The 70,403-nt window shown below is 37.8% G+C and overlaps 2 protein-coding genes and 3 long non-coding RNA genes across 5 annotated transcripts; 2 read left to right on the top strand and 3 right to left on the bottom strand.

Annotated features, from left to right (window-relative positions):
- Window positions 1-6,605: 6,605 nt before the first annotated feature.
- On the top strand, window positions 6,606-11,409 carry LOC145766994 (uncharacterized). The gene is made up of 4 exons (XR_014288734.1): window positions 6,606-6,728; window positions 7,292-7,389; window positions 8,990-9,066; window positions 9,455-11,409. It is a non-coding gene; the product is annotated as an uncharacterized LOC145766994 (long non-coding RNA).
- Window positions 11,410-21,054: 9,645 nt separating this feature from the next.
- LOC145766007 (uncharacterized) lies at window positions 21,055-32,661 on the top strand. The gene is made up of 4 exons (XR_014288684.1): window positions 21,055-21,079; window positions 30,374-30,471; window positions 31,750-31,826; window positions 32,132-32,661. It is a non-coding gene; the product is annotated as an uncharacterized LOC145766007 (long non-coding RNA).
- An 860-nt stretch (window positions 32,662-33,521) lies between these two features.
- On the bottom strand, window positions 33,522-43,380 carry LOC145767544 (uncharacterized). Its single transcript, XM_082579385.1, has 7 exons — window positions 43,363-43,380; window positions 42,597-42,665; window positions 40,491-40,595; window positions 39,468-39,536; window positions 39,276-39,353; window positions 38,815-38,910; window positions 33,522-34,343 (listed from the first exon to the last, which is right to left on the bottom strand). Exons 2-7 carry the CDS (start codon window positions 42,646-42,648, stop codon window positions 33,589-33,591), a joined length of 1,155 nt encoding a protein of 384 aa, XP_082435511.1. The 5' UTR covers window positions 42,649-42,665; window positions 43,363-43,380; the 3' UTR covers window positions 33,522-33,588.
- A 36-nt stretch (window positions 43,381-43,416) lies between these two features.
- Window positions 43,417-49,784, bottom strand: LOC145767579 (uncharacterized). Its single transcript, XR_014288810.1, has 4 exons — window positions 49,738-49,784; window positions 49,317-49,394; window positions 47,798-47,887; window positions 43,417-43,476 (listed from the first exon to the last, which is right to left on the bottom strand). It is a non-coding gene; the product is annotated as an uncharacterized LOC145767579 (long non-coding RNA).
- Window positions 49,785-49,797: 13 nt separating this feature from the next.
- On the bottom strand, window positions 49,798-53,773 carry LOC145766570 (receptor-interacting serine/threonine-protein kinase 1-like). Its single transcript, XM_082578288.1, has 4 exons — window positions 53,672-53,773; window positions 51,743-51,915; window positions 49,862-50,588; window positions 49,798-49,818 (listed from the first exon to the last, which is right to left on the bottom strand). The coding sequence occupies exons 1-4, from the start codon at window positions 53,771-53,773 to the stop codon at window positions 49,798-49,800; spliced, it is 1,023 nt and encodes a 340-aa protein (XP_082434414.1).
- Window positions 53,774-70,403: the final 16,630 nt, after the last annotated feature.

The following is a 70,403-nucleotide window of genomic DNA, read 5'->3' as shown; positions in this document are numbered from 1 at the left end:
TATTGGGTTTTGTGGCCGTGCTAACTACTGATATATAGCCTACTACATAATTTTTCATTCAGGCACGTTTTAAACCTTTCAAGGTTTTGCCACCTATTTCCCGTTCGTTAACGTGCTGGTAGGTTTATATAGATTTTTGTAGTTACTGTAGTATCTTTTTCGTCCCGGACGCGTTAATGACGAAAAATAAAATGATTGATAATGATTGATGATATCAGCATGTTAAAGCATAGATGTCTTATAAGTACCTACCTAAAAAAACAGCTGAATAAATAATGATGGATAGTTATAGGAAATTTTAAAGGCAGCAAAGTAGAAGTGGCAGATCGCAATTGGTATTTCCATCTGGCAACACTTCATTTTGATTATTTTTGTAAGATCAGATCATCAGATGGTAGGCACTTTAACATGCAGATATCCAATCCAGCACGAACCAATCAGAAGCTACGCTGTTCTTGACGTCATCAAGGTTGCGTTTAGAAAGAACAAAGGAAAAACGCAAATTCTAGCTAAATTAAGTTATCGCTTTGCCATCGGTTGGCTTGGCGCAAAGGGTTAGGGCGGTGTTAGACTAGTCATTTCATTGACGTGGGTTTGATTCTCACCACTGCTATAGCTCTTTTTTCTTCTGTAATTACCGAACAAAGTTCAAAGTGATGATCAAGTCTCTGGCTGAATGCTGGAATGGTCATAATTGGACAGACGACGTAACATCTGATTGGTTTGTGGTGGATTGGATATCTGCATGTTAAAGTGCCTACCAGATCAGATAGGGCAGTGGTTCTTAACCTGGGCGCTACCGCCCCCTAGTGGGCGCTGTTAACTTTTAGAGGGGCGGAAATATTCAGGGGGCGCTACATTCAGAAGGTGTAACGATATTTTCCTCACTGCAAATTTGCTTTAGTAGTTCTGCTGGGGGTACGAGAATCCACCGAGGATGAGGAGCTATATACAATATAGGGATTGTGTTTAACAAGGGAAGTAGTGATTCTCTCTCAGAGCATTCTATGTTGGCCTATACAGCACAATGCACAACACCATCCGACAAGCGTGGACGTCGGATGGTGTTGTGCATTAGGGTGCGGTGAAAAATTAAAATTTTAGAATTTCAACAAAAAGTATGTCTTAAATGGTGGCCCTACACCTAAAAACATGTCTGATGGTGTTTTGGAGTTGTTGCACCCCTAACTGTCCGTGCAACTTTGGAAAGTTGTATGCGGGGGGGCCAAAATCATAAAAAAATAGCATAACTCATGATCCATGTGTCGTAGAAAGTTAATTTTTGGCTCTATGGAATCAGAAACACCATGTTTCTATTTGTTCCAAGAGAACTTTTAGCTCTAAGAGCAATAAAATTTAAGTTATGCTCAAATATCTAAATTTGAGACATATTGTGGGCAAAAATGTCACAAAATTGACAACAAGTTTGGACAAACCAATGACAAAATTTAAACAAGAAAAATTTTCATTTCTGTCATTTGTCAGTGCTTGACTGTTGAGCTTAGCCTACACTTCAAATTTCGATAATGGAGCACTGGCCTATAGTATATTGGTACTGTAGCCTACAAAACAATGATGCAAAATTGTGTATGATGCGCTCAAATAACTTTGGGACAAGAAATTCTGTAGTTTGGGCTAATTACCGGTACTTAAGCTAAGCTCTTTAAATGTTGTCACTTGACTAATCAACGTGTGGGACATTAATCATAAGCAATACATTACACAATCATAAGCAGTGCATCAGTAAACACAATACGATGTGTTGTCAAATTTATTTTTTAAGAGAGTTTGTCGACAGTAAATTGATGCTTAGTATGAAACTTTTTCTTAAGTTTTCTTGATTTGATTCGCTGGCGTATCATGCCATCTCATTTTTCAAAACTAGCTACTGCTCCAGAAGCTTCAGTAACAAGCTTGACATGTCTCTCTACTCTTTGGTTGTGACAGGGATGCTTTAAACTCAACGGTTTGTCATACAGCACGTTTAAATCAGCATCACTTAAGTCCTTGACAGCAGGTGGCTTTGTGATGCTTTCGAGTGCCAAATCAGTAAGTTCATGATATGACTTTGCCTTGACATTAAGTTTTGGTAAAACAAATTTTCGAATTGCTTGGTTGGAATTATCAACATCTTCAACAATCACATCTTTTTCTTCTCGATGCCATCCAGAAGTAGAGCCATCTCGTAATGCTCGTATTTTATTTACACCCAATCTTCGAATATCATCATCCTCTTCACACAACATTGCAAGCAAGATGTTTTCGTGGTGGCCAAAATAAGCATTTCTTTGAAGAGTTTTCAAGGCCTCATCTTTTACTTGCTGATTTTAAAATTTGATAACACGCCCGTCGTCGTCAATATTCTGAAGAAATTCTTGCTGTCATCGGAAATCTTGTTATTCAGTTTGATGTCAAACCAAGAAGAAAAATATACTTTCAAACAAAATTCAGCCAAAAAATTAAGGTTCTTGGTTCTTCTACATCCAAGAGTTAACCACCGAGAGTGCACGATAGGTCCTACTTTCATAAATCTCAAATCCTCATCCACTTCTCCTAAAATGATGCACCAACAAATTCTATAAGCGTAGAATTGGTCTGAACTTAGATCATCAGTAACGTCATTTGGTAAAGTCGGGAAAGTGGAATATGGAAGTGGCTGAAACTCTGCAATAAGCCATTCGGAAACTGAACCGCCAATTTCTTTTCCAATTGCACCTGAAAAGCTGTCAGGACTTTTTGTGCAACCATCTAGTAAGGAAAAAAATCGTAATGGCAGTTCATTGCAATGAAGTAAACAAATTACCCATTGCAATGGGAGTTGAAGGTGTCTCTCCAGGTTTACAATACAGCCATTGATATTGCCAGTGTTCACAGCAGTTCCATCAAAACCAATAATTTTCAGTTTATGCTCCAGATCAGTTCCTGACAAGACATTATACAAATTTTCAGCAAGTGTTTCTCCTTTACTATTGCTTGTTGTAAAGTGTGTCAAATAAACTAAGTCCTCTGACTCACCCACAACAACAACGTAGTGTTCTTCCAACTGTGTAGACATTGAAGTTTTTCCTGTTTGTTCTTTTACCAAGGTTAGAGTTAAATCCTTTCTGCCATCAAAATAAATCGCATCAACCAGCTGAAAAAAGTTCTCTTCGTTTACTCTGATTTCTGTTCTGAACTTTTCTCGTTCTCTTGGGCCTGAAATTCGATTTTTACGCGTAACTTAAATTTTATTGCTCTTAGAGTTAAAAGTTCTCTTGAAACAAATAGAAACATGGTGTTTCTGATTCCATAGAGCCAAAAATTAACTTTCTACGACGCATGGATCATGAGTTGTGCTATTTTTATGATTTTGGCCCCCTCGCATACAACTTTCCAAGGTTGCACGGACAGTTAGGGGTGCAACAACTTCAAAACACCATCAGACATGTTTTTAGGTGTAGGGCCACCATTTAAGACATACTTTTTGTTGAAATTCTAAAATTTTAATTTTTCACCGCACCCTATTGTGCATGGCCTTTGTTGTTGATAATGGGCATTGTTTCCCTTTCCTTGTAGTAAGTAAATGGCATTTTGTGGTCAGCTTTTGGCAGGGACAGCGGGCAGGCAGTGCAAGCAAACCATAAGGACTGGTCATAATAATAGTCAGTCACTAATGGTTATTAGTGTAACTCTTACTAACTACTAAAAAATCAGCAGAGATGTGCCTTAAGACTTTTAAGTTAAGAGCCTTAAGGCACATCTGTGCTGATTTTTTAGTATTAAAACTAACATCGGCTTAAACTAGTTTTTTCTTACTAACTAATTACTACTGGCTGTAGGCTAGCCTTATAGTCTTGGAAGAAAATGTCATTAGTAGGCTACAGCCCTTATATTATTGTGGGCGCCAGACTATGGAAATCTCTGAAAAGGGGCGATGGGGAAAAAAAGGTTAAGAACCACTGAGATAGGCTAATAATGGAATAAACCGGTGTTGGAAGTTTGCCACAGTTATATTTTTGAAAGCATGACTTCGTCCTTTCTTTAGCTCAGTTGATTAAACCCCTGACTTTATGAACAAAGAATTGTCAAGATCAATTTATGAGCATGGGTTTGACACTCGGGATGTGCGCTTGGGTAACACATTTTAAGAATAGCTCTTCATTCAGTGAATGGAATGATTCATAGACAAGATACAGTTTACTTTGTCAAACTTGGTAACCAAGCTTGTGTCCATACTTCAAGGCTCAAAGCCTTTACAAATATGAAAACTGCTTGCTTAATTAACTTTGCAAAGAAGCTTTGTCAGTCTAAGAATAAAAATCCATCATTTTTTTAAGAAAGTGGCTATTTTTCCACACTTGTTGCCATGGTTACAATCAGGTGTTGCCAGAGTTAGGATTAAAGGCAGAAGAAGTTAAGGTAAGGGTTAGGAATAAGATTATGGTTTCGATCTTTGCCCAGGACTAAAGAAAATTTCCAAAATACAAGTTTTTGCTTTCAACAGCTTTAAACTTTTCTCAAATTAGGGCAGAATTTCTTATCTGGCAACACTATTGAGGCTATTATTACACTATATAGTGTAAATATAGCCACAGCCTTTATTAATTTCATAGTGAAAAGATCTAGTTTTGGAAGAAATACTGTCGGGTGTTGTATCATGTGCAGTGTAGAAAGAATTGGAGATTGTCTGACTTGTTCATAGTAGGTTGTCTGGTACCGGTATGGCAGGGATTTTTCAGCTTAGGTTATAGTATATTGTTTGTTTATCTTTATCCTGCATTGCGGGAAAGCGGACTTGAGCGCTATGCATCGGTGTACGCCTTCCGACATACACCTGACCCACGCTGCAGCCGACGGCAATGTCTGTTTCCGGTGGTTTACTCTACTTATGACTTAAATTTGGTACTACCCATTACTCGAAATCATGGGTAGAGGCAATTATCGTAAAGTTTCTTGCCTAGAGAAACAACAGCAAGTGCGGGTGGCTGGAGTCGAACATGCAGGCTTTCGACTGTGAACCCAACGCGCTAACCACTCGGCCACTGGCGCCGACTTACGGGGATACGGGGTGGCCACGCCACCCCGTAACCGCTGTGGCGGGGTGGCCACGCCACCCCGTAACCGCTGTGGCGGGGTGGCAGCCACCTCGTTTAGGTTACATTACTTACTGCAAATAAATGTAATTTGAACGGACGTGTCAATCTTTTTTTGATCATTGGTTTTCGCTTCAAGTCAATGTAAAGCAAGGGGTAAACCAATACAGTATTGCGAAGAAAATGATTGTTTTTGTCACAAGCATGATACTAGCGAAACATCAAGCAAGCTACGTGAAGATTACGCAACACGTGGCTCCGAGTTTTTTCCTTGTTGTTGCAATCGTTTTATTTGTTACTTGTCATAAGTCATTGTTACATTTGTCAGGTTTACAATGGGATTTATTAATCAATAACATACGATCTTTCCATTGCCTCCCTTAAAAATTTTTTTTTTTAATTTTTAAACTGCTTATAATATCGCTATAAATTACGACAGCTATCAAATACTTGGAATTAAAATTATCTCGATGATTGAAAGCTCCACCCCCTAAAGGCCTAAATGAGTAAATAAATATCTATTTTCAAATTTCATTAAAAAAATGCAATTTTTGAAACTTTTTGAGTTTCCTTTAAAAAGTGCACTTAGTAAAGTAGCAGTTTTAACGTTCTGCAAATTTCCACGTTTACATGATTCTATTCGAGGAAAGCTACACCCCCTGCCAATTCCCAATAATAAAAGCAACCTTTTTCAATTAGCCTACTCAAGATTTTGCATTTTGAGTTATTTTCTGATTTCAATTGGAGTGAATTGTCATCTACTTCATGCTTTAATTTCTACTTTGTTATCTACTTCATGCAGTAATATGGCGTGACAAACTGTGAGGCGGGAATTTATTGGTCTGACATAGGAGTTGCTTGTTACATCATAGAAAAAATTACGAAAAGTCGTCCAGTAAAAGTCTGAGGCGGGAATTTATTGATCTGACATAGGAGTTGCTTGTTACATCATAGAAAAAATTACGAAAAGTCCAGTAAAAGTTTTCGCCGACATTCAGCTTAAAGGTGCCACCGAAAAAGCGTTCAAAATTGCAGCCCTCCATTGAGTCATTTTTTGTTGCGTCTAGTCAGGATTTCAGCCAGCATGAAAGTGACCAAACGCCTGAACGAAACGAAAGTGTGCCACTGCCAAAAGGCGTTAGCATGATCAAGGAGGTGGAAGAACCGAGCACGAGCAGGATAATCGCTGTTGAAGGGAGAAGCTATCAAAAATCGTGGGAAAGCGAATTCCCTTGGCTTAAGTTTTTAGGTTGCCATATTGTGCTATCCGCCACCCCGTGCAAAAATAAAAGTCGGCGCCTATGCACTCGGCCATTGCTGCCGACATAATTGTCAATCAATATTGAGTATTATATCAAGTGATGAAATTTCAAGAAATCTATGTCTCTTTAGAGGTTGTTTATGATTGAGAAAGGTTTGTTATTACCAGCAGGTCTAATGATCATTAACATCACTTTTGAAATTGAAGTGTTTTGTAGGCTTACTCGTAAATTTTAGAAGAAAAAAAAATCATTCATCTGTCTCATGTTTTTTAGGTAACTATTTTTCTTACTGTTTTATAGTAGGTAAATCAGAGAAGTAGGCCTGGTCTATTTTTGTTGAGTAAAATCGATTTTTGAACAAGATGACTAATGTTGAGGTATCTGTAGAATATTGGTGAGTACTTTTTTTTTCTATTTATCTGCATACGGTACTTTAAATCATTTCAATGTTCATTTTCAGATTATTTTTCAACTACTCTGTGAATCAGTATTGTTGTAGCTTTTCATTAGTATCAGTATATGTCACAGAGAACTTTCATAAAAATTAATGTGGCATTTTTTACTGATAACATGTTAGTTAGCCTAGGCTTTTAGTTGCAGTGTAGCAGATTTTTAATTATATTCATGTTGAAATTTTAAGAATATATTTAATTCTACAATCCGTAAAATCCCTTTAACATTCAGCTGAATTTGCCTCATTTTAGTAGTTTCATGAATCTTAAATGGTTGAATAGGCTAATTCAAAGTGTGCAGATTAAACATAAATACAATGCTTCTACAATCATTTATCAAAAGAAGCATTTTTTTGAAATGCATTGATTGACTTCACATGTCGAAGATCAACCAGGTCTTTCTTTTGACATTTTATAGAAGTGGATGTTTATTGGTCTGAGTAATTAGCATGCATTTTCACTTAATGCTTGAATCAGTTTATTGGCATATTGCTGTTTGTTTAAGTTCTGGATGAGGTTACTATGGGCGCTTCATTGAGCTGAAACAAGCGATTGAATCCTCATATCCTAACACTACTGTGACAGGATTTGTTGGGCGAGTAGGTAAGCCACAAATTAACTTCTGTGTATGATGTCTCTTCTAGGTTTCAAAAAGAACAACTCCTTTTGTCACAGGCAATACTTTGCAATGACTCCCCTGTATATGTACACTGATATTTTTCAATTAATGAAAAAGAAAAAAAGACCGAAGAAACATAAAATAGTGATACAGTAGAATTCGCCTATAACGGCACCTCTAGGGGATTGCAAAAACTGACGTTATAGCCGAATTGACGTTATGGACGAACTACCGCAAACTATTCCAAAACTGTCTTTTGATTAAAGAAAGAGGTGTACGTTATAATCCAGTCAGGTTTACTGTGTAGCCTACCACCAAACTGACAAAAGTCACGCAGAAAATACAGTAAACAAAGAAATTGTTTAAAAAAAATAATTTACAGCGAAAGGTAGCTACAGAAAATTTGCGCAATACAGCTCTTTTTACATGTGATAGTTTCTCACGCGGAAAAAAAGTGAATTAAAGTTCCTGCTGCGAACGACGTAGCAAAATAAAGGGAAGACATTTTGCAAGCAGCAGCGCTAACTGGATTAAAAGACTGACCGTTCGTGGTGAAGGTGATGGCTTAAAGTGACGTTATAAACGAACAAAAGACGTCTGGGGACCAATAAAGGGTGCTGTTACATGCGAATTGACGTTATAGGCGATGCTGTTGTAGCCAAACTACAATGTACGTAAAAGATAGGAATTCTGCCGGGACCGAGCGAAATGTGACGTAATAGGCGAATTGACGTTATAAACGAAGCCGTTATAGGCGATTTCTTCTGTACATATAATGTTCAAGTTTTGTGTTGATTGTGACATAATGTGGTAGCCACAGCTTCTCAGCTGCTGCTAGACTTGTTTGTTTATCTGCATGTAGGAACCAGAAAATTGAAAAATGATTTCAAAATTCACATGGAAAATATGTTATTTTATTGAATAATTTGACTACCTAAAGAAACTGTATTTTAACATTGCATACACAAAACCTAAAAGCATAGTTTGCATTGTATTTCTGGTACTGTATAAATTGATGGTTAATATTTTCTTATTTAATTGCTACTTTCATATTTGAAAATATCTCAAGATCTGCCAATGTTACTACAATGTCTCAAGCATTGGTTTTTGTTACTACTTCAGTTTTGTCCCATGTAATGTTTTTTTTTTTTGGATTTGTACCCAGTTGAAGTGAGGTTGTCTGTGCGGATTTCAGCCCTTTTGTTTTCTGCCACGTATTACTGCCTCTTGCAAATTACAAATACACATAGACAATAGACATAGTTCACTAAAAAATTGTTGTTGTCAGTTTTTTGTTTCATTATTTAAGACACACAGATCTTCTGTTCTATTTTGAACATGAAACATGGTGCAATTGCTGATATGGTCTGCAATTTGTTCGCCAATGTTTAATTTATAGTGTTCAGGAAGTTGTTCATTCCCGTTGGTGTGTGGTTAGGCAGAAAAATCCCATACTCGTTTGCAGAGGGTTGAAGATCAACCAGTTTTATCAAGATTTTTTAATGATAAATTTATAATATAGTTTTAATGTTTTTTGACTTTATTTATTATTACTGTATTTATAAACAACTCCACCCTGTTTAGGTTCATATGAAGTGTCCATCAACAAAAAGCTTGTGTTTTCCAAACGGTCAACTAATGGCTTTCCGAAAATCAAATATGTAAGAACACTTTCTGTCATACAGTAATCTTTGAGGTCCAAATTTTTTTTCCGGTTTTGGTCCGAACAGGTCCAAATTTTTTTTTGCTTTTTTTGCAAAACAACCACCCCACGGATGTATTTGGACCTTGTTGAGCAATAATACCTGTGTAGACATCAACATCATCCCAGGGATGACGTTGAACCGTATTACATAATTTTGTTTTGCATCCCAGGGATGTACTTGGACCGCAAAAGGGTAAAGCTCATGAAAACCTTCTATAAATCTATTCTTGTAACTGCGAGTAGTATTTCATTATCGTAGTTCGCAAGCTGAAAAGAGCTGAAAGTGTCGTGCTCTTTAATCTTTTAAGAATTATTTTCAGTTATCTCCTCACCTATGCTTTCAGATTGTTGCAGAAGTTAAAGCTGCCGAGGCTGGTCGGGAAGTAAAGACCGTTGACAAAACCGAGGATCTTTGCATTCTCTTGTAGAATTATTGTATCTTACGTTATCCACTGTCGATAAAAACCACTTGTACGGTTTACTGTATCCCACCTTAAACCTGAAATTCTTGCTGGCAACTGCCATGCTATGTCGGTTTGATAATAGCGTGTTAATTTTCTAACGATTACAGTCTCTACTGAATTACAAAACAGTTATTTGTTTCTAGTGAGATTAAAGTGTTGTACGTAATCGTGTTCACAACGCATTGCAAAATCGTTTCTTACCACAAGCACTTTAATATGAGAAGGATTTCGCGTGAGAAAATTGTGCCTCAAAGTTGTTTTACCACTACAGTTTTATTATTGGCTACTTAATTCATTCAGACTTGTTGACCAGTCTGAAAACTTTTTCATTTCTACTTGGCCCTGTTTTATTTGCCTTATTTCTACTTTCAGTTAACAATTTGGATGATTCTTGGGGCCCATGTTGTTAATTTTTTTCAATATTAGTTCAGAATTAAAGGTTGAAGAGATAACTTTCATTACTCGTGCTTTTAGTGTCTCACGGTAAATAATTAACTACTTGAAAGGACATTAGACATCTAAAGAAAGTATCTTGTATACGGAAAAATACAACCCAACTGGAAGAACAGTTATCATTGAGATGATCACGAAAACTTGTTGTGCATGCAGACGTTCAATGGATGCAAAATTGTTAAATATTTATCAGCGGCGTGCGCAGGATTTTCTTAATGAGGAGTGCCATTTTTAATCTTTTTGATATTATCTATTTGCTAACATTTGCCAACACAGGATTGCCATACCGCTCATCGGGGCATCCATCATTTTGTTAGGATAATTTGGGCCCGGTAGCAATGACATCTTTGGGCCCAAATCAAGATAAACGCAGATCAAGATAAGAATAAGCGCATTATATCCAAAGAATACGCAGTGGTACCTTTAAGTTTTGGGTACCTTGGAATGGTTGCGGGCCCTTAAAATCATGCTGGGTTCAAAAGTACCCCCAGGACTCCCCTGTCAACGCTACTGCCCACCTTACATTAACTATAACAATTTTCACAATTTTTGAATTTAAAGAGCTAAGCCACTGATTTTGCACTGAAAACGAATAACGGGGTAGCAAAACTTTTCGGCGTGATCTTATTGTTAGTGTTATCCAACGGCTAGAGCGCCACTCTAGCTAGCCATTGGATAACACTGTGGTTACGTCACAATTTGGATTTGAAATATATACATGAAATTATATCCACTGTTTGTTTTGCGCCATTTCACAGCAAAGCAAATTTACATTTTAACAAACGTTAGTTTGACATGCAAGATTGCAAGAGTTAAATTCTTCAATACTGTTTATTTCTTCATCTTGCAGCAAACCACTTTTTTCGAGTTTTTCGACCACCTGTGCATTGTTTGAAGTGGCGCTTTCAAGTTAAAAAAAAACAGTCTCTGTCCCTCGAAGGGAAATGTTGATAGTGCTGGAAGTTCCCAAACCAGTAACCAACTCGAGATTTGACCAACCAATATTGTGAATTTGGCTTGTGCTACGCGTTCTGTCATTCCCTTTAAACGCACAGTTCAATTTTTTACAACCAATCTGTATCGAGGGAAATCAGTTGTTTTTTTTATTGATTCTACATTTGCCGACGTTGAATTAATGTAAACAACAACTGATTTGTTTGCTGTACAGCGCTTGTCGCCTTTTTGTGTCAATTTAAAAATCGTTATCTTAAAGTGAAAATTTATGCGTTGTTTTAACGTTTTGTTGCATTTCGTTGAAGTCTATAACCTTTCTGTTGTTGTTTATGACGGCATGGCTAGAAAGCTGTCACTGCCGGGACATGCCTGACGCTAAACATGGAACTGTTTTGTTGCTTCAATAAATCATCAAAACTAAATAATCATTTCCGGTTGTTGTGGAATTTGTGAATAGAGTTCCTGTTTCAGTAAACTCGTCTATCAGCCTATTTGAAGTTATGAAGGAATCCAAACTTACCCAGGGCCAGAATGAAGATGTACAAAAAACAGCCCATGAGGTTTTAAATCCACAATGTAGGGTCTACATCGTCGTAGCGAAGGCGATATGGCTGTGTTTCGAGGAGTACTTGCTGAAATGCAGCTGATAATAGTAAATTGCCTGAGCTGCTCGGAACATTTAAAACGAAAGAATACGGTACAGCATTCTCCACAAGAACAAAGCTAAGACAATTTTGTTTTCATTGAAATTAAACTGGCCCGTGGATTGGGTATACAGTAGGGTGTTTCATTTTTTCACCATTTTTGAAATTCAAAATGCCTGGGGTCCCATCTGGTGGTATTTGGGGTAAAAAGTTTATACCCCAAATTTTTTTCAATCATGACGTCATATTGAGGTGGTCCACAAGGTTTGAAATTTTTGGGCCTCAAAATCTCGAAATTTGGCCGTATCTCCGGAACCGCTCATCATAGATCGACAAAATTAGTATCAAAATGCGCAGAAGGGTCGGTTTCCTATACCTGATGTAGAGAATATTAAGGTCTATCTGCTTCAGAAAAAAAGTTATTTCAAAAAATCTGATTTTCGGTCTATTTTCTCCTGATGAACAGAGATCAGGTGATCAAGGTAAGAAGTTTTTCTGTATTTTTCCATCTTTGAAGCTGCTATTGCGTAATAATAGTCCTTGCTCGTTTTGCAAGAGATGAAATGGTAATTTGAAGGTATTACTATTATAATATTAATGTAACCGTTGAAGAAGAGGTATGCTGCTGACCTGCTTTAGATTAAGTGTCATTATGGCATAAAGGTCAGGTATTAGTAAGTCGATGCAAAACTTCAAGGAATTGGAGAGAAATGTGCTTCCCCTTAATTCAGATATAGTCAGTCACTATTTTTACTTGAGGAAGAAAGTAGCCGAAACTAATCCTAAGTTTTTGAACAAAATACCCCATTTCAAAGATTTAAAAGATGAACTGCTGAAAGATGTAGTTGGCATATGGAACAAAGCTGGTCTTCCAGTGCTTAGCAAACAGAGAAACCTAGCACTTCTGGCATACAATCTGCCAAAGCATCGGCACTACTATGTTTGAAACAGAGAAAAATACATGAAGTAGTTAGATGTCTACACAGTAGCGAAAGCGACTCTGATGGTGACATGAATTGGGAAGATGATAAGGAATACAAGCCTCTGAAACCAGCTGTTTGAGGAAAAGTGTACAAGAAAGTACATTCTTTTTCCATAAATGATAGAAGTTGTGTACTTGCTGATCGTAGGATGACTTCGGTACGCCAGCAGTCAGATCTTATGAGGTCGGTTCTTGGAAAAGATCAAGTAGCTGCAATGCTGCACCACCTTCGACAGTATACCGCCAACAACAAAAAACGAGAGAAAAATCTCTGATGGAAAGTGAGAACCTTCTCAACTCAGCTTCTGCCATGCAGTTATGTTATGATTGGCGCGTTGTCGATAAAATAGATAGATACGTTTTCTTGGGTCAACTTGGTGATGATAATAATGGTATAAAACACGAAAGTGTGCTTGCTGTTAAATCTTTTCCCAAAAATGTGTCGGTCACTGCAGAACTGATTTTTGGCACCATCATCCAGTAGGCTTGCAGAGTTCACCTATCTCAAGTATATTCAGTCATGGCTGATACGACTGCTCTCAACACAGGAAAAAAGTCCGGAGTCAATACTCGACTGGTCAATTATTTTATTGGTGAAGTTGGTCATGATATTCATACCCTATGATATAATGCATGTTCCACATAAACGAAATATATATATCAGATCTTTCCCATGTCATTTCTTTTGTGGACGGCGCCAAGAAGGGTCCGGAGCAATGCAAGATGGGGCTTTGCTTAACCAGGTAGCAAGACTAGACAATCGCAGTACTGAAACCTTAACACCAACTATTATTACGCAATAACAGCTTTCAAGAGTGGAAAAATACAGAAAAACTTTTATCTTGATCACCTGATCTCTGTTCATCAGGAGAAAATAGACCGAAAATCAGATTTTTTAAAATAACTTTTTTTCTGAAGCAGATAGACCTTAATATTTTCTACATCAGGTATAGGAAACCGACCCTTCTGCGCATTTTGATACTAATTTTGTCGATCTATGATGAGCGGTTCCGGAGATACGGCCAAATTTCGAGATTTTGAGGCCCAAAAATTTCAAACCTCGTGGACCACCTCAATATGACGTCATAATTGAAAAAAAATTTGGGGTATAAACTTTTTTCCCCAAATACCACCAGATGGGACCCCAGGCATTTTGAATTTCAAAAATGGTGAAAAAATGAAACACCCTAGTATACAGGGCCGCTGAGAGAATAGCTTAAGCTCGATACTAATGAGAGTCCCGATCTATATAGCCTAATGAAGATCGCACAATTCTTTGTTATCACGCCTGGAGAGCGGAGAGGTCCAAACCTATTACATGATTTTGGGCCTAAGTCCAAAAGTACCCTTGTACTTCCCTGTTAGTGCTTTTGTGGACAAAGCTACTCTAACTAAAAAGCGGGTCGATGTGTGAGCAATGCATTTCCAGGAAAATTTATGAGTTGAAAATTGAAATTAAAAGGATAACTGTCACGTGACCTCACAGCATGACCATTGCGGTTGATGTCATATCCGGTTTTGAAGTCGTCAGATCAGGATGACAAAGCACAAATCATCGAAGCAACTAAGTTATTAGCCTACACCAGCTGCAATATCGTACCTTCAGTTCCTGAAAGGGCTGCTGGAATTTTTTTCTGTGGCATTTAATAATGTAGAAATAACATGTTTTGCTCGCTGGGTGGCAACCAACAACAATTCACATTGCACAATTCAAAATTTAGGCTTTTTCACCTTAGTCGTCCGCGTGCTGGCATTCCATAGGCTATATTGTAACTCGTTGGCCGTTGCCAACTTTTTTTCTATAAAGATTCGTCGATGGAGAAAAAGTAAAAGACTTCAAAAATCTCCGCAGGTGTTATTTTTGATGCAACTAAAACAAGCTTCCCTTAAGAATGCTGCAGTGCCACATAATCCTGGAAAGGAACACAATTTTCTCTTGTCAAACGATACAAGGACATGCTCTGCTGAGAGTGCAACCAGCTAGCAAAAAGTTGTTCAAAATTTTGTAAACGCATTTGGAAAGGAATAGGCTTAACCGTGGCTGCCATATTTTCCTGTACCTTGATGACAACATATTCAGTAAGTTGGTAAACGATGAATAATTGCATTATTATTCATCAACATGCTGTTCATTATTTACGAATATGGTGGTGATAAAGTAGATTAGCAGTTTAAGAATCATATAGCCTAGGTTAGGCTATAGGCCTACAGCAGCTTCGATAAAAAGTCGTCAGGTCAGTAAATAATAATTCTTGACATTTCAATGACAGCTTGAGCATCGATTGAGATATTACGCGCTACTTTCAAAAACATATAAAATTACTGGTATGCCAAAGTAGCCTATACAAAAATAACGAAGCAGAAATGAACAAACCAAGTATACTGTAGGTTATGGCGTATTGGCTGGCTGTGGCTAAAACATGGACTTCTAAATAGTAGCACCTGGACTGGACACGCAGTGGCCAACATGTGGCCAAACAATTGGTACAACAGTTGGCCAACAGTGGGCCAACAGGGTTAGTTACTTGGCTGTTGGCCCACTGTTGGCCAACTGTTGTACCAACTGTTTGGCCTCATGTTGGTCACTGCGTGTCCAGTGCAGGTGCTACTATTTAGAAGTCCATGGCTAAAATGACAAATACGAAATGTTTGCTGTAGGCTACTCACAAGTTACAGTTCAGATGTGTGTGAACCGTCGTTTTTAAATTCTAATCATTTTCACACAAATTAACATCAGCCAACGTTTAAAACATTGAAAGGAGATATGGGCCACTTCCGCAAATTTTCTCTTTAGAATGTGTCCCATTGACTAAAAGTATATCAAATAAAGAAAATTGAAGGAAGTCGGTTTTATGACGATAATGATGTGATGGTGAAGCAATTATAAATGCGTTGTTTTATGCTTTTCTGAAGACAGAACCTCCTTATTAATTAATTGAAGTGTCTAAATCTGTCAGTTTTAATGCAGAGAAACATAACTTTAATACGTAACCAATTTATCACTTCAACCTGATCAGCACAATGTTTAATAGAAATTTATGGAGAGCTGATAAGACTAAGAAGTTAGGCATATAAAACTAAGGGTTACGATAGAATATTGCCTGTAAAAAAAGTTTAAGTGATTAAGTGCAGTGTATTGATAGGCTAATACAGTAGCGCACCCAGAAAAAAATTTAGGAGGGGGCTAATTCAGAAATTTCAGCCGAGTGATTTGCGACAATAGTGACAGTAGGCCAATGCCCATCCCTTTGATTAATATTCAAAGGCACTCACGGCCCACTACCCACCGGTTGCCGATACATCAGTATTCGTTCTCTCAATCAGATTAGAAGTTGGCCTAGTGAACCCCATGCTATTAGAACCATCAACACTCTCATTCCTACGTCGACTCTCGCAATCTTCTATAGATCTCGACTTTTTTGTCATGTATGACAAAATAGAATTAGCTTTCCGTTTGCCAACACAAATAAGTACGAAAACAACAACTAGCACGAAAACAGTTTGAAACAAAACACTAATTGTGTAAACAATAAATTTGATGTGGACATTTTTCCTACTTACAAAACATTTAAAATTAGTTGGTATTTTCAATTAAAGTCCCAGACGCCTTCGTCTCTCTGCTCAAATGTCGTATACAGTTTTACACCACGAGAGTACGGGAGCATCTGAACGTTAGAGAGTTAAATAAAGGTGCCATCAAAGACCATAGGCCTACCATGGAGTGTTCTTTTTGCACAGATCAAAAATTCTCTGCTGACTCATTTAAAATTTTACGCAAAGGCAAATCCCAATTTGACACCAAAATCCAAAATTCAAAAAGCACTGTTAACGCTACAACCCAAATTCAAACAAACAATTACTTGCTGGAGGCCCGTCCATTCTCCTTAACATTTACTTGATGTATCATGTTCCCTGTGGTGCAAGTTTTTTTGTAGTTATGTAGTTGCCTTTTCCTCATGTAAATTTACCTTCAAGAAGTTGAACTTTATCGCATTTTTTAATTAGCCTACCTTATTTTCAGATTCCTGATGAGGGCTCAAAGTTTAGCCAAAATCGTTCGACTGTTAAAACTATTTGTAAATATGTAAAATATATTGTTATAGTTCTCTTCCCTGTTGTATTGTTGTGTCTTATTTATATCTAACCTGTAAGCAAAAGGTATAACTTAACCCTATCTGAATACGAGCTGTTTTCGTACGCGGAAAGCACGTCACGGGCTATCTTAGCCCCGTGCTAATTAATCGTTAATAACGGGAGCTATGAAAATCACAGAGCCAAAATACTTTACAAAATAATAGCCATGTGTATTGTGCATATAGAAATTAAATTTTTATCCAACAAATTTATTGGAATAAAGTGTTTGAGATGAAAAGGCGTCAGAAAGTCGGTTTTTATTCTACTTTCCCAAAAATAGCTTCAAAATTGAAATTTTCGAATTATAACACAAAGTAATGCTAAACTAACAAAACATTACTTTTTCTCATAATTATAAGGCACTTTTTGGCGTTTTTACATTTCAAAGTAATTGCACGAACATTTATATTGCCTTTACATTAAATTATATATATCTAGCATGGACGAAAATGTCTAGCCACCTGAGACGAAATGCTTATATTGTGAAGGGCAAAAATGTAGAAAAATGACCAGTGTAGGTTTAGAAAATTTGCAAAGAACAAAAACTAAAAGTCAAGAAATTTCACATTTCTAGCACATTTCCTTCTGTAAAATATTTTACTACTAGATTGGGGCGTCCTCATAAAGCCGGTGTCACTACAGATAGGGTTAAATGGTGAACATACAAAAACTTCATTTTTTGTGGCGGGTTTGGGGGGGGCTTGAGCCCCCTTAGCCCCATGCTGGGTGCGCTACTGGGCTAATATGTGTGGTTTTATATAGCGTTTCATCTACTGTTATGACACCACTTCCCAGCTAATGTAGAACGGGGTCTACAAAGCAAAAGACCGCAAAGCATAACGACTTGTCGCAAAGGAAGTGTCTGCCCTGTCGGAGGGCGGTGATTTTACCACCGCCCTCCGATTAATGAAACCACACAAGTCTCCAAGGCCCGATAAGACTTGCCCTGAGCTTGTACTCCATGCTGGCCCTGTCCAAATTCTGGCTACCTAGAGTCCTTTTTTCCTGCTTGCACCACCTCACAATCTCAAAATCTGGAGAAGAGCTTTAGTAGTGATCCCTAAGCCTCACAAGCCACCAGAGGACCCATTGAGCTATCGTCCGATATCTCTCTTTTCTGTTCCTTTCAAAATCTTCGAAGGCTGATCTATGCCCGCGTCAATCCAATCATCGACCCACTCTTCCCAAAGAGGCAAGTTGGGTTCTGGAGCGGAAAATCCACCGTAGATCAGATCACACTCTTGACCGAAGACACTGAGGATTGCTTTGAGAAAAAAAGAAGGCTAGCTCTGTATTTTTAGATTTTACAGCTGCCTACAACACCGTATGGCACCGCGGCCTTACTTGCAAGCTGCTTCCCCTGCTTCATGACCGACATATGGTCCATGTGGATGTGATTATGGAATTTGTTAGAAATCGAAGCTTCACCCTTACCACCGGCAACTAACGGCGAAGCAGGCTGAGACACCTGAAAAATGGCGTCCCACAGGGATCAGTCTTGGCTCCTCTTCTTTTTAACATCCATACTCACGACTTGCCAAGCACGGTCTCCGCAAAATACACATACGCGGACGGACGACACCCTGAGCCAGGAAATAAAAACCCTCTCAGCTTATTTCGAGAAATAGCGACTGAAACTCTGCGAAACCAAAACTGTGGCAGCAGCATTTCGTTTACATAATCGGGAAGCTGATCGTGAGTTGAATGCCCTAAACCACAAAAATCACTGTCCTTCTGCCACGAACCAAAATACCTCGGGGTGACAATAGACAGATCGCTTACGTACCGCCACTATTTGGTGTCACTGCGCAAGAAACTCTCATCGCACGCTGCACTGCTCAAGCGCTTGGGAGGCTCTAGCTGGGGAGGGAGGGCTGACACTTTGTATAGCAGACCTCGCCCTTGCCTACTCCTCAGCAGAGTACTGTGCACCTGTTTGGTGCCGCAATGCTCACTGCCACAACATCGACACTGCCATTAACAGCGCTCTGTGCACAATGACCGGGTGCCTGCGTCTCACACCATTGGACAAATTTTCCATTCTTGCTGGCATCCAACCCGCTGAGCTTCGTCGCGAAAAAGCCCAACCACCTGTTACGGACAATTTTCATATCAAGCGTCACATAGAACCGTAGCCTACTAAACCTGACGTCTTACGTCATGGACTGTTGCTAGAAAATAGCAACGATTACATCATCGTTAAATCTTGAATTGCACAACCGTTTGCAGCTGCAGCATAACATTACATCATCGTTAAATCTTTAATTACTTGAGCAGGTGTAAGCCAGGCTTGAACAGGTGTGGGTGGGCCAAGCTTGAACAGGTGTAAGCCAAACTTGAACAGCTGCTTGAATAGCTTATCATTGCTTATCATTATTACGTTACAGTAACTGCCTACGTGCGTTTGAAATATTGCAATCTATTCTCGTCATTTTTAAAATTGTTGCTTGAAGAGTGGTCGAATATTTAACTGTTTTGCTTAGTGCTTGCCAGCTGGACAAAATTTCCGCCTTTATCCAAGTAATTTGTTTTGTAGTGACAAGTTTAGTGGTGTATCGTGTTGCACCTCAGTTTCGACGGCCAGTGGGCTATTTTTTACAGAAACACAATTCTTGAATAGACGTTTCAGAAGAGTGTTTCTTTTCGGTCATTACATACAGACAAACGGATCCGGGAATCTTATGTTACAATTTTCCCACGAAGAGATTATGGTTTACCGCTGTGACCACCACCTTCTCCATTCCAAGATCTTTGCTCCCCCAAAAGAGCATCCTCGTTGACTGAAATTAAGACACCCAGTCGTGCCAGCCGCTCAACTCATTTCTGCGGTTACTTGGGCGGACCATAAATGGAAATCTCAATGGAAGTCAAACACCACCAGACTCCATTCGTTCATCCCCGATGCCACCCGAATAATATAACCCAAATAATCTTGCTAGTATATTATCACAAACATACCTCTTCCGGAATCCTGATATTAGCATATGAATGTGATGCTGATGACAAACAAAGGCAGAAAATCTTATGACAAAGCGACAAAAAACGATAGCCTACTCAGGAAAAAACTTTGAAGATACCCATCTGAAGCTCATGATGTTGTCAACTATTCTCCAACGCCTGTCGTATACGCCAATGTAGCCTACATGCCATATTATGCATTCCTATCGCCCCACCATTAAACTTTAAATCAAGCTTGTGATACACTTCCATTGATTCAGGCAAAGTGTAATTATGGTTTAGCACCTATCACTGCATATTGTACGGAAATCATATTGTTCTGCATGTTGTACGGCAGGGCCGTTGACAGGATTTCTCGGGCCCGGTAGGCTACCAATTTATTGTCGGGCTCCATTCATCGACAATGTTATGAATAGCCTATAAAGGTTGTGTACAAACTTTTATTGATGTCGTTTTAGCATGGTCATTTAACAAATCATGAGCAATCTTTGAAATTTTTTGAACCGCAAAACTTACTATCTCTATCAATAGCGGTTGCTTTTTTGAACTTTTATTTGTCACATGGTGCTAGAGTAGGCTATTACTTCGCGATTGCATTGATGTTTCACTGGTCATTCTAGGCTCACCAGAAGAGAATTTACAGCAAAGATAGTGTAGATAGTCAGAAAGTTTTCAATTTGATTTGGGAAAGGTGTTTGGGCCTCGGTCAAACATTTGCTGATTGCTGCAATCTGAAAAACGGTTTTGGTCTAGTTTTTAGTGCAGAAATAGGGATAGCAATCTTCTTGCCTGTGCCATTTCAGTTTTTGAGTTTGAACAAATATTAGCCTGTTTATTTTGAAATTCGTGTTTCGGGTAATATTCGTGGTTAGGGAAATCACTAGGCTAAACTAAATTCTTATTTTACTCTTTAGTGGCTGAAGTGGCTATTTTACCACCAGAAAACAGAAGTGAGCCTGGTACCCAGAAAGGGGCCCGGTACTTTACAATCTGACGGCTAAAATGGCTGTTTTAACCTCTGATGTTAATTTCTTTAGATCTGATTATATTAAGCTCTTGATAACGTTTGAAATCGCGGGGAATTTTTTCAATCTGGGCCCCTTAAATATTTCGGGCCCGGGTCCAAAAGTACCACCTAGACCCCCCTGTCAACGCCCCTGTGTACGGAAATCTCTTTCTAGCTACTTTGTGAAACAAAATCAGTTCTATTTTTTACGTTGTATTTACGTTATGCAGATCATGAATCTGACAGGTAATCTAACTAGAGTGCTAGGCAAATACTTTACTCCATCGAAGCAATAGTAGTAGTAACTTAGGTTTTACTCCCTCAAAAATGGCATCTAATGAAGTATCTTTGCAAATTGAATATTCACCAATGCGGTAAGTAAATATTATTATTTTACGATTATTCGTACATGTGTAACAAAAAATTGTTCTCATGTTACGACTTTTTTGTTACATAAGAAAAGTTTAATTTAAGAGTAGCCTACGGTAGGCCTACCTGAGAATTTGTGCATAACTGTTTTTCAGCTTTTACATTTTTGATCTTTTGATGAATGTCGAAATTTTTTCTCGGTTTTCACTGTTCTTAGTTTCTTTTAATAATGTCTATTTAGATACCGTAATGTCTTTTTAGACATTATTTTTAAAGAAATAAAAAAGAATCAAAAGTCATGCAAATTTCACTTTGTGTTGAGCTACAGCCCACTTGAGGGGTTACTGTTATTTTTTTATTCACTTCTTACACTTTGGTTTAAAAGTTTTCAGTGAAAACAGCTGTCGTAAGCTTGCTGTCGTAAAACAAGCTTGATATTTTGTGCAGCACTGTAGGCTATCTGCCTAATGAGAGTAACTCATGGGATTTACATATCAAGTTTCACCCCTGTCTTGAGTTGACGTTGAAAAGTTAAGTTTCCGGAGAAGTTAAATTGGCAAAGCCAACCTAAGTAACAATCTTTAAAATGTAAAGCTATTTAGACTAGGTTTCTCAACAGACTATTTCTTTTCAAACTTTAAAATCAAAGTTGTTACGGCCAATCTCTGTACAAATCAAACGTCATATAAAACCGTTCAAGTCTACTGAATATTACGTCATGGAAGTTGCTAGAAAATGTGCCAAAATTGCACCATCGTTCATAGACTTGTGTCAAACTTGTTTGGACTTGTTTGGGCCTGTTTAAACAGGAAATATTACATCAGCTTTAAACACCTGTTGGAATGACTTCATAATTGTCTTTCATTTATTGCGTCACAGTTACTTTCTACGTGAATTTGAGATATTGATATCTATTCTGGTCATTCGTAAAATGATTGTTTGAAAGTTGGCCGCACATTTAACTGTTGGCTTAGTGCTTGCTAGCTGGACAAAAGTTCCGTCTTTTATCCAAGTAATCTGTTGTGTAGTGACAGTTTAAGTGGTGTAGGCGTTGCACCCCCTCGTTTTCGGTAGCCTCGGGCTAATTTTACAGGAATACACTGTTTGAAAAGAAGTTCAAGTGTGTGTTTCTTCGGTCATTATATACAGACGAACGGATTAGGGAACTTTATGTTAAAATTTTCCCAAGAAGAGATTATGGTTTACCGCTGTGACCATAAAAAATAAAAGACGATTCTCTGTCTAGTGTTTGGCACAGAAGCACTTAGAAGCAAAGAAATAATAAAAGAAGATCTTATTGGTTGGTAGTCTAAAGAAGCAAAGAAAATTAAAGACATTTCTTCTCGGTAGGCAACTGAAGAACTTTAAGCTAAAAAGTAAAGACATTTCTTCTCAGTTTGGTACAGAAGAAAAATAACTTTGACATTTATTGGCAAGAAAGAAGATTAAAGGCAATCCATCTGTGCTTGAAGATTCAAGTGAAAGAATCCAAGCAAGTTTTGTGGACGTTTGGACTTCACATACTCGTACAGCTACGGTATCGTGCATTTAAATTCTTTTTTGTATTTTTACGGTCTTTGCAGTTAAGTTTTTTATAACTACTGTAATTTTGTGTGTTTGTGTAACTTAATTTTTTAATTGTTAAATTTAGCCCTAACATTTAATATGTCTACACTCGGTGGTGACAGGGACTCGACCGCCGTCGACTCGACTGAGTTTAAGCCTGATGATGTTCTTTGCGATCGGGCAGGCCATTCTGGGGAGGGACCCATTAACGATGAGGCTAAGTCAGTTCGAGAGGCCCGGCATCTTAGACGGGATATTTTGACTCAAATTGGGAAACTTTCTGTGGCCCTAGGTTCTTTGAGTGATAAGCAGGAACTGTTAATTTTTAGATCTAACTTATCTACTTTAGAAGAGGAATTAAGGCATTTCCATGCTCTTTTGAGTAAAATTGTTAACTCTGCAATCTTGGCAGAACTTCGTGATAGGGTAGATCCCGAATTTAACTCGTTAAAAAATAACTTCGAACAAAAAGAAAGTGATTTCTCAGATAGGTTAGATGCTGACATACATCCTGAGGATAGCGCCTCAAATGTAAGCACTAGGATGTCTGAGAGCTCGTCACGGATAGTTGCACAAATTAACCTACAGCTAAGACGAGAGGAGCTCCAGATCCAAGCCGAGGCCGAAGCAAGAGCTGCTGAGGCCATAGCGAGAGCTGCTGAGGCCGCCGCGAGAGCTGAGACCATACGAGTTGAGGCCGAAGCGAGAGCTGCTGAGGCCGCCGCGAGAGCTGAGGCCGTACGAGCTGAGGCTGCCGCGAGAGCCGAAGCGAGAGCTGCTGAGTTCGCACTCAAAGACGCACAGTTGAGGGCTGAACAACGTAAGGAGGTAGCTTTAGCTGAATATCGTTCTGAGTTGGGCTCCCGGCGTAGCTCTAGGAAGGGCTCTTCTAGGCATTCCAGAAGTGAACATCAATCGCAGTTTAATTTACCTAACCTTTTCCAGACGCCTGTTCAATCTGTAAGTGGACCTGTACAATCCACATGTTTTCCAGCTGTTTCAGGAGGTCTCGGGGCCGCGGCTAAGGGTCTTCCGAAGGCTGTAGAGCCAAGGTCTGCAAATTACAACCGAACTCCTCCCCCAGAGCGTACAGGTCACGGGGCCGCCATTAGCAGTAATGCTTTGCCCCCTTCAAAGTTTTCTGCGCCGCTAGTTGCTGATCGCCCAGCTACACGTAATTTAGGTGGTTGTGAGAGGCGTATCGTGTCTCCTGATTTTAACGTGTTTGAGGATCGTGATCAGGCTGTGCATGTGACTGAGCCCACTCAGCCCCTTAAGGGATATAGCTTGTCTTCTCCCGCTAAATCGAGTTCTCAACAGCAGGATTGCTTTTTTGAATACCAAAATAGTAGGACGTTCTTCGATAAGGCGGCCTTGATTGGTTACGATGGTAATAATATGCCATTTGTCTTCTTTAAAAATCGTGTTATGGCCTTGATGGCAGCTTCGCCCTTTAAGGGAACTCGTTTGACTTTGTTGCAAGCAGCTTGTGTTAGAACAGCTGCACAAACGATTGCTAATTTGGTTTCTGACACCCCTGGCTTGTCAGAGGAAGACAGGATAGAAATGTCGTTAGCTCGCTTGTCCCAGCGTTTTGGGGTTCGTGGAGGTCTTTTTGCAGAACCAGAAATTAGAAAGTATCGCTATGGTAGCAAATTGACTTCGATCTCTTCCAGTGATTTGAAAGAGTTTAAAGATGAATTGTCGCAGTGTTTGCTTTACGCGAAAGCTTATGGTCAGCGTGATAACTTAGAAGGACGTTTTGTTTTGGATTTGGCTAAACGACTCCCGTTTGACGCTAAGCAGCGTTATCTTGACTTTTTAGGTGATCAGTATGGTAGCACTGAGGAACCTACTTTTCAGAGTTTGTTTGATTTTGTAGTACGGGAGGAAACGCGCAAGTCGACTGATTTTAGCATTATGCTAATGGGCGATTCTGGTGAGTCGCAGCATTTTAAAAAGTTTGGCAAAGGAAAATTGCCTTCATGTCCGGTTAGGCAGACGTCGGTAAAACCCCATGATAATGTGATTTCAGGGAGTTCGCAGTACTCGACTGCTGTTGGCGCACCGCGCGGCGGTGTGGCCAGACATAGTGACATACCGGCGTGTTTTTGTTGTTCGTCACGTGGTCAAGTTGAATATCATTTTTTGTCTAATTGTAAAGAATTTTTGCGCTTGACACCTAAAGATCGGAGAGATGTCATTGTGAAAGCTGGCAAATGCTTGAATTGTTTGCGCCAGCATATGGTTAGAGACTGTAATCATGCAAATAACTGTCGTAAGTGTGGACCTACCAACGATAGGAAACACTATTTTCTTCTGCATGATTTTTATGTGACGTCACGTGATTCTCTGGATTTGGTCGGTAAAGATGAGGCTGGTGCCAGAGTTCCTGTGCGTAATGTTAAGATTGGAAATGTTAAAGCAGCCTTTAACCGCGTTACTGCTGCTCGTGTTTTGAATCCAATGATTGATTGATTGATTGATTGAATTTTTATCCTCGGACTAGGAAAGCTTCTTGCAGAGCTTAATCCTGGCAGTTTCACATACTTGTAGAGGCTTTGAATCACTGACGCAGGCCCGGTCACCGAGATTGACAGAGTGAAGTTTCCGATCGTTGAAGTCTTTTTGCCGGGGAACTATTCCATCCATTAGATGACTGGCAAATCGAAGTTGGTGTATTGTCAGCATGATCCTGGTTCGCAGTTGACCTTTGTTTCGAGTGACTTGGTGTGCGAACTTGGTCTTAAACCGTATGATAAAGCGTCGTTTAAAATGGATACTCTGGCTGGTCAGAAACCTACTTGTGCTGACCTTGTTAAACTCAACATCCAGTCGTTAGAGACTGATGAACTGTTTTGTGATATAACCTCGGTGGTTAACCCAGCTTGGGCTGACGATGTTAAAACTTTACCCCATAAACAAGATTTAAGTGGTTTCCGTCATTTTCATGACGTGAATATGTTTCATTTGAATGATTGTAGTACTGTAGATGTACTGATTGGCAACGACAACGCTTATTTGATGTGTGCAAAAGAAGAGCGTGTTGGTGACAATCGTAGTGAACCACATGCTTTGCTCACTCCTCTCGGTTGGTTGGCTTGTGGTGGTAAGTCACCCTTAGTTGAAAGCGTTGCTAAAGTGTGCAGAGTGCAGACGTCTTCAGAGTCGGATGTCATCTCTGGCTTTCAGCGTAAAATTGAGTCTCGCGATATGGAAATAGCAGACCTGAATAAAGTCATTCAGGATTTGACTTTGCAAAATGAAACCTGTGAATTGTCTCGCAATGATATTTTGGCTAGAGAACTTGTCGAACCGAATATTGAGTTGAAAGATGGTCGATTTGAGATACCTGTTCCGTTGAAGGAAGATATTGATCTACCTAACAATTTTGTGTTGGCGTCAGATAGAGCTGCTGCTTTAAGAAAGAAAGCTTTAAAACAACCTGAACTTCGTGATTTCCTTACTGACACCATGAAAGATCTTAAATCTAATGGCTATATTGAGCGTGCGGGTGAAGCAGGAAATGTCAAGGGATTTGAATGGTATTTACCATACTTTGTGACGTCACAATTAAAAAAGCGCATTGTTTACGATGGCAAGTCTGAATTTCGAGGAACTTGTGTTAATGATGTAATGTTTTCGGGTCCTGACTTGTTAAACCCTCTGGTAGATGTCTTGGCTAGATTTCGACTTGGTAGATTTGGTCTCATGGCTGATGTGACTAAATGCTTCTTTCAAATAATGTTACCTGAGTCGCAAAGGGATTTGTTTCGTATATTGTGGTTTGAAGATGATGACCTTGAAAATGGTAGGATGGTACCATTTCGTTTTTGTGTACACCCTTGGGGAATAAAGAGTAGCCCGTATATCGCTTGCTTGGCTATAAAGAAAATGATCGAGCAGAATCCCAGCAGTGCTGGTGAATTGACTCTCTGCAATATTGCAAATAATATGTACATGGATGATTTTATATTTTCGGCTGATAGCTTAGAGGAAGCTCAGCAAATCACTCATGAATCAATTGCTTTGTTTGATAGCCGTGGGTTTAAACTTGTTAAGTGGAGTGCTAACAAGGAGGCTATGATTGTCTTGTCAAATTTGGATAATGAGATGCTTTCACCTTTGATTCGTGACATTGACTTTCAGACTGAAAATATGACGTTGCCATCAGCGAAGACATTGGGTTGTGTGTGGCAAACCGAGTCTGACGAGATGCGTATCGCATGTTCCTTAAAGCCCTTAGCTAAACACACGCGCCGAAGTATGCTCAGTCAGCTTGGACAAAATTTTGATCCGCTAGGCTTTGGAGCGCCATTTTTTCTAAAAGCACGCCTTATACTTCAGCAATTGGCGATAGACAAGTTTGATTGGGACACCGAGGTCCCTGATAGCTTTGTTAAAGAGTGGGAGTCGTGGCTTCGCTCTTTGGACCTGCTTAAGGATTTTTCGTTACCGAGATGGTATTTTGCAAACTCTGGTGTGTGCAGTCCGGATGATATTGTTTCATATCAATTGCATGGGTTTAGTGATGCTTCGAATCAAGCTTTCTCTTCTGTTGTTTACTTACGTAGACTGGTTAACGGAGTTCCGAGTGTGTCTTTCGTTCTGGGTAAATCTACCATTGTTGTAAAAAATCAGTTTTCTTGGCCGATAGCTAGGAAAGAGCTTGTTGCCGCTTTGAATACAGCAAGACTCGTGAAGCAGGCCTACGAGGCATTGAAGATGCCCGACTGCAGTAAGTATTTTTGGTGTGATTCTCGGACTGTGTTGCAGTGGGTTAAGAACCCTGATTTACGTTTGAATAAGTTTATTACGCGTCGAGTTGAGCATATTTTATTGTTGTCTGGAGCCCAGGATTGGCGTTTTTGCCCTACCGATATGAACCCAGCTGATGTTGGCACAAGGCCAAATCTTATTACAAAGAAAGAGTTTCGAGAGTTGTGGTTAAATGGTTCTAGTCTTCTCTATCAGTGTGAAGAAATTCCATCTGTAGAAAACCCCACTCCAGTACCTGTCCATAGCCTATATCTTCGTGACGAAGAGGGGTCGCTTGACGTTGCACAGGGTGGCCTTCACAGATTGATCGAGGCCGCACCTTCTTTGTATGTTATGAAAAAGAGAATTGCTTATTTGGTTGCTTTTGTTGAATTTTTGTGCTGTAAAACGAGAAAGCGTAGCTTTATGAAGCCAAAACTGGACGCCTCTTATCTTAATAGAGCCTTAGACTTAACTGTGAAGTTTGTTCAGAAGAGCGTGTATGGCGATGTGTTACATCTAATGACCAAACGATCGCCGGATGCACTTGAGGAAGTGATAAAGCGGGGTAGTGTTGGCGCTTCGCAACGTGAGAAGGAACGCTTGAAGGAATTGCGTTCACTTAAAAAGTACAGACCTTGTGTAGATGATGCTGGTGTAATCCGCATTGAAGGGCGCTTAAGTAATTCTCCCGAGATTTCTCTAGAAGCAAAGCATCCGATTGTTTTGCCTTCGAAACACCCCTTCACTAGGCTTGTTGTACTGTCGCATCATAATCGAAATGCGCACTGTGGAGTACAGCACACTTTGTTGTCTACGCGACAGAAGTTTTGGATCGCTAATGGTAATGCTTCCGTGAAGAGGTATCTTAATGATTGTGGTGTATGTGCGATTGAGAAAGCTCGGCCTATAAGGCAGCTCATGTCTGATTTACCTTTGTCTCGCACAACTGCCCATAGGAAACCCTTTTTTGATTGCGGCTTAGACTATCTTGGACCATTGACCTTTGTTGAAGGTAGGAGTCACAAAAAAGCTTGGGGACTCTTATTCACATGTATGGCATCTCGCGCTATTCATGTTGAGCTGGTCACGTCATTGTCGCTGAGTGATTTTTTACTTGCCTTTACAAGGTTTACAGATTTACGTGGGCAGGTTAATGCTATCTATTCCGATAATGGAAGTACCTTTCAGGCAGCATCTAAGAAGTTACCCGAGTTGATAGAATCAGCTGAATTTCACAACGCCCTGAGACAGAGAGAGATAAACTGGGAATTTATACCTCCGTATGCTCCGGCGCAAGGTGGCGCCTGGGAGGCAATGGTAAAACAATTTAAAATCGCATTTTTTCACATTTTGGACTCTTCAATTCGTAAGCCCAATTTTATTAAACTGCTTACGTACACAGGCAGTGCCGTTCGGATCGTGAACGAACGCCCTTTGGTACCTTTGAGTGACGACCCTAGGGATTTTACTGTCATCACTCCTGCCTCACTTTTGACCCCATACTTAGACCCATACTGTGCTGTTGGGCAACCACATGATCGTGACCAATTAAGAAGGGATTATCGGTTCAATTTGTCACTTTCTCAGCAGTTTTGGAATAAATGGATCGATTTTTACTTGCCAGGTCTTCAGGGCCGGAAAAAATGGCTAAAAATGGCCGAGAATTTGGAGCCTGGTCAACTTGTAGTGGTAGGTTCTCTCCAAGACATTGGTAAACGTGGGAAGTATCAACTTGGGAGGGTGCATGAGGTAGTTCCACAAATTAGGAAAGGGAAGCCTGTGGTTCGTAGAGCCAAAGTTGCCGTCTGCAACTATGATGAGAGTACGGGGAAAGTGAAAGTAGACTACGTGTTGAGGGATATTTCGTGCCTCGCCCCCGTAAAGAACACCTAAGTGTTAGGGTTTGAGCCTGGTTTTGTCTGCGGTGGCCGATACTTGTCTGAGCCCGGAACAGTCGGTTATTATCGCAACTATTGTATATAGCGTCATTTAGCGTGTACCTATGGTACCAATTTCATGTATCGTCGTGTTTATTCTTATTGCTGTTCATTCTTTGCATGCCCTTTGTATTTGCGTATTAACTTAAACGTGAGTGATTCAAAAAATTTGTGTATCGTGTGTTTTATTCATTGGCTCACGATTGTCCTTCAATTCTTTTTTAGTTATGCCATGTTAGACTGTCATAACTAGGGGCCGCTATGTTACGGCCAATCTCTGTACAAATCAAACGTCATATAAAACCGTTCAAGTCTACTGAATATTACGTCATGGAAGTTGCTAGAAAATGTGCCAAAATTGCACCATCGTTCATAGACTTGTGTCAAACTTGTTTGGACTTGTTTGGGCCTGTTTAAACAGGAAATATTACATCAGCTTTAAACACCTGTTGGAATGACTTCATAATTGTCTTTCATTTATTGCGTCACAGTTACTTTCTACGTGAATTTGAGATATTGATATCTATTCTGGTCATTCGTAAAATGATTGTTTGAAAGTTGGCCGCACATTTAACTGTTGGCTTAGTGCTTGCTAGCTGGACAAAAGTTCCGTCTTTTATCCAAGTAATCTGTTGTGTAGTGACAGTTTAAGTGGTGTAGGCGTTGCACCCCCTCGTTTTCGGTAGCCTCGGGCTAATTTTACAGGAATACACTGTTTGAAAAGAAGTTCAAGTGTGTGTTTTTTCGGTCATTATATACAGACGAACGGATTAGGGAACTTTATGTTAAAATTTTCCCAAGAAGAGATTATGGTTTACCGCTGTGACCAAAAGTGTAAAAAATTTGATTAGGTTTGTCTTTCTTCAACGGTATGTTAAAAATGTTTAAACCTCGATTTTTGTCGTTTTTTGCTTTTAAATAATGAAGTATAACTTGTGTATCTACTGTGTATAGTCTGCCAAATATCACTCAATAGAAAGAAGTTCGTTTCTTATGTTAGTTAATGAGTGAAACATAATATTACTCCTCTTGTAGAGGTGGATGACAGTCATATGAACGATTCATGGAAATAAAAAATGCCGTGGAATTCCAATGTCCTAATGTCAATGTGATGGGATATGGCGGAAGAGCACGTAAGCAACCTGAGTTGTAAAAACATCTAGGGAGTATATGCAGGTTAGGCCCCAGAAATTCCCTTCCTGAAATCATGGAAATTTTAGCTTTTTTTCAACCAATTCCAAAATTTGTTAGTTTTCAATCCTAGAAAATTTAATCAAGAATATTGTAATGCTGATTAGAGATAGGTTATTTGAAACAGAAATAGATCGTTTTGACTTGAAAGTTTCACAAGAAAATTTTTGTTTAAAGTTAAAATTTTGTTCTGCTAACTTATTATTATGCTTCTGGAGCTGAAATAAAATTTTAGAACATTATTACCGTAGTGCAAAAAGTTTATTGAATTTTAATGTACTTGTTGTTAGCCTAAGCTATGTTCTTTTACGCTTTGCCCACGATTTAAATAGAAATATATTTGAAAAAATTCGTTTCAACACAATTCCTTTGTCACAATTCCTTGTTCCTTCGAATTAAAATTCTCAGAGAAAGAGTTCTGTTATATTTCGAATTAGCTATGTAGCCTACTGTAGCTATAGCCTACATTTTGTTAAAACCAAATTTTGTATTGTTTTGAAAAAACATATCGTTTTCAACAGCCACAATATTTTTTGTCGTATCCAGGCTTACGTCCAGTAATTAAATATTTAGATTAAGTGGACGGAAGGCAAAAAGCCAACTTTGTGTCCACTATCAGGCATGCCTGTGTCTTGCCAAAAACGCAGTCACGTGCTCTTGAGCGGTGTCGAATAGGCGACCTTTCGAAAGCCGAGCCAGCGCCTTTACCACTCGGCTATGCAGCCAAAAAAAGTCATAATAAATTTTTGATACAAAAACAAAAGTAGGCTACTGTAGGCTACATAAAAAATGACATTATGCAATTGATTTCTTATTTTGTTAGCAAAATACTCAAAAGCTGCGATAATAATTTTCAGACTTCCGTATTATTGCGTCAAATATTATGCCTTTCTTTCATGTGTGATGCGTAGATATTTCTTTTTGCTATTTCCAAAACTCTACAGACTAACCTGTATAGAGTAAAAGACTATAGGGTGATAATCTCAAGAGTTTGACCTCAATATTGAAACCCAACTTGGTTTAATAAAGATAACTAAGTAAAGTTTATATTTCTGGTTATCGAAAGCATAATGATTTGTGGCCTTCATTAGATGAATCTTATGCCACGGATGAATATATAGGCTATCCTTCTACTCGTAAAGCCACATTTCTTCAGCATGTGAATAATACGATAAGAAAAACTATTTGCTAAAAGAACTCGATGTATTGAACATTTTCAGGTTCATTTGAAGTCTCCATCAACCACAAACTTGTGTTCTCAAAGATATCCCGTGATGAATTTCCTTCATGTCATTACGTAAGTTGGCTTACAGGTTACAGCTCAGTTTAGGCTACAGGATACAGATCAGTAGAGAGAAAACGAGTTTTTGTGAAATAAATTTCGTATCAATGTGTACTAGGAATCGAAAATTTTCCAACTCACTGGTCTTTTAAGATGTAGACTAGCAAGTAAGTCCAACTTGTCAAAAAACCATTCATTCATGTCATGTGTTAACTGTTAATCAAAGCTGTTTTATGTCATATAGACTACTTTTGCATAGAGTTGAGATACTTCTACTGCATTCCACTACCTAGATATCAATTGCAATGCTTTTTTTTCAGATCGTCAGAGAATTGAAGACATCACAGCACGTTGTTGAAGATTGTTCTGCTGCGAAAAAGCGTATTCCTTGCTGTGAAATTTTATAAAATTAGAAAATAACTACCATAATTGATCATTAATGGCAGTTTGAAACTTGTTTAAATCATCTTTAAACAGAATTCATTATTTAAAAACTTATTATTTTTTTCAAAACAAAGATCACTGTTGTCCGTGCTTCTTTTGATAAAAACACATTTTACAATAAAATGTCGGACTAACTAAAACACCCTTCGAAATGATGGCTTATTATTTTGGTTGAAGCCCAAGTTAAAATGGCTATTAGGCCTACTCTGCTTGCTCTATGCATATTTGTCTATAGTGGCACCATTTTTAGTTCTCAAAGAATGGAACAACAGCTAACCAGGCTGCATTCACTTGAAATTCTGTTTTAAGGCACGGCTCCCTCTGATAAAAAGCTATAGCTTTTTTCCAATGCACTTGATAGTAATTTATTTTTTTAGAGGTTTTTGAAATGACTTTTGTAGTCTGCGTTTTTTCTACCGACTGAATTTGCTTGTGAACAAATGCTTCCACGTGTTTGTTCAAACAACCTTTGCACGTCGCTCACAATTGCATATTTTGATTTTTACTTAATAAATTCATCTGCAGTTGTGTGTATCTACTTCATCTTTTTAGTAATTATTATACTGTGCATTGCCATGATAGCCTACAGTGTTGCACTCGTAGCTTAAATACAGGGTTGAACGTTGTTTTGGTTATTGCGTGATAACATGTTAAAAATGATGGTTTGACACTTAAAGCCATTGGTGCAGGGTCATACTTGATGCGTGAACATGATATTGTGCATCTTTCTCAATAATGTTTAAATTTAAAGTGTTTACTGCCCGGTTGTGTAGCCTACATTTTGCATTTTTTACTGTGATATTGCAAATGTTGTTAAACCACTTTAGTAAAATTTGTTGCTTCGTGAAAAGCTTTCTTTGTCAACGAATTTTATTGCAAACAAAAATTTTATTGTTCATCGTTTTGTATCAAGTCGGAGTCGGCCTTTTTTTAACATTTCCAACTCTGGACACGCCAAAATCCCTCCAACTCCACAGACCTGGTATAGAAAGAGTCTACTAATAAGCTGAAGATTTGGCCGCAAGGGGACTTCATTTTATATGTGGTTTCAAATTGTTTCAATACAAGAAAAGTTTACTTTGAAAACCTATTTGTCTTTATTTAGGCCCAAAACCACGCTTTAAATGTGATGACTTTCAGACTGTTGAAAATTGCGTCCTCTCAAAACGCCAACCCTCGGATTCATAGTGAAAGTTCCCTTTATTTAGTTTGGTCCAGATTGAGGTGCTGACGATTGCTCTTTCACAACGACTCGTGTAATTTTACTTTTAATACAAATAATATTTACAAGACAACACAAAATTAAAAATATAAATTATAGTCTATGAGCAAATTAAGAACAGCTGGCCTCAAGAAGACTTCGGGTTTGCTCCATAATTGTGAAGGCGACATGAATGTTCATTAGACGTTCATCTTCAGCCATGTCCTCTGCTGAATTCAGCATTTCCAGTTCGTTTTGATAGTCTTTGATGGCTTTGTCAAATTGACCTGCCAACCAATGAGCGGACGCTCTTGCTTCGTAGCAAGAAGCCAACACAAACCGTCTTGTTGCTTCTTCCCCAAAAGCGGTTTTCATCTTAACGATTGCTTCTCCAGCCAGCTCTGCTGCCAAAGCGTATTTGTCTACGTAACTGCTGCATCGGGCGGTGTAGAGCAAACTCCAAGATATGACTTCAGTTTTGAAGAGAGGATCATCGCATTTAACTCTCTTGATTCGTCGATTGCATGTTTCCACAAAAGGAAGAGCATATTTTTCAATATCTCCCTTCAAAGATTCAGAACTCAATGCACTTGCAGTATCACAGCACGCTTCAGCGCAAGCCTTTATTAAACGAAGCTTTAAGTAAGATGTCGTTCCCTCAATGAGCTGCAGAGTCCAACGGAGAATTGAGAATGTTGTTTCTGCATTTTTTGGACTACAAGCTTTCACTATTTCAAGAATCTCTTCGACAGCTACCTCGCAATCTCCATCAAATTCACAGGTGGACATTTTGCTCAGTTCTGTTATCTCCCGAGCAGCGCTGGCATCTGAGCCGGATCCCAAACGGACTTTAATGGATTTTAGTTTTGTAGCCAGCTGCTTTTCATCTAAAATTTAAAAAAAAATTAATAAAGTCGTTAACAAGTACCTACAAAACGAAAGGGTCATGAAAACCATTTGTTTTGTGCTTCTGTTGAGCAGTGTTGCACGTTGACGCTGAGGCTAGTGCCGTCAATTTATGTTTTAGTTGACAGAAGTGATAGCGCCGTCAACTATTTGCCGATTTTAAGCGTCACGCGCTATGCGTCATTTTTTGTTTTCGTGAAAAATCTCGTTTCACAATTAGAGTTTCACAATGTATTCTGGCCAGCGCGACTCATCCGAATCATCCGCTTTCGCGTTGGTTGGAATAGCTACTAGTGCAGTCGTGGGAGCTTTTTTGTGGGAAAATTTTTTTATCAAGCTGATACTTTTCTCAGACCTTTCCCATACTATATGCAAATGGCTCAGAAAAAAATCCCCATCAATCGGATGATGGGAAACCCCCTTTTGGGCCCTTTTTCCAGATGACGTCACAATCCCTTTATGAAAATTTCAAGTTTTTCAAAATAGGACATATTATACATCATTTTTTAGCTTTTTTCAAGGGGAATAACTTTTTCTATTAACAAGAACCCTGAAAATGTACAGAAAAAGAGTTATTACCGATTAAGCAAAAGGATAAATCTATGAATTCCAGGCAAATTTGAAATTATTCGTCACTGTTGAACTTACTCTTCTACATTCGTTAACAAGAATTAAACAAAGTAAGCGAAACAAAAATTGAAGCTATCATCAAAAACGACAAGGATGTTGCTTTCCTCCTCGTCTTGTCCCGTTTCATCTTCATTGTAAGAGCACTCCTCTTCGGTACCAACATCGACGTTATGCAAAAGTGAAAAAAACCCAAAGATGTCGAACACTTTCTGCATACTTTTCCTTCCGTCAATCCTCCACCGACTTAATTGAGCGCATAAGAGCTTGCTCGATCGCAAGATCTTTCCAAATTCCGGTGAAGCTTTTTATTGTCCTCTTTACTGTGTGCTGCTCGGTTAGGAGTTGATCGTAGGCCTACAACCATAGATGAAAAGATAATTCTGCAATTATCAGCAATATCTGGAGTCATGGTGTTGAATGTAATAGTATAGTAGCCTAAGTATGCTTCAAATACAAAGATAGTTTCACATCTTTTTTGTATCTAAGTATAATTAGTATGAACGACATACTCCAGAGACTAGACGAAAAACTTAAGAATGAAGGGTTTTTAGTGTGAGTCACTCGGCAAGTAGTCATGAAGCAATGACGCAACTAAACAAGGCTCAGTTTCTATGAAGTAGGCTAACCAGCATGAAGAGTTGGGTGCTTCAAGAAAAAAGAGGGATTACGAAGAATGTAAAATTTTCTGGCCTGGTTAACAACGAAAAACCCATTCTTGGTACCAGATGTAAACCTATCTTCTCTTTCAAACGGTCTAGTGTCCATCGCTGGAAAAGATGACGTCAATTGTGAACAAGCGGAGCAAATTGGTCAAAATATCCAAAAAGGCTTAGATGGGGTAGCAATTACTATCGCATCAATCAATTGATCAAACCATTAGAATCCTTAATGGAAGTAAACAAAACAAAAAATAGTGCAAGTGGTATTGGTTCGAAAGTCATGTTCAATAGGATGTTTGCTGTTGCTGAAAGCGAGGAAAGCCTTGAGCAATTTTTCGAATTCGAGTTGACTTCAGAGCGAATGTCGATGTTCAAGGAAGGCATGATGAGAAAGCCTGACAAACCCTCTCTTCGAAAAATTCTTTTGCCTGGTTCTTCGTCGCATGCCTTAGACTCTTAGAGGAAATCAACAAGCAACTTCTATTATCGACGGTGGTGCATTAGGCCTACTACATAAAGTTCGCTGGAAAAAAGGGAAGTTTTCGGAAGTTTGAAATTCGTATGTGAAATATATCCAAAACCATTATACCCATGCTGTTGTTGTGTTTGATGTCTATCATGACGAAAGTACTAAAAGTCACGAGCACTTGCGCCGAAATTCCGTTCCACAGATCACGTTTGTGAAAATTGATCCGAGCAATTCACTTCTTTTTACTCAAGATCGCTACCTCAGCTGCATCGAAACCAAGGCTGAATTCATCAAGTTTGTTTTTACCCTTCTGAGACAATCCAAAGTTGAAGTTCACAACTGCTCTGATGATTTTACAATAACATCTACATTGAAAATAACTGATCTACACAATGAATATTGAAAAACGAAATGCACAAGAATGAAACTGCAAAGCAGAGGAGAAAAGCACATCGCATGGCGGTTAATTACGCGAGGCAAAATGCTCTAATGATGCTGACGGTTCCATTGTAGCGAAATCCCTTGATTATGCTTCTCTTCGAAAAGGTCCAGTAAATGTCATTGCTGATGATACTGATGTAGTTACTATGTTACTGCATCATTGGAAGACTGACACACATGATGATATTTACTTCGACCAAGGAGCGCTTCAACAATGCCTGGAGAATCAAAGAAGCCAACCCAAGTATTAAAGATATTAAAGAAGATCTTCTTTTCCTCCATGCATGGTCAGGATGCGACACAACGTCATCGATATTTGGAAAAGGAAAAGAAGTTTGCGAAAATCAGAAACGCTGAAAGAGAATTCTGCAATTATCAGCAATGTCTGGAGTTCCCAAAACGAGGTCGGAGAAGCCTCTATAACTGCATTCAAGATCTGGTATTGTGGCAATGAAGATTCAACGCTTACTAAACTCAGGTATGTATTTTTACATAGGGATTATATAATAATGTTTACACTTTTAAGATATTGTCCAATTCTAGATACCCTGTATGTAATATTTATCTTTGTTTACTTTTAAACATGACAATTACATGTATATGGCATGCGAAGGGATAATTGCACCGGAAAAGCTACCACCGAGCCAAAGAGCAGCCTACTTCCATGGGTTACGTCTTCAGAATTTAAATTCAATTTTTGTGAATGGGGATGGAGAAACAATAGCAACAACGAACTTGTCCCAATAATGACGGATATGCCAATAGCACCGGAAGCATTGACCAAGTAATTAGATGCAGATGTAAGAAATCAACGAAAAATCCATGTGGAACGAAAACTTGCACCTGTCGCAATTATGGAATGGCATGTGTTTCTTCTTTCTTCGTGTGGTGAATGTCATGGTGTTGAATTTAATAGTATAGTAGCCTAAGTATGCTTGAAATACAAAGATAGTTTCACGTCTTTTTCGTATCTAAGTGATAATTTGTATGAACGACATATTGCAGAGACTAGACGAAAAACTTAAGAATGAAGACTTTTTTTCACTTCTGCATAACGTCGATGTTGGTACCGAAGAAAAGGAATTCTCGTACAATGAAGATATGAAACGGGACAAGACGAGGAGGAAAGCAACATCCTTGTCGTTTTTGATGATAGCTTCAATTTACGTTTCGCTTACTTTGTTTAATTTTTGTTATAGAATATAGAAGAATAAGTTCAACAGTTACGAATAATTTCAAATTTGCCTGAAATTCACAGATTTATCCTTTTGTCACAGCACGCTTGGAACAGTGATACCTATACGAGTAAACGTTTTCAAGGCTTGTTTTTAAAATACAACACACCAATACCATCCAGAGCTGCTGTGGAACGCATGTTTTTGCTTGGAAAGGACATTATGCGTCCCAAACGCAGCAGATTGTCGGACAAACATTTTGAAATGCTTGTGTTTCTACAAGGCAATAACTAATAGGCTGAGCAGCCAATTACAATACCGTCTCAAAACATAAAACCTGCTCTTTATTTATAGCTATTGTTGGCCTAAACTTGGTTGAAATACTTCTGTTTTGTGAGACCTTATGGCTAAAATAGCGCTAGAAACTCGCACTGACGCTGACGCCGTCAACTTTTTTGAGAGCTGACGCAGTACTTTACGCCGTGAAGTTTTTAGGCAATTCGCGCTGACGCTGACGACGTCAATTTATTTCATTGACGCGTACAACACTGCTGTTGAGTTTGTTACATCAAAGTTTGAAAGACTCTTTCTTTCTATCACGTTTTCTCCGTTTTATTCCTTTATAATATTGTCTAACAAAAACTAACAGCAACGCGAGTTGTTTGTAACGCTTTCCATAAAAGAAATGTTTTGGTGACGATGTCGTTTGTACAGTAACTTAGCCTACTTCACCAGTTTACTATTTCATTCTTACGTGTCTACTTTAGAGGAAGATCTAATCACTAAAAAGTCAGTATCGAACAACATGTTTTTCAAAAGACTCGACTATATACGTGTAAAGTTACAAAAAAAGAAATAATTAATTAACTCATTGGATTATTATTCTGAAAATGTCAACCATTTTGTGACCTTTTCCTCTTCCGACGGCTAAGACTGTTAGGTCATTATTACCTAAAACGTTGACCAAGACGTAATTTGTGGAAACGTAATGTATTTTTCTCAATTAGCATCTTTAAATTAGGATAACAAACATGTTAGTTTATTAGGAAAATAGTTGATATATATCAGGCTATATTACCTTTTAAAGATCCACAAAATTCTTTGCTGATCTCCAAAGGTGATGAAGGTGTATCTGGGGAGAAACTAGGAGAACTATATCGCTTCTTGACTTGTTCTAATAAAAACAAAAGTTGATTCTTACCTAAAGATCCTTTTTACCTATTTACTCATTCATTGATACTCATTATCCCAGCAATGGCAGTTGGTCTCAATGACTCAAATGTCATAATTGCAACTTGCACTAGAGAGGGTGTCTTTGTTTTTCAAGCCTAGCTATATTTGGCCCCTAATCACTCTCAATAAGTTATTGGTTTTCCTAGCAGCTAAGATTTAAAGTACAAGAAGCCAAGGCTGCCAGCTATCTATCACAAAGATCCAATGAATCACGTTTCTGTAATTTTTGCTTCAAACTGAAAACAGCTCAATCGTATCAGGTCTACAGTCCAGTAAACTTTATTGTTTAAAAGACTTAAAACCAACCATGTTTTTGGAAAACTTCAGAAGATGGCCTTGAACCTTTTGCCGATGTGCATGTAGAAGATTCTCCTGAAACAGATCCTAAAAAAATTGTTTTTTTTTAGAAAAAGACACTCCTGAAACCCTCATGAAAACACAAGCTCCGCCTTGTTAAATCGTACAAACAGGGGTGATTGAGTAAACCTTCCAAATCACCTGTTGGCAAACTGGTCGCTCTTTTGCCAGGTTTCTTTCGAATACTTTCGTGAATGTTCTCTGCTTTTGCTGAAATTGCAAAAAAAAAGTTGTTTTTATTTTTTGAAGCGAGAGTCTATGCAGCTGTAAGTAGTAGTAGTAAACTGTAGTCCATAATGAAGTAGATGAAAAAAAAGTGGAAAAACAAAACTTTGTTTGCCTGTTTTTATGGTCGTAAGGATCTCTCAAGCGTAAGCAATGTAAAAGTAGAATATATATTTTGAAATTTATAAAAACTTAGACTTAAAGCTCCTACTCAAGCTTTCACATTTAACCCTATCTTAATACGAGCTGTTTTCTTAAAGCACGTCACGAAAGCACGTCACGGGCTATCTTGGCCCGTGCTAATTAATCGCTAATAACGGGAGCTATGAAAATCACAGAATCACAGAGCCAAAATATTTTACAAGATAATAGCCATGTGTAATTGTGTAATGTGGGTATAAAATTAAATTTTTACCTAACAAATTTATTGAAATATACTACTAGAGTGGGAAGTCCTCATAAAGACCCGTCTCGCTACAGATAGGGTTAATAAAGTGCTTCAAAAACTCAAACGACAACCTTTTTACAAACAATTTCCTTGTTGCTACAGTCAGTCGTTTCTTTAGGCAACGAGTGATGGCGTTTGGAACGTTTTTCTGAATTAAGGAATGACCAGCGCTGTGTGCAGGGCCGTATAGAAAATAATTTGGGCCCGGTACCAATCAGATCTTCCTGTCCTAAATCAAGACACTTCAAAGGAAAAATGCTATGTATCCAAAAAATATGCGATGGCTTCTTAAAGCTCCCGAGACACTAAAATCATCCCGGGCTGGGGTTCAAAAGTATCCCCTGGACCGCACTGTCAACGCCAGGGACTGTGTATCCAAGCTGCATATTAGCAGATCGTAACATTTTGTATCACATGTACACTGATGAACTGTAGCTGATCAGCGTGATTGGAGATAGCGTAAATTATTATCTTTTAGTTCTTAGACTCACCTTTGATCTTAGACAAGACGCCAGGGAGACAGCTGAGTGGGGAGTTTGGAGATTTGTCGTAATTCAAATCTTCAATAGTTTCATAAATGTGGTCACTTGCGTTAGCTGCAATACATTATGTATAGGTTTACTTTTAGTCTTCCGTGCAAATCTTCAATTGATAGCCTAAGTAGTCTAAGTGGCAACTTAAAGAGAAAATATATGTCTGAACGAAAACCGCTTTTAAATAACCAAGTTTTGAGAGTCTCATGCAAACCTGTACACAAAATAGCTGCGCAAAAGTATCCCAAAAAAAAAGTAAGCACAACACTACAGTACATGTATTTACACCATTGACTTAAACAGTTACTAATTAACATTTGATGAACTTTTTTGTTTTTTAATTTTATTTTGTCCATAACGACTTTAGATCATAATTATACTAGCGACTGTGATCACTATACGTAGATCAGTGTACTAGGTTAGCCTCTAGTAAAATTTATTACTTTCCAGTTGAAATGGCCTGTGTCTGTGGATCGCCATTGTCTCATACAGGAACTGATCTTGAAGATGCTTTTAGTGAGGCCATTGGGAATAACGCAACAATAGTTTGAAGTTATTATTTTTAAATGAAGTATTTTTTTGTAAGCTCATTTCCTGAATGGAATTATCCAGTCAGAAAAAGTTGTGACGTTGAAATGTGTACAGAAAAATTGACGTCTCTTTTCCATGTGTGGACCAGGGCCGGCGCGTCCATTAGACAAACTAAACGGTTGCCTAGGGCGCAGCCTTCAAAGGGCGCACAGCTGTCTTGTTTTACACTTTTGTAACTCTATTAAGCCTTTTTTTTTAACAAAAGCGGTTTTGTGCTTTGAATATTACCGCGCGATTTGTAGGCTTTTAGCCTATTCTAAGCTACTTTACGAGATAATAAACAAGTTAACTCTGATGCTTTGAAACTGCAAGTTTGATTAGCTCAACTGGAAATACGGACTTGCATTATTTGCAAAGACGTCGCAAGAGCCTTGGAATTGTAAACGTTTTTCAACATGTTAGGTAAAGAGTTGAACAATGGTACAAAACTTGATGATTGAGAGTAAAAGGCAGCTCATTGCTTGAAGCGGTTTTTCGTGTGACTCTCATGAGGAGCTATCTTCAGAATAAAATAAACCTATTTGATCGAGGTAAACTATTTATTCGTTTATGCCTTTAAAGCTCTGTGAGATAATAAAAAGTGAGATAATATACCATTCAATTTTGAACTGCTACTACCTACTGTAAAGTGACTTAACCAATAGTAACTTGAGTTAAAAAAACAGAAAAAAACTCATAACTTTTGTTGTTTAATAAAATTAGTTTGCGTTCTTCTGGTGACTATATACTAGGTTACCTCGTGATGTTAAAGATGATAACTAGCTTTTGTATTTCCGACGTTTCGTCAGTCAGCACGACTGACTTTATCAAGGTGGCTAAAACAGGTTAACACAACCTGTTCAGCAACGATGGCACAACACAAAAACATACTAATAAAATGAGTAAAGTAAAGCAGCAAGAATCAGAATTAAAACACCTTGTTGAATCAGAATCTTGCAAGAATCAGAAAAAAACATTTTGTTGTTTACTTATTACACTAAAATATTGAGCTAGGGGGTGCAGAACATAAAGCTTGCTTAGGGTGCAAAATAGCTTCACGCGGCCCTGTGTGGTTATAGGCTATTGCACTTGCAGTGATTGTCATTTATGCAAACATTTCAATGATCATTAAGGTGATTCGAATGGGCTTGAAACAATTTAATATGGAGGTTGATTGTTGAAAAACATTTGTTATAAAATCTATAGATGGAATATCTGCATCTGTTCTTTTTACGTAAACTTATACTAGCCTACAATAAAATACCGGTTGGGTGAAATTCATAAATAACTTATGCTTTGCTTGTATTTGGAAACGGTTATCAAAATTTTTTTTTTGTCTTGTGAGTAGCCTATATTTATAGCATCAACATGAAAATTAGTTAATGATGACGAAGAATTGACATACTGTAGTAGGTTATAAAAGAATTTATTGAAAGCTACATTACACTATCTAAGCATGTTGTCAATTTTTAAACAAAACCTGTGAGTGCATACCAAGAGGTAGACTGAGAACCAGCTTTCGACAACGCGGTTGGGCAGTTGGCATTGAGGCGGCCGTGGAATCTGAATAAAAAAAGATAATTAATTAATTTAGTGGTGAGTTACGCTGTGAAACGTAATAGCCTACCATGCCTTACTAGGTTGTTTGTTTAAGGTTAAAAAATCTCTTTGGTCAAATTGTTTTTAACTAGTCCAAGGCATCAAGGCTGCTTTTTATAGTAGCCGAAGTCTTGCACAAAATATCATATATGCAATAAAACGATAAACTAAATGAACTATCTGGAATTGAAACCTGTGTTAAGAAATTTTAAATCATTAAAACAAGCTTCTGACCTCCTCCAAAAGCTTGACAATATTATTACGCTACAGTTCCCACTTTGTAAATCTGACGATCAACGTTTTTCTTTATCAACCAACACTACATATGAAATGAAACAAAAAACATTACAACAGGAGGCCTTCGTGGCTCGTGACTGTTAATAAGGGAAGGCCCTAATAATTCAAGATGATGTTTATATTCCCTTGCGGACGAACGGAACTGGTTAATCAATCAAGAATTTGACACGAATTAGTTTTAGATATAAAGTTGATGCAAAATGGATTAAAGTAACTTACAACATAAATCACATGCAAAAATTTTTCGCCAAGCCAAATCTTTGGTTCAAAATAACATTTCCAAAATCATACAGAATGATTTTTTTAGCCAGTTTTAATCACCAGCTTACACCAATAAAATAGCCTCTTATCAAGACAAACAAACCTGAGCTTTCATGCAATGTAGAAAGATTATGATTTTCATCATTCACATCACGATTGCCATCAAAAATTGAGAGTTTTTTTGCTTTTTCGTTTGTTAGTTTGTCAACATGAGTGCCTGAAAGATAAAAGATGTTGTAATCAACTGGAATAACAGTACAAATCATAGCTTTTTGTTTTATTGATTGTTGCTCTCAAACTTTAATGATCTTTTAAAAACTTTTTTTGTATCATAGTGGTTGTTCATTATGTCCCAGATTGATCCTAGCAAGTTTATAAAAGAAAGAATCAACTAATGCCTCAGTTTATGGCTGATGTGCAACCTTAATTAATAGCCTATCCGGTCGGTTTTTGCAATGCGCTGGTCTGCGTAGAAATGAAAAAGATAAAGATTGAACGTAGCCACTAAAGTGAATCATTGCACTGATGGCATTTTTTTTTTTTGATGGCATTTAAAATCTCTAGTTTTTGCGGTCCACACGTTTTCTATTCGGAAGCAACATTTGTCTTGTCGCCTTAGGCTGCACATTGCTACTTCAATTCAATGTCTCTAATCTCTTGAAAATGCATGCCCATTTCAGACAGAAAGGTAGACAGTCTACAAAAGGGGCACGTAAACACTTGCAGAAATTAATATGCAGCAAAAAATAAAAACTGCAAGTCTAATTGTTTTTTTATGCTTTGATGAAACGTTTTGTTGCATGAAATAATTTATTGTCAAGTAATTAATTGTCTTCGTGCGCTAATCAGTTCCAACGCGATGCTGTAAATGTTGTTTCTATTTTTTGTGAAGTCTTAATCATGGTGGTTTCATGCTCGTGTTTTGCTCTTCGAGCTATCAATCAAGATCGTACCACATTGCATAGGCTACAATAGACTGCAAATATCTAATAGTGGCAAATGCAATGGCTTTTGAGAGAGAGCATTCCTAAGCCTTTTTTTATACAAGAAAAACGCTCATTTACTAATACCCAGAGATGTACAGTACGTATTCGCCGCAAATTCTACGCCGCAGACTTGCGGCGTAGAATTTTTGTTTACGCTAACGCTTACGGCCACATTTTTTTGGATAGTTTGCGCTTGAGGCTACGCCGTAAAGTTTTCGCGGTTTTTTAGCGCATAGCGTCAACGCATACTTTTTAATGTATTTTTTTCGCTACAACACGCCAATAGTCTACCTTCCAGCGCTGCAGTTGAATGTTTTCAATGGGCAAAGAGATATTGGAACCAAAACACAGCAAAATGTCAGAGGAACACTTTCAGATGCTTGTGTTTCTTCGTGGAAATTCAAAATAAAACTTGTTTGTTTCGAGTGGTTTATACCGTGTGAATGTTTGGCACCTAGCAAACAAAATGAGTTTACGCTAGTGTACGCTGACGCTGACGCCACCAACTTTTTTTACAAGTTACGTTGACGCATACGGCGTATGGATTTTCGAACGTTTGCGTTTACGCTGACGGCGTCAATATTTTTTGTATGCGCGTACATCACTGCTAAAACCAAACAACACAGGCTTGGATCTGCCTTTGAGATGCACAAATTATCAAATTAAAAACAGCTACTCTACACTACAGTACTTCGGATTAATTTTACGTTGAAGACGAATATGATACAAAACGGGATAGAACAATTTAGCGACTTTTCAGCTGAAGAAATCTTAATTGGTTTCGATGTTTATTGATTTCTCCAGTAGATGCCAATCCTCGTTTTTTACATGGTGGAATTGGAGCAACCAGGCTACGGCGGCAATCAATATAATTAATCTCAACCGAACTTAATTAGTTGAAGAACAGGGTTAAGAAGATATTTGAGGAGAGGTGCCGCGTAAACACCAACTTTCCTATACGCTACTGCTTACAAAAACGTGCCCAATTTTGTTTCTAAGCACAATTTGATCGATCGAAATCTTATAATCTGTATAAACCAATTTTTTTATTGCAGGTGTAAATTGATCTATTCCCGATGAGGACACAATATTGTGTAGAAAACGTTCGAAAGTTTATTTTGATTATGTTGTATATTTTCTTTGTGTGATAAAAATAAAATATGTTACCCATTGAAGTTGCTTTGTTTTGTAGCCTATGTCTATGATACAACAAAGCGAACTCTCTGCCAAAGCTTTACAATTTGATCGCATGTTTACAAGTGGTTTGGTTTGACGCGTTGTCAAAGCCACAAAGTTAGGATCTTGTAGCTCGGTGCTTTCTGAAATAAGCAATAGGTCCACAACCTCCGAATTAGCCTATAGTCACATGAGGTCCTAGTGTCAAATGAAACAAATGTGTAAATTGAAGTTAATTCAAATCAAAAATAAAGAGCCCAAAATTAAAGACAGTATAGTTTTCGAAACGTTTGTTTGCTGAACAGAAGTTAATTCAGTTCGCAAATTCAGCATTTAATACTGAGGAGTGACGTGCTGAAAATTTGCTTTTATAACAAACAAAAAAATGCTTTGGCATATGCCGTAGGTAATACTGAATGTTCTTTACATTTTCCATTCTTGTGAATAGCATTTTCTTAATTAGTCATTGAAAAAGTAACCTTACAGCTGGTTTTGAATACACGTTCTATCAATATTCAACAAAGGTTTTATTACTGGGTCTACATCTCGGTCGTGGCAATGGTGTTTTAATGTGACATAGAGTTGAATAAGTTATATGTGGAAATATAAAGCACACTTTGGTGATCGTTAAACAACAAAAAAATTAAGCGTAGAAAAATGGAACAGATCAAATGCAAACTAAGTCAAAAACCATGTTCTAAATTGCTACACAAAAGCAAAATACATCGAAAAAAATCGTAACCGAGAGTACAAATGTCTCTGTGAACGTCGCGCATTGCCTTGGTCTTTAAATTTTCACTGACATTTAGTTAAACAATTATTCATATTGTGTAGTCTTAGGCTACCGCACCACGTAGATCATTTTTAGATTTTCAAGTGACAAATGAAGATGTGAAACGTGTTTATCCTTCAGTGTTTTAAATAGAAAATGACTAACACAAGTAAGCATACGTTACGATAGCGTAACTAAAATTAAGCGATCGAATGTCACTAAATCCTTTCTTCATGCATGTTTTCAAATTCATGTAAGCTTTGTAGCCTATAGTATGCATGATGTTTGAAACATGCTTTAATCCTTGCTCCTGGAAAATTAATCTGGCAACGAATTTGCTTTCTATGTAAATACATAACAAGTTGCGCTGGTAAATTGTCTACACATATTACGCAAAGCACATTTAGTAGGCTAATTTATAAACATTAGCTTACATTTAAAAATAAATAATTTTTGAAGCACGAGAAACAATGAGTAAATTAGCCTGCTTTCGATAACGTTATTATTATATTAAGGTGTCAAAATCGTCATGTGCTCTTTCATTATGTCAGAATCGGGGGCCTTTCCCTCAAGTTTAGTTTCTAAAGACGATGACTTCCTTTTGAAGCACGGTTTGAGTTACCACATTTGCTTTTGATCACGATTCAACGCTTTAAATATTTTTTTACGGATGACGTAAGTTATTTTGAATATTGGCCTTATATTTGGCCGTAGTTTATGTTGAGACGCAATGTATTTTGTGTTGTGTCGAATTAGTCCAACCAGCGCTTCCCAGCGTCAATATGAAGCAGACCAAGATTCCAAGTTTTTTGTTTATCAAAGCGAATTTCTGTTTTTGAAGTTTTCTGATATACCTTTGTTCCAGCTCTATTGTAAGTAGACTATAACTGAAGTGATTTCTTCTTCCTATGTGTGTGACCTAGAGCTAGACCCAGTGGTTTTCAAACATGTTTGCTCTATCTCCTTCTTATCACTTGCCCTGAAGCCTGAACAATCCTGTCTCACACGAAAGAAGAAGAAGACTTGAAAAGATTACTTTTGCCTCTTCTTTAGGAATGAATAGGCTATTCCAGAAATCAATATAAGATTACATGTTTTTCGGTTCAATATGATGCATGAGCTTAGTGATCTTAACAAAAGTTTGAAAAGACGTAATTTTAGTACCGGTAAGGTAATGCTTTGATAGCGAACATAGCAATGAATATACTTGGTTAGTGGTTTAATATTTTTGTCACCAATTACACCTTTAAGCTTGTTGCTCCAATCAAGTTTAAAATCGCTCCCAGGAGGTGATATTGCCCACTTTGATAACCACTAGACAAGACCATTGCGAAACACAGAAATACAAAAGGTGAAAAATGTTTAAACTTGGAGTCAGACAACAAGGCTATTTTCCTGAAAAATCGTTTTTAACTCAATTTCAGCTTAAATTTTACACCAACCAGGGAAGCCAAAAGCTTTAATACCAGCTCTTATCAAAGTAGACTATGCTGACCCTGGTCTCCCACTCCAAAGCCTTGACTTCAATGCTACAGAGTTATATATCGTAGAGTAGATTATATACTATAACGGAAGTTTAGTTTCAACTGACTAGCTTGTCTTACCTGTTAAGCCTTCCGTGAAGGAGACACTTCTTGGTAATGGATTGGGTTTTATAAGCTTAGGTTCACGCAATTTCACATTTGGGTGCATTACTGTACAAAAAAGTTCATGTTATCGCTAAAAATGAAGCATAAAAGAATGAAGCTTTGCTTGCTGAGGGTTTTATGAATGAAGCAAACGATCGATTAATAATAACGGTGACAAGTAATTGAACTTAAAATAATAAGCTATTTTTACGTGTTTTTTTTTGTGGGGTGTGATTAGGTGCCCCATGGCCACCTAAAGATACGGCCTGATTTGTCACATTTTGCAGAAATTTCCAGGTTTTTCTAACTTTGGGCGATCGTTTAAATAAATTTTTCTAAAAATTAGATTTTTACGCTTTCTTTATTCTTTTCCCCAGATGACACAATAAGTTTTAACATCCTCACATGTTGAAAAATAAAGAAAATTTGATTTTGTAAATTTTAGTCAGACTGTTAATTTTCAATAACAGTCTGGTTGAGCGTTTTTCAACTTACTTTTTCTCATTTGCTATTGCTTCCCCAAGGCAACAAAAAAGTTTTTTGTCATTAGGAAACCTCAAAAAGTAAAAACATCTCAAAAAATGTCAGTCAAGCACTAGCAGTAGCTGTAATCAAAATCTGCAAAATGTGACAAATCAGGCCGCATCTCCAGGTGGCCATGGGTGCCCCCTTTAATCCGCTGATGCGAAAGGCCCTCTTAGCGATAAACGCGACAGTGATCCAAGATGTTCTGACTTGAAAAGTAAATGAACCAAAAGTACCCACTTATAAAGTTCTGATGCAAAGAAAAAATGTTCAGTTCTCTGATGCGTTTGCAGATTTTAATGCTGATTTGTGAGTTTATTCTTTTACTTTTTGGATAATACCGAGCTCAAAGTTTGAACCATGGTGAACTACGGCTTAAACCTTGAACAAAAATTTTTTAGTTTATTTTGTTACTTCCAGTGTCTGATAGAATGTATTGCACAGAATGCTCAAATATCAAACCACAAGCAAAGCAAGACAAAAAATGACTGACCACTTAAACCATAACTTGTATTCGTTGTGGCCCATGTAAAAGATATTTCTCTGACACGATTGTGGAAACAAACGTATGCTGTGCATGTACAACAGCATAGCCCTACAGGCATGCAACCGACTATTTGTCCGCCCCGATGGCTCAGTTGGTTAGTGCTTGACTTCATAAACGAAGAAACGTCAAGATCAAGCGGCGGCGCTTGTTCGACTCTCGGGGTGTGCGCTTGAGCAACGCATTCTAAGGACTGCTCTCCATTCAGCGGCACCTAATAAATGAGATAATTCCCCGTCAATGACACTTCAACAATCATAAACTTCACTCTGCCAATCTCGGTAACCGGCCCTACGTCAAAAGCCTCTACAAGTATGCGAAACTACCAGGAATAACCTATCAAGGCTTTGTCAGTCCGAGGATAAAGATTTAAAACCAAACCAACCAACCAATGCATGCATAAATTAATAATTATAATTTGCAAACCTTTGATCGATGTTCCTCTTCTCAGAGCTGGTCTAGGCTTGTTTGACGTAAGAGATTTATCATTTGACTCTCGCAAGTCTATCACAAATGCAAAGAAAAGTAAAAACCATGACACAACTCAGTTTGTTGTATGCCATTTATTTCTTACACAATTAAACACGTTTCTAAGATTTAAGAAAGAGCGTTTGATTAACTGTAAATATAGTGCAAAATTAAAGAACACTATTTCAATCTATCACGTTTGCTTAGACTGCATGTAAATTGTCTGTACTTGTTAGCGAATCGTCGATGCAATCTCACACAAACTATCTACACTTTGTCATGACTTGTGACTGTGTAACTGCAGCTTCCACGATACAAGAAACATAAGCGTTTAATTTTTACCATAAACGCAACCGGATGAATTTTTTTTAAAGCTTACCGTTTGTTTTCCAAATTTGCTCAAGCGGAATTTTCGTCACGTGATCTTTGGATGGAAAATTTATTTCGATGTTTTGAGTAGCTGTGGCGACTTCTTGTTCAAGAGTCACTTCGTCGCAGCTTGCCAAACGTGAACAGAAAAGGTCTCTTAATTCTGTCATTTCCGGCCGATCAGAAGGATTATGCTTCCAACACATTTTCATTTGATTTTCAAGTAATTGAATGATTGCCAAACCATCATTCTTCTGAGACAGCCTGAGGTCTTCTTTTAATTGATCTATGGCCTGCAGTTCCGGTCTGCAACCATTCTCCAGAACTTTTAAAAAAAGCATCATTGGCATATTTGGCATCATCGGCACATGTCGCGCTAAAATCATATGCATAGTCATACCGAAGCTGTAGGTGTCCCGCTTGTGGTACAATTTTCCTGTGACTTGCTTCCACGTCTCCGGTGCCGCATATATTTCGGCATACAAGCTTCTTTTCGTTGGTGAAGGTGCAATGGTTTTAGCTTCGCCATTACTCCTTAGCTTTGGCCACGCGAAATCGGAAAGTTTGCAATGCAAGTTTTCAGACAAAAGAATATTTTCAGGCTTAACATTTCCGTGAATAAGATTCTTGTCTCTGAAAAGCTCATGGATAAAGGAAATGCCGCTTGCTATTTCGCTGCACATCCTCAAGCGCAAAAAAGGATTGATAACAACTTTTAAGTCCAGAAGAATGTATTTCAAGTTCCCCACAGGTAGGTATTCCATGATTAAACCTGCATATCCTTGCCAAACAGCATAGCCATACACAGGAACTACGTATCTGTGATTAACTTGCTGGAAAATTGCCATGTCTTGCTGAAGCCTGAGTAAACAAACGTTATAGGTTAATCGTGGACCTGCCCTGTCATGAGTTGGCAAAATACAAAATATGCATAATTGGTATAAGAAATGAATTCAATAAATTGGTGTAATTGAATTTCAATATCCAAATGCTGTTCTGTGCATTTTTATGCGCAATGAGTATGAGTATTTTGAAAAGTGTTTTTTGGTTTAACGTGTACAACAAAAAATATCCTTATATCCTTTTACACGTGTAGCTGTTCAAACTTTTACGTAATAAATATTCAGCAATATCCGTGTATACTTTTAATGCCATAAAGTAAAGAGCCTTTCTTTATTGATAACTCAGCCAGCAAATCGATTTTTTTGACATTGATTCAACAAATGAATATGTTGAATGTTGAGTCAATGTAAAAAAACTAGTTTTCTGTTTGGAATTTTACATGACACAAAACAAGTTAGTGAAGTTATTCTGTCACGACCAATATCACATTCGATTGTTACTGAAATGAATTCACAATCCAATTAAGGTCATTAACAACAATAACAGTGAATGTTTTGGTATATAGCTGTCCATGTTTGGAATCCGTTTGCACGTGGTCGGGCTGGCACTGAAGGACATAGTTGCGTTTCCTTTTGCTTTCTGTGCTGCAACGGTTTGGCTAACCAACACAACACAAAGAAATATTAAAAAAAAACAAGCAGAGGATATCACACAAAATTGATAAAAGTAAGTTTATTGTATTTTCATCAAGAGAAGAGTAAGAAGAAGAAGATTGTGTTTTCATCAATTTAGCGTGATGCTCTCTGTTTTTATTTTATTTTTGTTGCACTACGCATCCTTTTGGATCGTTAATAATTTTAAAGGAGAGATTTGTAATGACAAGTTCAAAAATAAAGTTTTACTTTGAAATACTTAACGCTTGGCTTCAAAGAATGGCTTGAAATGCATTACTAGACTAACCAACATCGTGTAGTCAACAATGAAATCATGGTTCATGAATCTCATGATACGTTTTCTGACGTCATGGGAATTGTCTTACAACGGAAAGCACGCTTCCTCGTTTCTTTGTAACATAAAGTTCAATTGTCTGGCACTCGCAGGACTCCTGAGGAATGTTCAAATAGGCTACCTTTGAAATCTGAAAGTTATCATATAGAAATCAAAGTGCTTACTGCTCGTCCAAATGGCCATTTTCTCGTATCCCAGCTTTCAAGGCAAGATGCTTTACAGCCACAAAGTTGTGGTCTTTGTGAAAGCATAGACAAAGTTTTCCGAATGACCCTTCGCTGAAATAAGTCCGTTCATCTGAAACCCGAAAGAGCTCTTTGGCTTGGAACACTTTAGTCTAAATGACAATACAATTTATTAAAATTATCAATAAACTTTGCAAAAGCTAATGAACACTTTTTCCTTTTTGTATTAGTTGGACTTTTTAAAGTTAGTAAGATCCGACTTTTGTTTCAACTCAATAGACTTGTGAATACGTTTTGTTGTTCAAAATTTGTCAATTTTGGTCCCAGAAAATACTATATAGAAAACATTTAGCTAATACAGCATTTCATTTGTTCATGTGACTTTTTCCTACTTTTTTTCAATGATATATTTTATAGCCTAGTAGGCTACATGATAAGTTAGTGAGTTTTGCAGCCCCAAAGCTATCGGGGTGGTATTTTTGCAATAAATGAATGAGAGATGCACCAACCCATAATTGTTAATAAGTCGATTCAAATATTTTATGGAACTGCTCAAGACAAAAGGTAAGTAACATTTTTTTTGAACTTGCGTCCTAGGAATAGTAGTAGGCCACCAATGAGTTTTTTTTCAGCTATCGATTTATGATATTTGATTTACTGGCTATACTGAATGGCACAAGCAAGAATTTAAAGATCTAAACAAGGTCAAAATTTGCAAATTATATAATCAAATTCTCCAGCTTTTGAGGTCAGAATTCGGTAAATCTTCCACTTGTAAATGATTACAAATTAAATCAAGTCAATAACGGATCCAAGGAGGAAACGCCTGGTCAAGTGGCCATCCAAAAAATGCAAAAACCAGTGGCGGATCTACCGGGTGGGCCTGATTGGTACAGGGCCACCCAGATTGACAGTGGGCCCACCCAAAATCAGATTCATAAAAAAAAAGATAATAACGTTTAATACTAGAACAACCATAAACAATTTACACAAAGCTACATTTTGCAACTTTCCGCGAGGATTCGAAAGGTGACTTTGGTGACGTGCTCAAACTAACAGAAAAACTGATGGTAAAACATGAGGTAACTAGCTGGGACGTGGTTGCTTCTCGTGAACGCAAGCTACCTTCGAAGTTTTACAAGTCCATTGTCACCACTATTGTCACCACCTCAGGAATCTCTCCTGCAAATAAAGTCAAGACACCCCTTTGTGCCAGCTGCTGTTGAATTACTACATCCATTCAGCGATCATGCCATCAGCGCAGCACACTTCATGGAAGACACTTGGAATGCAGCGTGGTGCGCCACCGACACCAAACTACATGGCTTTATACCCCACCCGGTGGCGCGCCTCCCTGGTATGGACCTGCCTCGGCCGACTTGGGTCAAGCTCAACATAATCCGAACCGGAGTCGGTCGCTTCCATTCCAACATGCACAAGTGGGGTCTGGCTCCCTCATCGGCCTGCGAATGCGGCGCGGAGGAACAAACTGCTGACCATGTCGTTCTCGAATGCCCCATCTACAAGGCACCAAATGGAACGCATGGTATAGCAACGCTGGACGAAGCTACACTCACCTGGCTCTCCACCACCTGCCCTGAAAGTTGATTTGATCTAGTCTCAAACAAAAGAAGAAAGAAGACAATGCTGGGAAAAACGTCGGCTGTCAAGAGCAATGAGGATTTAAGGGCACTGTGGAACTGTATTCTTGACAGACAGATCACGGAGTTAAGCTGCCGCTTTATCGACAACACGTAGGCCTATGGATTAATCAGGGCAGCGGCCTCTTTCGCACCTGGATCTATCACTGTGCACGTGTGCACTGTATGGCATTCAGATCGCAGATGCTAAACATGCTGTATTCATTCAACACATTAAACGGAAAATAGATCGGGAAAACTTTTCTACCTTGATGAAAGTACTGGACAGCTGCTGCTGCCCTGCTGTCATTTTCTCGAACATGAACAGTGTTTTAAGGACCATCATAACATTGCCTTCCACGTCCTGCATCGTTGAGAGACTTTTCTCCGCAACAAACAGGATTCAAACGCGCTTGAAATCATCCATGCTAACTGGACGCCTTAACAACTTGACACTTTTGAAAAACAACTCATTGACAGTTCGGATTATGATGACATAATCAACTTTTTAACTGGAAACCTAGGAGACTCTGTTTTGTGTAAAAGCTCCGGTAAGTGGTAACACTACGTTTTTGTATGCTGGCCCGCCGTGGCGTTATTGGTAAAGGCCCACCACGATATTTCCTAGGCCCACCCATAAATTACGTTCTGAATCCGCCACTGGCAAAAACAAGCAATTTTTTATTGTTTTGCATAACTTCTTTGCTCTCTCAATCACATTTCACTTATAACCGGCGGAATTGGGCACACTTGGGTTTTGTAGTGGATATAAACAGTGGAAATTTTTTCATGTGCATTTTAAAAAACCGACAATTAATGCAATATTCCGAGTTAACACATTAGGATTAGTATTTACCAACTCACTTGAGCAATCGTGTTGTTTTTTGAAAGTTTCATATTTTCCACCTTTTCAATCTTCTTTATCCAGATAAATACAGCACAATAAATGTAACATCAACAATACAACATCGTTAGCCCCTTGCACAAGAAATGCTTTGTTAAAACACCATTGTACATCCAACATCAGCAAATCAAATGCTGGAACAATGTGCTTTATAATTGAGCAGTATTACCTTATACCCTGCTTTGCTGACTATGGCAGAAAAGTAGGCTATATTGTTATCATTAGGCTACAGCTTGAAAATCACTTACTTTCGAAACCACGATGTTTGAAGCTAATGCTTTCAAAAAATCAAAAGATTCTAGTCATTTATTTTTCACACGTTTGCCTCTGGGCTGAGTGACATCGGTTTGGAAGATGATTGGTTGCATCGCAATTATTATTGATGGGTGGAATATTTTTCTTTGAACTGAGAAAGCCCAGTTCACCGAGGTTGACATTGCAATATTTACGCTTGTTTTGAAATGTTGTAGTCATTAAATTATTTAATTCACTATTTGCTTCTGAATGGACCGCTGCCATTGCTTGCCCAAGCGCAGACCTGCAGAATCGAGCTCAAGTTGTTCTTGATTTAATAATTTTCTGCCAGCTAGCACTTTTTGTTCACTTAATGTCACTGGTAGGATCACATGGTTTGGTCCAAAGATTCAGTCGGGCATTCAGCGAAAGAAATGACTACTTTTAAACCTCTATTTGTGAGAATCAGGTTCCAGACAACAAAATCCGTCATTATTAAATTGATTTAACGTCTGCATACGTTGAATCAATATGAAAATGAATGATTTTGTTGTCTGGGTTAAGTGGCACCAGTAATAAGTAAGAAAAAAGAAATAGGTCAATAAAAAAATAACAGTAACCTCTCAAGTACATGTAGCTCTACACAAAGTGAAATTTGTATAACTTTTGACTTTTCTTTTATTTCTTTAAAAATAATGTCTAAAAAGACATTATTAAAAAAAAATTGCCTGCTTTATTCTGTTGGTATCTACACTTTTTTGCACCAGTGCTGTATTATGTTAGAGCTTTGATAGAGAGTTTGAAGTTAAATAATATGTTACATGGATACACTGCCAAGATTGAGTTCGAAAATCTTCTTTCCAAGACCTGGAATGAATACTATTATCATAATTAATTAGAAAGCTTTTCAATTAATCGTGCTCTGCCGGGTAAAACTTAGAATGTTAAAAACAAACCTTTTTGACCTGCCAAAACAGTCGCGTGACGGGTGAACATGTAATTGAGTCTTTCATCCTATCGACATTTTGACGTGGTGACTATGCAATGCAGTAGAGCTTTATTTGATCGAAGTGAAACTATTTTTTTGTTTAAACCAGGAACCAATAATTAGGGGGAAGGGTTAATTTTAATTTCAACTTTAGCCCTGGTTTTAGAGCACAACAGGACATTCTAAGACCTCTGGAATTTTTTTTTTAATTTTTGTCTAATTTCCTCTCTCCCTACCCCGAAAATCACTGTTTCCTTCTAAACCGTGCTGAGTCTTTGGCAGGACACTTAAAGGCATGCCTGCAGGTGGACATGAAGATTGGCTTCCTTGCCTTCCCATCCACTTAATCTAAATCTTCATCCACCGGGTGTAAGCCTGGATACGACAAAAAAAAAACACACTGTAATGTGTGCAAGCTAATTTGTTGATTCTTTTTGCTTAGCACATGACTATGTAGTCATATCACTATGATGTAGGCCTACTCTTTGCAATTACTGCTATGAGATAAGATATTTCTTTGGTCTGGAAAATTGAAAGAGATCGAAAAACATTCCATAAATTTTGTCGAGAGAGTGGTATACGTCGTCTGGCCTGCTACAAATAACTATGTTTATTTTACGTTTGGTAAGCTGCTGACTGTTTTTTGTAAAGACTTTTGATCCTGTAAATTATGTCCTCAGTCCTTTCAGAAGGTTTTATTTTATCATCATAGCAATCATCTTTTCAATTTTCATACTAAAAAATATTTTGAAGCTGCTAACTCTGACGTTGCTCTAACAAAGACGTTGCTGACATTTGTAGTTTTCTTTTGTAAACTCATGCTGGACTTCGCATTGGTGACGTCTTTGTAAATTATTGTATTTGTCTACTACGCCATACTGCGTATCTGCGTTTGCGTATTATGCTGCTGCAATTAGGCGTGCGATCCCAAAAAGCAACAAATTTCTTCATCAAATTTTACTCTTTTTTGCATTTTACAAATATGCGATCAGTGTGAGCAAGCTATTTTGTGAACTATCGTTGTTTGCTTGACACGATATTGGCTCCCAATGTGATGCAATTCCTAGATGGTGTTTGTCATTGCTTGTCTGTTAAGCCGTGAATCGGTAGAAAACGCTTACATGATTGATAGCCTACAACTTTTTGACTTTTTGACGTCATGACTGACGAGGCATTGAATATGGACAGAATGATGTAATGCGTATGGGAGAGTAAGTCCAACCAAACAGACTCACGCACAATGATGTAATAAAAACGACTTTCAAAAAGGAAGTTTGCTAGGCAAGGTTATTCTTGGCGATATGGCGCAATAACAAAACGCGCAAGCACATGACATGAAAACTTAGAAACTTTGTTGGACAGTTCTGCATTCAGTGACTCAATATTAGTTCGATTCCATTGGTTAGCAGGCTGGAGTTAAGGTCATCATGGAATCTTACACAAATCTCCAATAATCACATAATCTATTTGTTTCGATTATGTTATTTCTATTGACAGACGATTGACAACAAAATAATGGGATTAAATTACATTAGAAGACTGTTCGAAAACAATGCAATAAATTATCAACTTGGTTTTCGGCAAAACTCTAACTAAGCCCTCATCAGAAAATAATCCAATAAATCTGAACAAAATAAAATACAAATGTCAATCACTTATTACGTAATTGACTGTGAAAAATAAATACAAATTATTCAGTTATTTCTAGAGTAATTCACCAATGAAGTTCGTCATGTAATTTGCCAATGAACGCGCTTTATCGTCGACATGGCCACAGTGTGCGCAATAGAGCAATGGATAAATATGCGAGTTGAATTTCTTTAAAGATCTCAAAGCAGGCTTGATAAACATACGGTATACAGAAGAATAGAATTTGTTTAAGCTGTCACCTCTAGACGAAAGTAGAAAGTGGCTACTTAGGCAAAAACGTCAACTTAGCCGAAATTGTACAAACTGTGCGAAAACACAGCACAAGACGTAAAAACAGACAATAAAACCGTAACAACTTAAAACAACTGGTACTTTCAATTTTATCAGAAGTAATCCGAAATCGTTGATAGCTTTTTCTTATAGGCTTACTAACAGTAATTGTTTCAGTAGCCTACTGTAAGTATCTATTCATTTTGTGTAGCATTTCAGAAAAATCTCCCTTTTTTGTTGTAAAAATTATCCTAGATTGCATCTAGTTTTACCAAGCGCTCATACTTTCAGCAAATAAATATAGCTAAGTCTTATAATCTTGTGATTAAAGGTTTGCTGGTGTCATAACTAGCCTTGAAATTGCGTACAGGCTACAGGTAATTGTGCGCTTGAATTGACTGTCTACAATACTGACTGAAACTTTCATTTAAGTTAATTGATGATCAACGAAATTAACGAAATTATCGGTTACTATAAATAAACCTTCCTTCAAAGAAACCTTGAATCGGCAACAAGTAATGCAAAATGACGAGTGGGCCGAAGATAACTTAGTCGAACTTAAGCGTATAACCACCACTGCCTACCGCTTAAATACGTCGACTCCATACGTAAAAAAACGTGAGAGTTCTAACTCCTGGTCTATTTTAAAAGTAAAAAACTCAACAGAAAGCGGTTTGAGCAATTTAACAGTTTAGTTGGCCGTTTTGTAAATGATACGGATTGGAAAACTAAGGAAATAGAAAATAAATCGGCTTGGAACGGCCTCGATAGTCCTTTTATCTCAACGGAGCAACTTGAGTAGTAATAGCTTAGTGAATATAAACTGTTTGCTTTTGTAGCTGAAAAATATTAAAGCAGAGCTTTTCTAGCATTAGTTGACTGTAAAGATTTATCAGATTTTAAGTTGCCTTTGAAAGAGGCATATGTTCGTTTCCAGTGGACCGATGAAAAATAGGTTACAACGGAGGACGACTTTTGCAGCCTATTACGTCTCATTGGCCTTAGTCTCATCAGCTGCTACATCAGTAATGACTAAAGTGGGCCTGCCTGAAAATAGTTTTACCAATTTTTTGGCATATTTTCTTGTTTGCTATTCCTTGAACGCCAACTGACAAGTCCAAATTTCCTCAGAGTTTAATAAAACTTTATCTCACTAGCAAAAAGATTTTTTAATTCTATGCAAAATAGGTTTTTCACTCAGTTAAAATGAAGAAAAGTTTTTTTTTTAAACGCTTTCGGTGGATATTGGACCTTCTGCACAAATTTGCTCCCAGAAGCTTCTTTACCGCCAAAAAATTTAGTTTCTAATTGACTTTGGTGTGGGCCTAAAGCACATGAGCACAACTTGCAATTTTTGCACTTTTGAAAGAAACCCGGTTCTGTATCATGGCAACTGACGATGGAGTGACACAGAAATGACGTACTCAACTGTGTGATTAGATTAACACAGATTTTGTTGGTAAACACTATAAAAATACACTTAAAACGTGCGCATATGAATGCACAGAAAGTAGCCTTTTTTTTGTAAGTTTCAGTCGCATTAACGTCAGAGAACAGAATATTTTTATGCAAATAATCGAGCTGTTGATTGCTTTAAAGCGTGAAGAATAAGCAGACAAGCTCTTTGCTTTGTGTTGCTTTCTGCTTACTAGACAAGAGACAACCTCACAATTTGTTGGATTTCTGCCAAGCAATGAGACAATAACGATTTCCACAGCTTATATTTTTAGAAAACTTTTCGTTTTTGGCAACGTTTATTTTTTAGGGTGCTTTTTGGCTGCTTTATGCAACTCTTCAGTTTGTGCACGAATTTTGGCTACCACCCGTTCTTCAATACATTGACGCAATTTCATGTCGAGCTTGCATGGCAGAAGCACGAATCTATTGTCACTTGAAAAGTTTTGAAGTAAGCTAACCCTATTTCCTGCAACCCTTTTTCGCAAGCTGACTAGCGGACGGGGGGGGGGGGGGGGAGGGGGGGAGTCAGTCAGTCTAACCCAAGCACTTTAATGCACATTTCCATCCCGTAATCTTATTTTAGTACCTTTTTATAGATCACAGGCCTTGTCCGCTGCGCCATCCTATTTACCATTGCTATAATACACACCTTATTTTTGTGTAAAAGTTTGTAGGTCAGGCTTAATAAGTTAGCTACGTCCAAAACTGTAGTCACTGAATCGCAATAACAACTGGCACACCAAGGTGTTACTTTTATTGAAATGAAGATCATATGGTGTAGTGTTGCAGTGGTGTAGTGTTGTAGGAGCGTGCGGGAGAGTTCCGGAGGTCAAGCTCTCCGTCATGCATTGCTCAGCACCGCCAAGCTTTTGCCAAAAATCATAAAAAAGAACTGCCAATGCCGGTACATGTGAAAACTTTGTCATTTTTATCAGAATCATATAATTAACTTGAAACCAGGGTGTAGCGCCTGAGAACTCTCTCTCTGACGTCACGCACTTCGCTCCACTTGCGTCGCATCAAAACCTACGTAATTCACTTGATTGGTATAAATACCTCGGCTTTTTAAGCGCAATCTCGCGTCTCGCTTAGAAATCTAGGGAATTGAATTTATAGGATTGTAGGCTAAGCATTGAATTTTTGTAAGAATCTTTAATTGCATTCTGGCTAGTGCTTCATACACACGTAGATTTGCCATTGTGTTACATTGTGTGGTTGTGTTTAGCGATTGCAATACTTACATAGCGTTTTTCCAATCAAAACTAGAGTTTTTTTAAGTAGCCTACCGTAGGCTAACTGCAACCATGATTTCTGACTCTTTTTTTGATATTTTTCTCACTCACTCAAGAAGAATTCTTAATGTTTAAAGTCAAGTTGACAATGTAGGACGACAGAGCGTTGTCTTAATTTCTGGTGGTGGCATCAGGGGCTCCGAGAGGGGGGAAGTCGGGCTACTTTACCCCCTATAGCATAATATTGTAAAGGAAAAACGAGTAGTTTTCGTTTTGTCACTTTTGAGGGGACCCCATTTTTACTACTAAAATGAAAAGCTATCAACTTAAAAATAAACAAATTTTTGAATGAAATGCGTAGTTACAACTTTACAAATATTTTTCGATCATTGTTATGCTGTTCTAACTTGAAAACTAGTGCTGCTTTGGCTAAGCGTGTATTATGTTTTCTTGACCAACTGTACTTTGACATGAAAAACTGCGTTTGCCAGGCAAATGATAATGGATCCAACATATTTGGAAAATAGTCCGAGCAAGATTGAAGAAAGTAAACCCTTCTTGCCTATTTTCTGCTTATGGATGTCATTGCTTAAATGCACTAGAGTTGGAGTTCATGGTGTGCAGTGTTGTGTTGTCCAAATAGGCTATTATATCATTTTTGAGCAGTGTAATTGATCGACTAAGCTTATGTCATTTTCAATTGCAGCCAAGCCAGATAGGAAATTTTAAAGAAAGCTATACCATTTCCAAGCCGCCTACTTGAGCAGTTGCAAATCTGTGCCTCTCTGCATTATGTAGATTACAGTCCTAAGCGAGATTTACTCTACTAACCTATTTATGCAGCGATAAAGAACTGTTCAATGTTTTTCGGCCCCAGAGGAGGCTCACACGACGACGACGAATGGACAATAAGCTGATGAATTTAATGAAGTTAAAGGAAGATGTAATCAAAGTTACAGAAACCTGGAAAGTAGGCTACTCGCAAGCTTAAGTTGTTATAGGAACTATGAATTAAAAAAACATTTTTTTCTGGCGACGGAACGCTTCAACAACTCCGCTCCACCAGCTCAATCTTACTAACGAAATTTATTCTACTGTACGCTAGCTTATGTTGCAAACTATGGAAATATAAATATCATTGTATGTCTGAAGTGTAGTTGCAGGTTGCAGGCATGTGGAACAAATTTAAACAAGTTGTACAACAATGACATTTTGGATAAGTTGGTAGGCTACTTTTGAAAGAAAGCTACCCAGCAAACCGGAATGCATCACCTCATGATATCTACTCAAGGAAATCATTGATTGCAGCTTTCGAAACACTTTTCCAAATATTTTGTTGCTGAAAATTTGTTACGTAGGCTAAACCAGTACCTCCAACGGTTGCGATTTGAAAACGTGGCTTTAGCACACAGAAATTTGTAAGATTTGTTCACGCACCACCACGACTCAACACCGAGTGAACAGTTTATGCATGTTGTGCATCAAATTAGACCTTGCAAAATCTTTATTATTTGATGCTGGGATCCGTAACTTTGCATTGCAAAAGGTTCGGAATGGATTGAATGCTTTGTTGAGCTATTTTCACTGCCCGCATTGTGTGTTTAGAATTTTTCCTTTATCTACTGTAGGTTATACTAAATTACCACCTATAGCAATTTCGATTCACAACATGACTGGAACCAACGCAGACTTATCAAGGGAGGAGACGCTGTCACCGACCCAAAAACGGCTCTTGCATGATTCCACACAACGAACAGACAGGAATTCATCAGCAAACACTCCCACACTGCCTTCACACTAGAAAGTTTGAACAAACTATACTGCATTCTTTGGATATGGTGCATTTTTCTTGGAAGTGTCTTTATTTGGGGCCGGAAAATCGTTTTGGTATGGGACTTAAATTCTCCTCCCAACGGCCGTGGCCAAAGGCACCATGTATTAGATGTGCATGTGCACATCATATAACTTTTCTGCAATTCTTTCAAAAGAAAATATTGAGCAACAATGGCAATTTTGCTGCAAGTGTGCAAGTGTACGACCAACAATGGCAAACTGCGGAAAAATGGTTCTATTTTTTCTCTCGGTTTTTCAGTTTGTTTGTTTGCGGAAACTCCAATCAGCGACTTCGGCTTTTTTTAGATTGTTCTCTCGATCGTTTCCTAACCCTAACCCAGGGATATCTAGAACAACGGGATTGCTGACTCTGTTTTGAAGTGGACAATAGGAGGGTTACTGCTTCATTACTGCACAAACTAAAATGTGGATTTCTTAATATAGGCTACAACCCATTTCTTGTTTTTAAATGATGCTTGAAGATGAAATAATTTAAAAAAAGCAAAAAAAAAATTGAAAATGTGGCTGTTTTTCCCCAAACCGCCACCAAGTGGTGAAAAATACACAAATTTCAAACACAAATATTTTTAATACCACTTACTGGATTTGAATCAAATTTTAACAGAATGTTTATAAGTATCAAGACTGAAGCTCTATGGAAGAAAATGAAGATATTTTGAGAAAATAAAACGTTATTCGAATTGTTGCATTTTTTCAAGAATTTTTGATCCTCGGACATGAAACAAGTGGGTGCCGACAGCATCATGGACAAAATTTCCAAAATTCTTTGACCAGAGGTTTTGCATGTTTACTCTGTCTGATAGTGTTAAAAATTTGAAAGCGATTGGCAAATAAATGAAAGAGATATTTGGGATTAAAATTTGGTACTTGGTCAAAAATCACATTTTACGAAAAACAACAATAAACATTTTCAACACCTTAAGACCTCCTTTATCATAAGTAGACCCTTTTTTTGCCTCTGCGTGGGTTTGTAATTTTTTCTTAAGTGCTTTTAATGTTTTTCTCCTGGCCTTGGATGTGTCAAAGCTTCTTTTTCTTGATTTGTCAAGTCAAAACTTGTCGAGTATTTGGCAGATTTCTGAATATGCCGAGATTTTGCCACTGTCTTGTTTTCCTAATTTTTTTTGCTGAAGTAGAAGGTTGGCAAAAAGGGCTTTGATCTTCTGTTGTTGGATGGATTTCTGGTGTTTCAGGAAAGGTTACACTTGTGTTACAGTAACAGTTCATCAAGTCTACCACCATTGTTAGACTTACAACCAACCTTATCCAACTTTCTTTGTTTAACAATACCACGAAATTGAATTTTCTTACTTCTTTTCATGTTTTTTTTATTTCCTTTTTTTGATGACTAAAACTTGCCCAAAAGTGATGCAATAATCAATTAAATGTGAAAACTAAAGCTGTGTTCAATTCTCAATAGTCTTGGATGACTCACAGCAAAAGTTTGCTTTAAAATGATGATCTTAAGTTATAGACAAGGCCAGCCATTAGTTGTTGCTATGGGCGTTGCTAGGGAAGATGTCTAGGAGTGCTCACTTTCAAGACCTTATTTTAGCTTCACAGCAGGGATATCTAGAAAAGGCGACTTCTCAACAGCGTAATTGACACGCGCTTTCGCCTTTTTCATTTTCGGGCGTTAACAGCGCTGACCTTTCTAGTGTCCATCGCTTTATCGAAATTTGCAAAGTTGGCAATCCCGTTGTTCTAGATATCCCTGCCCTAACCCCTTTTAAAATGTTTGCGGAAACTGAGGAAAAACGGAAACTACAATCAGCGACTTCGGCTATTTTTAATTTTTTCTTCTTGATCTTTTCCTAACCCTTTTAAAATGTTTGCTGAAACTGCCATTAGCGACTTCAGCAAACTGTTAGGATCATTACGGGAAATTTTACAATGTTTGCGGAAAAACAGAAACTCCGATTATCAGCGACTTCGGCTTAGTTCTACCTTTTTCTCTAAATCTTTTCAGATTGTTTGTTTGTGGAAACTGCGTTTTTCTCTCGATCTTTTCAAGGGGAAAATTTTAAAATGTTTGCGGAAACTGCAATCAGCGACTTCGGCTTTTTTAAATTTTTTCTTTCAATCTTTTCAGGGTACGAACTAGGTTGCACCCCTTTGCTATGCACTGAATGAATATTTTAGCTACCATAGTGTGTGTGTCATAGTCAGGGCCTCTGAGAGAAATTTTCACTAGGGGTACGAAGAGTCATTCCGGGCCCCCCTCTCACTCAGGGCCTCCTTCATCTTCAGCAAAACGCATGATGTTTGCTTAGACATATTGCACACCATACAACATTTTACTGCAGAATTGGACATCTGTGCGCAATAATAGTATCAGGCTGCGATAAAACTATTATTTAATGTTTTAGTTTTAGTAATAATAGACCGATCCATCGCCTAGCAACGCTCAGCCAATCAGAGCGAAGGAGAGCAAGCTATCTTTGCTAGCCCACTATCCAGCATTGCTTTTATGCAGTTTTCGTCACATTTATGCTGTGATTTTCTAGAAGTAGAATTTTCTTCTGCGGTACTTGCAGGTTTGACAGCAAATACCTATTTGAGATGTTTTAAAAAACTTAAAATCGCAAACTTGCTGCAAATAGTGCTTTCTAAGACACAGTTTAACTGGGTTGTTAGAGCCATGCAGTGTTATCAATGCATTAAATAGTTGATCATATTTTTATAGAAGAAGTTATATAGCCTGGATGGTGTGCTGTGCTGCAACTGCTACGTTGTTTGTTTGAGTTGTTACAATTCACTGGAGTGAAAAGTTAATCTATAGGCCGAATCTTTTAAATGAAACCCATTTCTTAGCCTGCAAAGAGTCAAAAGTGGCTGATTTTCCAAAGACAATTTCAAACATTTTTCTTTGCATTCTTTGTATTTAATGGCACTTGTGGCATTTTGCGTCAAAAAATCAAACAGGGTTTTAAATTGCACGTGACTTAAACCAGTATAATATGCAAACAATTCACTAACAGGAGAATTTAAAATGGGTCTTACACTAAAAAATGACCCTTCTTGCAATTGTAGCAAAAGAAGAGATTGCGATTCATGTTGCATTTTTAGAGCACAAAGTTCTTCTTTCAAATCTTGATTTTCAGTTATTAGCTTGCATGATTCTGGAATGAATAGCATAGCCTGTAAACTATGGTTGTTTAAATTCAATGGTTGCATAAGATAAAAAAATGAACTGAAACATATAATACCAATAGCCTACCGTAAGCTACCAGTAATTAATTCATACAAATAAACCATAGCCCAACCCATTGCAAAATGACTAAATGAGATGTCATGGACAATTATAACCTACTACTTAGGCTATTGTTTTGTGCTTCTGAAATACTTTTTTGCTTCTTTTGTATATACTGTACATGGTCATCTTATTCACTGTTCATTGCATCATTAAGCAATGCATAATGCAATGCAATAATGCATCATGCAAGCTGATAACTGACAATCAAGCTTTGAAAGAAGAACTTTGTGCTCTAAAAATGCAACATGAATCGCAATCTCTTCTTTTGCTACAATTGCAAGAAGGGTCATTTTTTAGTGCAAGATCCATTTTAAATTCTCCTGTTAGTGAATTGTTTGCATTTTATACTGGTTTAAGTCACGTGCAATTTAAAACCCTGTTTGATTTTTTGACGCAAAATGCCACAAGTGCCATTAAATACAAAGAATGCAAAGAAAAATGTTTGAAATTGTCTTTGGAAAATCAGCCACTTTTGACTCTTTGCAGGCTAAGAAATGGGTTTCATTTAAAAGACTTATGTAGCTTATAGATTAATTTTTTACTCCAGTGAATTGTAACAAATCAAACAAACAACGTATCAGTTGCAGCACAGCTGCACAGCACACCATCCAGGCTATGTAACTTCTTTAAAAATATGATCAACTATTCAAACCATTGATGACACTGCATGGCTCTAACAACCCAGTTAAACTGTGTCTTAGAAAGCACTATTTGCAGCAAGTTTGCGATTTTAAGTTTTTTAAAACATCTCAAATAGGTATTTGCTGTCAAACCTGCAAGTACCGCAGAAGAAAATTCTACTTCTACAAAATCACAGCATAAATGTGACGGAAACTGCATAAAAGCAATGCTAGATAGTGGGCTAGCAAAGATAGCTTGCTCTCCTTCGCTCTGATTGGCTGAGCGTTGCTAGACGATGGATTGGTCTATATTCCACTACGTCAGACGCCAAGATTCAGTAGACCTGAACGGTTTTATGTGACGTTTGATTTGGTGAATTGTCCGTAACACTATCCTGCATTGAATTCGTGTGTCAGTTGTTGATGGTGTTGTTGAGTGGTGTCGCTTGTACAACTTTAATGTAAAATTTTCAAATTCATTTATTTATTTCTCTTAAATGTAGCCTATAATTATTCCTGGTAAGTTCAGTTCAGTTCAGTTTATTTTTTGTTTTGTTGGCGAAAAAGAAAGACACAAAAAGCAAAAAGACAATAAACACAAATAATTCGCACAACAAGGATGGCAGCGAAAGACCACATACGGTATATAATATATAGCACAATACCAGCACTTTAATTTGTAAAAATTAACAATGGAATTAACAATACATTAACAATGGAATAACACAGGGCAACATAAAAAAAACATTGTGTAGAGAAATAAGCGAATGATACGTTTCAGAAGTGATCATTGTACAAATTCTTTAATAAACATTTATATTTAAATTTAAAAACATTGTAAGACTTTTCTTTTATTACTTTTGGTACTTGATTCCATAGTTTCACTCCATTAAAGCATAGCATCTTCTTACCAAAGTTTGACTTTGTAGAAAGCAAATATAAATCATTTTTTTGGTTCTGACGGGTTTTATGATGGTGAATTTCATTTACAAAAATAAAGCAGCCAGCAAAGGCCCGGGGCAGCATTTTGTGCACATATTTGTACATAAATTTTGCAGTTTCTAATTTAATAATATCGTCAATTCTGAGCACAGTAAATTGGTGATAAAGAACAGTTGTATTTGTTGACCTCGGCAAAAATAAGCAGGATCGAATGAACTTGTTTTCTAACACTTGTAGTGGAGCAAGCAATGTAGAGTTTGCTCTTCCCCAATTTATAATCGAGTATTGGATCTTGGATTGAAACAAAGCATAATATAAAGCCCGTAATACTGTTAAAGGGGCAATGTATCTCAGCTTAAATGCTATGCCGCAGACCTTTGCAAGCTGCTTTCTAAGATTAATAATATGACTATCCCATGTCAATCGCTCATCCAAAGTTACACCTAGATAGTTTATACATTTCTTCCTTTCGATGGATCGGCCACTGATGGACAGACTAAAATTTTCTGCTGCACTTTTTTTGTTGCAGAGGATCATATAAATAGTTTTACTATAATTTAATGAAAGTTTATTGGATTTCATCCACACATCATTTTTTTTTTATTTCTCTATTGACATTTTTTTGGAGAGATGACAGGCATTTATCTGACATATGAAAGTTTGAGTCATCAGCAAAAAGTGTAGTTGAAAACGAAGATGCATTTGGAAGATCATTCACATAAAGAAGAAAAAGCAAGGGACCAAGGATTGACCCCTGTGAGACACCACATTTAACAACATTGAAATTAGAATTCTTACCGTTAATTTTTGTACTTTGCATTCTATTTGTTAGATAAAATGTTAAAACGTTTAAAAACTTGCCACGAAAGCCATAATGGTGAAGTTTTTTTTTAAAGTATGCCATGATCAACTGTACCGAAAGCTTTACTTAAATCGACAAAAACCGAGCATGTGTATTTATGATCATTCAAGTTAGAAAGTAAATCATCATAAATTTTTGTCAATGCTAAGCTTGTTGAATCATTTTCACGAAAACCATGTTGAGCTGGGGTTAAAATATTATATTTGTCAATAAAATTCATCATCCGTTTATATAGAATTTTTTCGAAAATTTTGGCAAAAGTTGGCAATAAAGAAATTGGTCGCAAATCTGTAAAGTGTAAAGGTGAACTAACTTTTGGTACAGGTATTATCAGACTCTTTTTGAGTACATCAGGAAAGATTTCTTGCAAGACACATTTATTCAGTACTTTTGTTAGTGAGGACACTATGTGGTGTTGTAAATGTTGGATTTATTAGTTTTTTCTTGTTTTTTTTGTGTGTTTAATAAATAATGTTAAATCCGTTAACGTTACTGAGTGTTATGTGTATCTGGTCAAACAAGTCAAGCTCTCTACCAAGGCTAAAATAAAACATCTTGTTAAAATATAATCAAATTAATCATCTGACCAATAACCTTTCTTCATTAACTTTTGCATTCACCACATGCTTAGCAGAGGTGAACAAAATCACTTTTTTTTAGTCCGGCTGCGCTCCTGCTCCGAAAGTATTGACTCCGGCTCCTACTCCAAATTCATCTTGAAGTGGAGTAATCGTGAAACTACCTTTTTCAAAAAGTTTTAAAAAACACAAAAAAGCCCAAAAATATCCGGGCTTTTTAAAAAAACCTAGCGGGTTGAGTTTTCAAAAAAAGCCCGGGTTTTTCTCAACCCTACTTTTGCTACACTATGCCTCTGGACAGGAGAATAACTAACTTTTATGATTTAATTTAGGGTGTTTTTAACAAAACACTTTTGCACGTAAAGCATTAAATTACCGCTTTGGGCACTGCAATGCATTCAATTACCTTTCCGGGCCCATTTTCTACATTACGGGCCTGCCGGGACTAAAGAATAACAACTTTATGCTTGAACTTAATCGTTTAGGATGACTTTAACCAAACATTTTTGCGCGTAAACTATATAATATAATCACAATTTTGGGCCCCCAACAATCACAGTCCTGGGCCCTCAAGGGTATGCCGTACCCTCCGTACCCACCTCTCATAGACCTTGGTCATAGTATGCTATTATGTACTGTATTTGATTTTAAAGCACCGGTACCTCTAAATACCCATTGTCAGGCATTGTAGACATTGTCGGGCAATGTCAGGCATTGTCAGGCATTGTCAGGCATTGTCGGGCATTGTCGGGCATTGTCGGGCATTGTCGGGCATTGTCGGGCATTGTCGGGCATTGTCAGGCATTGTCGTTTTTTGGGGAGTTGTGGAGCATTTCTAGGGGTTGTGGAGCATATCTAGGGGTTGTCGAGCATTTTCAGGGGTTGTCAGGCATTGCAGAGTAGCTACTTTCAGGCATTGTTGGGAATTTCCAAGCATTGTCTAGGATTTCCAGGCATTGTCGATCATGATCAGTGGTTGACGGGTTTGTTAGGCATTATAGAACATTTTCAAGCATTGTCGAACATTTTCAGGGCTTGTCGAGCATTTTCAGGAGTTGTCAGGCATTGTAGAGTAGCTACTTTCAGGCATTGTTGATAATTTCCAGGCATTGTCTACGATTTCCAGGCATTGTCGATCATTATCAGTGGTTGACAGGTTTGGTAGTCATTATAGAACATTTTCAGGTTTTGTCAAACATTTTCAGGGGTTGTCAGGCATTGTAGAGTAGCTCCTTTCAGGCATTGTTTAGGATTTCCAGGCATTGTCGATTATTATCAGTGATTGACAGGATTGTTAGTCATTATAAGTTAGAACATTTTCAGGCATTGTCGAACATTTTCAGGGGTTGTTGAGCATTTTCAGGGGTTGTCAGGCATTGTAGAGTAGCTACTTTCAGGCATTGTTGGGCATTTCCAGGCATTGTCTAGGATTTCCAGGCATTGTCCATCATTATCAGTGATTGACAGGCTTGTTAGGCATTGTCGAACATTTTCAGGGATTGTCGAACATTTTCAGGGGTTGTCGAGAATTTTTAGGGGTTGTCAGGCATTGTAGAGTAGCTACTTCCAGGCATTGTCTAGGATTTCCAGGCATTGTCGATTATTATCAGTGGTTGACAGATTTTTTAGTCATTATAGAATATTTTCAGGCATTGTCGAAAATTTTCAGGGGTTGTCGAGCATTTTCAGGGTTTGTCAGGCATTGTAGAGTATTAAATGAACGAAGCACGTAAAAATTGCGAGATGAAACTACAGCCCTGATCAATTTTAAGAAGGCAGAGTATAGTTATATAGAGCCATAGTAGAACACTAAAAAAAACTAGCTGCTGCTAACAAACTTGAAAAACTGCAGCTAAATTTGTGCATTAGTGTTTTTTTTTCAGAATTAGTGATCCTCATATAGTGATGCATGATTTAGAAAAACATTTCAAATTTTTTTTTTACTTATAGCTATAACGTAAAAAAATTGAGGGGTTACCGTAGTTCGCCCGCAAATAATGACGTTGGCCCAACGTTCTGTACAACTGCACACCAACATTAAAAAGAACGACTTCCTAATTCTAAGTTTTTTTGCATGTTTATTGTCCCATTACAACTGTAAAGGGCATACCATGAAGGAAACTTAAACAATTCTTCGAAGGTATCTTCAATT

The sequence above is a fragment of the Aplidium turbinatum genome, chromosome 3 (assembly GCF_918807975.1).
Source record: "Aplidium turbinatum chromosome 3, kaAplTurb1.1, whole genome shotgun sequence".
Classification (NCBI taxonomy): Eukaryota; Metazoa; Chordata; class Ascidiacea; order Aplousobranchia; family Polyclinidae; genus Aplidium; species Aplidium turbinatum.
The sequence above is the reverse complement of the archived record's forward strand: the minus strand, read 5'-3'. Positions and strand labels throughout refer to the sequence as shown.

Bases quoted from the DNA above. Each gene is read 5' to 3' on its own strand.
- LOC145766570 (XM_082578288.1), bottom strand. From the start codon at position 53,773: ATGCAGGACGTGGAAGGCAATGTTATGATGGTCCTTAAAACACTGTTC. The intron at 50,589-51,742 runs GTAAGCACTTTG...TTGTTTACTCAG, and splicing joins AATGGCCATTTGGACGAGCA to GCTTCAGCAAGACATGGCAA. The intron at 49,819-49,861 runs GCAAGCTGCGAC...AAGTCGCCACAG, and splicing joins ACCTTTTCTGTTCACGTTTG to CTACTCAAAACATCGAAATA.
- LOC145767544 (XM_082579385.1), bottom strand. From the start codon at position 42,648: ATGCCAACTGCCCAACCGCGTTGTCGAAAGCTGGTTCTCAGTCTACCT. The intron at 40,596-42,596 runs GTATGCACTCAC...AATGTATTGCAG, and splicing joins GGTTCTCAGTCTACCTCTTG to CTAACGCAAGTGACCACATT. The intron at 39,537-40,490 runs GTGAGTCTAAGA...TTGCAATTTCAG, and splicing joins CGTCTTGTCTAAGATCAAAG to CAAAAGCAGAGAACATTCAC.